General features: G+C 39.6%; 2 long non-coding RNA genes across 4 annotated transcripts; one reads left to right on the forward strand and one right to left on the reverse strand.

Annotated features, from left to right (window-relative positions):
• Window positions 1-23426: 23426 nt before the first annotated feature.
• LOC139080127 (uncharacterized) lies at window positions 23427-56758 on the reverse strand. 2 transcript variants are annotated; one of them, XR_011534320.1, is made up of 5 exons: window positions 56364-56758; window positions 43133-43320; window positions 39161-39261; window positions 25037-25962; window positions 23427-24275 (listed from the first exon to the last, which is right to left on the reverse strand). It is a non-coding gene; the product is annotated as an uncharacterized lncRNA (long non-coding RNA). The 2 variants fall into 2 exon arrangements; XR_011534319.1 differs by lacking the exon at window positions 56364-56758 and adding an exon at window positions 48589-49138.
• Window positions 49038-60007, forward strand: LOC103554299 (uncharacterized). 2 transcript variants are annotated; one of them, XR_545666.2, is made up of 3 exons: window positions 49038-49713; window positions 58463-58571; window positions 59893-60007. It is a non-coding gene; the product is annotated as an uncharacterized lncRNA (long non-coding RNA). The 2 variants fall into 2 exon arrangements; XR_011534318.1 differs by having other exon boundaries at window positions 49125-49713; window positions 58463-58599.
• The last annotated feature ends 1020 nt before the right edge of the window (window positions 60008-61027 follow it).

The following is a 61027-nucleotide window of genomic DNA, read 5'->3' on the forward strand; positions in this document are numbered from 1 at the left end:
GTTTGGCTATCAGAAGATTGAGGAGCAGGACAGTGGGCAGAAGAGGCTCTGGAGAAGCCCAAGAGAGATGGCAATCAAATCTTATGTTAGGACAAACCACAGGGGAAAATAGGGGTGGAGGGGAGCTCAGAAGGTTCCCCTTTCTTTAGGGCTAGGGCACCATGAATGACTTCTGAAACTCTCCTGTTGCTGGTGCCTTAGGAGTTATGGTGGATGCCTTCCACTTACTCATCCAGATTTACTCTCCACTCGTCTCCGCCTGCTCAGTGACCCAGGAGGCCAATCCATGGCTGCATAAATGGGTTCCTTTGCCCTGTGTTTTCGTTGGGTCCTTCACTGGGGTGAGGAGTGGCATCAGAGATCAGAGGAGAAAGCGAGGGTGAGTCTGAAGTATGTACTCCCAGGAGTATCTCCCTGCCCGGTGCCCATGCTGGCTACGTCTCTTGCAAAAGGCCAGAGATCATTTCAGGCAGTACCATGCTCTTTAGTTCTGGGCTCCAGAAACTACTCCATTCTCTAGCACCTTCAAACCTGGAGGGTAAGAGCTCTCCTGTGTTGCTGGCCCAGGGATAGCACATTATTCTGTACTGTTTTTCCTAAATCTTGCTCAAACCTTTGTAAAAGAAAAAAAAATTTCCTCCATTAAACTGCCCTTAAATTTTCCAATTTGAACGTGTTATCTAATCCCTGGGACCCCGACTGATAGAGGTGTCAAACGGATGGGGTTGGATTCCTAGAAGGCAGGATGTGGAACAGGTGTAGTCTGAGCGCTTGGAGGCTGGGCAGCACAGGAAGACAGATGCAGGTAAGTTGGGGATGCAAATAAAAGGTTTATCGGCCATTTCCAAAAGTAATCATTCCCAGAAGGGTCCAGAGGAGGCAAGTGCCCTTAGTCTAACGTGTACATCCCAGTCCAGGAAAAGAACAATCAAGAGGAAGGGCCCACAGGGGCAGTGTTCGAGTTCCTGATCTGGAGGCCCATTCACAGGCGTTCATTTTATGTTTATTCTTAGAACTGTGCATACATATTTTATACACTCCTCTGTGTGTTGATGTAGTTCATAAATAAATGAGGATTAGGAGGAAGAGGGAACTGTATGGTGAACAATGTCACCCATGATTTCTGTCAATACAGTATTTGATATGTTTTACAGACTATTTTCTGTTATTTACTCTCTATGCTAGGATCATGAGGTAGAAATATTCATTCTTTGTTTCAGATATTCCTAGGCGTGTGAGAAAGTGGCATATTAACTGGCAATATTCTGTGAAACAATTTAATGAGGAAAAAAAATCGTGAAAGATTGCCCAGATTGCGGTGTTTCACTTCGCAAACATCCTTATTTGCCATCTCAAATCAATTTGTGAGCCAAGAATGTTTTTAATAAGTAATTATTATTTTCTAAAAAGCGTCTTTAATCATTAACAGGAAATTTTAAAGTTAAATGAATACTAGATCAAAACTATTGCCAACAGTGAAATAACCTTAAAATAACTAGCTTTAAAATATTTACCCTATTTTTATCACTGGCTTTCAAAAGCAAAGAAAATTTCCAATTTTTCTCAGCTATCACAAAAATGTAGAATGTTTGTAAAAATGTAAGAAGGATGCGGTTCAGCATTATATTTGGTTTCTAAACAGAAAGTTCCCCAGTACATATGTGCATAAAGTCCCCTTGAGATTGATCTAGAAGTGGGGAACAGTTTCAAGGTTAAAAACAGAAAAATGTTTATTATACTCATTCCATACTGAGAATATAAATGAGTAAAGACATTATTATTAAACCCCTTTGAGTTGGATTTTTTTCTCCAAGAACTCACGTTTACTACTGTTAGTTTCATTTTAAAGTCAACGTGAATTCAGGTATGAGGAAGGAAATGCTTTATTCATATGAAATTTTTGCAGTGATTTATACACGAATGCTTCAGGCAAAAAGTAAGATGAAAGCACTTTATTCCCCATTTAGAATTCTTTTTCACAGTTCATAAGTAAAATTCCTTCTCACTGTGCTTATTGAGTTTAAAGCCACTTAAAGCCCTGAAAAAATCATGGAAGAAGTACTCTCTACTTGGACTTAGTAGGTTTGCTTAAGCCAAAGGCTTGGAGTCTTAAAGGCAAAGAGGGTATAAGAAATTAACCAAGGTGACTAGAACAAAGACACATGATAGACAGTCTCCTTTGATTTCTGTGGTGGGGTAGTGGGTTAAAGGTGGAGACAGTTGAGTAGGATTGGATTCTGGAGAGCCTTGAAAACTAGACTGAAAATTTAATGTTTTTCACTTATCAATAGTAAATCATTAATATGTTCTTGAGAAATGGAATAATACAATGCATGTAATATTTCAAGAGAAATAGAGTTCTGGTCTGACAAGCAGTGGACCAGTTGCATTGTGTGCAGAGAGGACACATTTGGAGTAAACCACAACTGCAACAATAAGGACCTGAGTAATTAGGAACAGGATGGACAGGGACATAAGCTTGAAAGGTAATTCAAAATTTCAAAGAAAGAGGAATACTTGGGTGGAAATATGGACATACAAGGAGATGGAAGAGTAAAGCATAATTACAAAGCTTCCAGCCTTCAAGATTGAGAAGACGGTAGACAGAGCCAGACTATTGGGAATGTGTTTGTCATTTGCATATAGATTTGGGTGAGGAAGACCAGTTTGATTTGGACATGTGGAGTTTGTGATGACCATGGGACATCCAACTAGATGTAGTGAGTAGGTAGTGTGAGTGTTATGGTAGTCAACTGTGTAAAAATATTGATGGTGGCCAATTCCCCCAGGGAATTAGAATGAGAAGGAAGAGCAGAGGGGATAAGAAAGACCTTTAGTGAAAGAGAAAAGTGTGCTATGAAAGCAGAGGAAAGGAATAGGCAGAGAAGTAGGAGGAGAAACAGAATAGCACGAAGCTATGGAAACAGAGATAGAAGAATTTTAGGAGGTAGATGGATATCACGGTCAAACCTTTTTTTTCTTTTTTAAAGATTGGCACCTGAGCTAACAACTGTGGCTGATCTTTTTTTTTTCTTCTTCTGCTTTATCTCCCCAAATCCCCCCTGGTACATAGTTGTATATCTTAGTTGCAGATGCTTCTAATTGTGGCATATGGGATGCTGCCTCAACGTGGCCTGACGAGCGGTGCCGTGTCCGCGCCCAGGATCCGAACCAGTGAAACCCTGGGCCACTGCAGCAGAGCTGGAGAACTTAACCACTCCGCCACGGGGCCGGCCCCACAGTCAAACCTTTTAATGATGTCAAGGGCATGAATTTTGAGAATTAGTCACCTTGGATGGAGCAGTTGAGTTCGATGGAGTGCGAAGAGTGAAAGTCAGAACATAACAGTTGTAGGTGGAGTGGAAGGCAGCTAAATGAAGCTGTTGGGTGTAGAGAGCAGCAAGAAATGAGCATTGACAAGAAGAAACTAGAAGGTGTGAAGTAGATTGCAGCTACAGAATTAGCAGGATCAACTGAAAGGGTTTATTTTAGGACTTGGGGTTCTTGGGACGTGGGAAAACTTTTGAACCTGGGATCAAGAAGCTACATATTTTGAAATACAGAATCCTGTATTCCTGTGCCATGATAAGCCTGATATTGGGTCCAGTGCTGTAACCTGATTTTTGGTTTTATGTTTGTGGCTTGAAATGATGAGATTCAAAGATCAGCTCACTTTAATAAGCGTAAGAAGGGAGAAATGCTAAAATACTCTTTGTACTCAATTTAATTTAAAAGACAGCCTCATGGATGTTAGCTCAGGACCAGTCTTCCTCAGCAAAAAGAGGAGGATTGGCAGCAGTTAGCTCAGAGCTAATCTTCCTCAAAAAAAAAAAAAAGAAAAAAAAAAGACAGCCTCGCAGTGCCCTAGAAACCAGCATCTTCAGAGCCTACTTATTTCCTACTCTAATTGTGAGGATAGACTAGAAGCAGATGTGCTGTGACCTTCTCAAAACCTACACACAGGCGGGAGGCCATAACATACTGTTTAAATACAGCCCACGTGTCGCTAATACAGGCCTCATGTTCCATGATGTACCCACGGGGCTGGGGCCCAGCCAGCTGCAAAGGCCCGAGGCTAAAATTTTACAAAGAACACGTTTCCCTGAGACAAAAGCCTGTGCCACGCACAGATAAGTCAAGGAGTGGTCACCTTCAGCATTGAGCTCTACCTTGAAGCTCAAGCCACCCAGGAGAAATCTGACATATAATTTTTACCTTTTTCAATTTTCTCATAAGAAAAAGAAATGGAGATGGATCCCTGAAAGGTCAACTTTCAGAAACTAGAAAAGATAAACAAAACAGTGTTTGGGGTTTTTTCAGCATGACTCAAATAATAGACTCCTGCCATTTCCCTTGTGATTCAGTCCCACCACCCAGTGTCTCTCTCACTGGGAATGTTTTCTTCTTTCAAAATTCAGCTTTGACATTTTTTCTTAATTTTTTCCATTGCTTCTTTTAGACCACCCTGAAAATTTTATGTTTTTTTAAATTTTCTGTCTTCACACACACGCACACACATCCAATCTCTCTCTCTCTCTGATCTTAAAGGACTGAGGGCAATGTTTCATTTTTGCCTTCAAGTTTCAGTTCAATTTCATGAACGTGTACCAAATATCAGCTGTGCACTAATCAGCCATTTATTCTTGTTTTATTTTAAAAATAGCTCTATTGCTTTTGGAGAAAATGATAAAAGGTCCTTGTTGAAAAATATAAAGAAGAAAAATTTAAGGTTACCTTTCAGATCCCACCATCCAAATATCACCAATATTAACCACCCATTAGCTATCCCTTCGTGTATGTTTATAAATATATGTACGTTTATAATTTTGCAAAATGGAATCATATATTTGTATAAGCAGCTTTTTTTTCACTCAATATGCCATGAATATCTTTCCTAGTCAAAATATGTCGTTTCATCATTTTTAATAGTCATATCATATTATATGATATATATATATATATATATATATATATATGCTGTAATTTTCTTCACTTATCTCCCAGCGGTGGTCATTTAAGTTATTATGACTTTTTTTCTATTTGAATTTCAAGAAGCAACCTTATATATACAGAGTTTTTCATTTTTTCCTCTAAGTGCTTATGGCTTGTCAATAGGTCAGCAACCCTTTCCCCTAGATGCTTCCTCTTCGTCCTCCAGACCGGCTTAAGGGGGCTTGAGAGTTATCTTTAACATGAAGAATTTTCATGGGAGCCACATTTTATGTGCTGCTCTGGGCAGATGAGATCAAAGGATAGAAGTTGCATGGAGGCAGATTATGGTTCAACACTCAGAAGTATGTCTCAAAATAACTATAGTAAATAAATGAGATAATATAGACACAAAAGTGTGCTGAAAGTTGTATATCGCAATAATTGTTAAAACAGATACCACTATTATGATGTAATTATGGAAGGGATTGCTTCATGAAGTGAATTCCTAGGTCTTCACGCTGTTTGCACTGAAGCTAGAGCAATTACAATACATATTGTTCTTAGGCGGAAGTTTGAGCAGGCTGACCTTTTATTCTAAGATTTTCAAGTGGAGCTAATATTAACTTGGGCTTTAACCCCATCACCACCTCCTTAAATCCTTCACCTCCAAAAGGTATTTATGCTTTAGAAAGGGACTTTTGAACACCTTAATTGGACAGATTCTGGGCATGTAGGCAGAGGGAGAAAATTGAAGTCAGAGAAGCCTCTCAGAGTACCTATTTAAATCACAACTTTTCTAATATCTACGTATAAGATAAATTTCAGCTCAGATTTCATGGGTCTCAAATGGGACTAACTACTCCCCTCCCCCTCCATACACACACACACACACACACACACACCCAGAGTTTCAGCCCATAAAATTTTCTGGTTTGGGGATCATTAGATGGATGAAGAAGAAATAGCAATAGGAAGAAATATGCATATTCCGATATTCCATTATATAACTACTTATGCATCATGAAAAGATAGGAAACGCTAGACATCAAGGCGTATATAAATAAAGGTTGTCAGTCAAAACCAAGGGGGTCGGGGGCTACATACACCCCATGTTTTGATAGCAAATTTCCCACAACGGCTTCAGGAACAGCTGTCCTTCCAAGAAAGCATGCCTGCCCAGCTCGTAGGAACAGCACCAGCCAGCCTGCATGCACAGAGTCTCAACTGCAGAGTTCTTAGCCTTGTTCATACAAATAAATTCATGGCCGGTAGTGTTACCCCACCAAGCAAGAAAGGCCTCCTTATTGTGAGCGAAGATTTGTACTTGGAAAATTAATATTTCCCAAAGTAGGAACTTTCTCAAATAAACTTTTGACTTTTTGACAAAAGAAATAGTGTCCTCAAATAAGGAGCATAATGCATATATTTTCCCAGTGGCCAACCTGTTTTAGCCTGCTATGGGCCTCTGAGCCATTCTTGGAAGAATATGCTGACACGAAAATGAAGCACTGTATGTGCAAGTGCTTTGAAGCATGAAGACTGTGTGGTCAGCAGCGATCACCATCGTCTCCGCTTCTCTGTCCTGTAAGGTCCTCCAGGGGTGAGGAAGACTTCAGGAACAGGAAGGGTCTCTGGGAACAGAGTTTGCGTTTGCCGGCTGCTCTCGCTTCTTTTTAAACGATGCCACACCCTGAAACAGCGTGTGACTCTCTTCTCTTCAAAATATTTGCAGTAGTTTTCTGTAGCCTAAGGCTGGTGCTTTTTAGCAGGATTCGTCTTCCTTCAAGGGTTGTCTGGCTGTGGGTACAGGGTACTTAGAGCTCTAAGATAAAACATCCCCCTACAGCTTGGATTTTCTAGAAGTTTTGGTAAAAGAAAGTCATATTTTTTATAATCAAATGAAAATAGACATTATAGAGTAGAATGCAATGTTGATATGCATCATTTTATTTTATTTAAAAAATTATTCATATATGATAAAACTTCAAAACTTTTCCCTTTATCGTCAAACTAGATTGGGAACATTCAAATCTCCTCCCCAGCCTTGGGGACACTTCTGTGGAAACTTTTGAGAGGGATTTACCTAAGAGTAGAGCACAGACTCCCAGCCTGGCATGCAAAATGCTTCATAATGTGATCTTAACCTTCCTCTTCGAGCTTCTTCCACTGCACTTCAATCCGAAACCTGAACACCAGCTGGGAAGTCCACCCCTGCTTGGGATGAGGCGTGCCGCGCTCTCCAGGATGCCTCAACCAGTGTGTCCTCTAGGCTGTCCCTTAACCTCTGCTTCTCCCTCACTTTGGTTTCTAAAGTTCAGTTCCAGTAAATTCTTCTGCAACCTCCAATGCCTTTGTGATTCTCTCCTCTCTACCATTTATATTTTCTTTCATGTTATTTATCATTAGTGGCAAAATACGTTGCTTGGTTAAAAAAACATACATCTTCTTGTTTTAATTGTATTTATTGTCTTCCCAACGTAGACTGAATATTTCTAGAAGGGAGGACTGTTAATATTCTTCATAACTCCTAACATCGTGTCAAGCACATAATAACACAGATAACAATACATGGAGAGCATTTTAGAGATCATTGAATCTGAATTTTTCATTTTATAGATAAGAAAATAGACACCAAAGGTAGAAAGTTACCATGGAATGAATGAATGAGAAAAAAAAAAAAACGAAAAAAAGCCTGTGGGATAAGACAGAAGAGTGATTTTCTCTTCTTTTTTTTATTGTGGGATTATTGACATACAACATTATGTTAGTTTCAGGTGTACAACACAGTTTTTCACTATTTATAAACATTACACAATGACCATCACAATAAGTCTGTTGAGAGTCTCCTTTTAGTTCTGGTAGAGATTAGTTTTACATAAAGCCCTCGGTCAATTAAGAGAAAGACAGAGAAAGGGAGAGAGAAAGAGAAAGATTGAGACAGTCATCATAGCCTGAGCACATAGCTTAGGTCAGAAATATGGAATTTTGTCTAATAGAGAGGATTGTTTCATTTGTTTCATTCTGGCCTCTGGGGATCCTTCGTGTTGATCTGAAAGAGGGCTGGTATTTCCTGAAAGCAAGAGGCATTGCATTCTTGTGATTTCCCTTATCTGTTCCAAGCGCCAGCCTGACCCTCATTTTTAGCAGTGATTTATTTTGCGAGTTCTGCCCATTCAGATGCAAAACCATAATCCCACACCAGTCCTCTAAAGATTTCTTTGTAATCTTCATGGCCGTTCTTACATCACCACTAAATTTGTTTGTTCAGGTGTGTCAAACCTCTTTTATTTAGTGTGATGTCATTTGGGAGGTTGGTGGAGGGTGAGAGTTGAAACAAATGGGAATGTTTCAGACAGGAAATGAGACTTATGGCTACTAGTGCATAATTTTGGAGCTCAGGTGAAGTAGGAGGGCTTATGTATTCATTTCTAATTCTCTTTAGAAGAATAATAGCATTGGTCTATGTACCTTGTATCTCTTAACTCATTGAATCCTCACAACAATCCTATGAGACAGGTATCATTATAATCAGAAACTGGGGCCCAGAAAAGTTATGACTTGCACAAGTTAGCCCGCTTAATCCTTGTCAGTACCCATATCTGAACCCAGGAAGCCCAGATCCAGAGCTATGCTTCCATCTGCTACACTATAGTGCCTCTCAAAGGAGACATTTAATTTAGAATTAAAATAAATTTAGAAGTAAGTTTAAGAGATAATAGAAGTTCAAGTCAGTGAAGCTTAAAGAGGTGGACTCATACCCCTATTGTCGATTTAAATATTTCTGGGATCAGGATTGATCAGGCGGACACACAGCTTTAGAGAACTGTGAAGAAGCTCAGTTCGTAGTTGAAGTGCTAACCCAAATCAAAATTTGAGTGCTCCTTTGTCAACTAAGTAGACAGTGTCAGAACTTTGTGGAAAGATAGAGCATTCATCAGTGAAAGAGGACTCGGATGCTTCTTTATGGGTGAAGCTCCACCCATGTTGACATATCGAATATAAATCTACTCAAGTGACCCAGACTGACACACATTTATCTTCACCTTCCCTGTGAGAGAGGCTCTTGAGCAAGGAGGGTGGGTAACACGACGAAAGTTATATTTTCAGAGAATTGGCATATGGAATGGATAGGAGATGAGTGAGGGCAGAAAACTAGAAAAGGAGAAATCCATTAGGAGACTAATGTCAGTAAACCAGGGATAACTTAGCTGTCAGAGTAAATGCAGAAAATATTGCCACAAAAGTTTCATGGGAAATCTATGTCTGACCAGAAATGAAAGTTGAAAGATGGAGAAATGAAAATGACTCCAGAGTATGCAGCCAGGGAGGGAGAGATAATGGAAGTGTCAGTGACAGAAATGAGCTGGCGTGGGTGCAGTGGAATGTGAGGCTTGTGAGGGCAGGGGTTATGACAAGTTCGTCTTTGCACACCCAATGCCTGCCACCTAATAAATTCTCAGTAAATACTGAATATATGAATAAAAGAATGAGCTTGAGATTTTCATTTCTGGGAAGGAGAACCACTTTTGGAGAAGGTAATGTGTTCAGTTCTGTAAAATGAGTCTGAAGTAACAATGGTGTTGCCATGACAAAGTACCACAGACTAGGTGGCAAAACAACAGAAACTTATTTTCTCACAATTCTGGAGAGTAGAAATCCAAGATTAAGGTGTTGGCAGCATTGGTTTCTTCTGAGGCCTCTCTCCTTGGCTTGCAGATGGTCATCTTCTCCCTGTGTCTTCACACTGTCTTCCCGCTGTGTGTGTCTGTGTCCTAATTTCCTCGTTTTGTAAGGACACTAGTCCTATCATATTAGAGCCCACACATATGACTTCATTTTACCTCGGTTTCCACGTTAAACACCCTATCTCCAAATACAGTCACATTCTGAAGGCACTGGGGGTTAGCACTTGAACATATGAATTTAGAGAGGGACACAATTTAGCCCATAACAGATGGTTATCCAAATGTGTACCCCATAAGCAACTGGAAGTCTAAGATTATAACATCGGGAAGAGGACCAAGCTGATTAGAATGATTGGAAGAATTTACAGTAGATGAAACCATGAGGCATATAGTCTTGCCTAGCAACTTGCTCCAAATAGGAAAAGATATATACATATGAACAAACGTGGGAGTTTCTCAGATAAGAGCTTGGGAGTGACTGAATCTAGGTGGGTCCAGGTAATAACAAAGAGAATGGAGCTAAGTCATTGCTAGAATCAACAGTCCAAATCGTGCCTATCAGAGGAGCTCCCAACCTCCGCCCCGCTGAGTGGGTTTTAGGACAATTACTCAGCTGAGCGGCACCACTGTGCTACAGGCAAAGACCAGGTGGCAAACAGATTTGGAGAGTTCTGGACTACAAGAGAGGTTTTAGGTTCATGACTCTCATCCTAATTGTTTCTGGTGCTCACAGCTGGGTTTACTGCATCTTAAAGTCCGAGGAAGCTGGCTGTCTCTTCGGTTCTCACGTCTTTCACTTTCCTCCCTCCTCTAACACCGCACTGGTGTGGTTGGGTCTGCATGGGAGAATTATTCAAGCAGTGTTCTCACAGTAACTAACTTGAGGATTTGCGTCAAATCATGGCTATTATGATGCTAATGTTGCAAAGGTAAATCCAGTGAGCTCAAAATTGGCTTAGTGAAGAGGAAGGAAAAAAAACCCACCAATAGTTGCACTCTGCTACCAGGAAAAGCCATAATGTTGATTCTCCTGTTCGAAGCAGTGCCGTTCACTGGTAAGAGCCTCAGGAAGGTATGCGCCAGGAGCACAGTCTTTGAACTAAATGTAAAATTAATATCCTCTCAAGGCTTCTCCTTATGGTTAAAGACTTTCAAACACAGCTTTGTCGTGTAGTCTGGCCCATGCTGACCTCTCCTGGACAAACCTAGTGTGTCAGCACTCTACAGTGGCCTCTTATCACCCGTACCCCCTCCCCAGCCTCTCCCATCTCAGTGACTTCTACCCTTCTGGAGATGTCGGCTCAAATATGATGCCATCATTGAAATTCACACAAAGTTGAGTCCTGCTGATCCTACACTCTCGGAGCCCCATGTCATTTTTCCTTCACAGCACTTATTAGATATGACTGTTTGATTAGCGTCTAGCAACTTCACAAGACTGGAAGCTCCACGAGGGGCAGACATCACAGCCACTTTATTTGCCACTCTGCAGCCAGGGTCTACAACAGTGCCAAATCTCAGCAGCCATGGAATCAATACACATTTAATTAATGCATTCATTTCTAGGTAGGTATTGGGCCTATCTTTTCAGCACCTCAAGTTTATTTGTAGGTTTGTTTGTTTTTAATAGAAAATAACATGGTAGAGTGGAAAGATCACAGGTTGTGGAAACTAGACACACCTGAGTTTAGATCAAGCTGTTACATTTTATTTGTCTAGATTCAGATGAAAGAGATATCAATTACCGATGTTCAGTTCTCATCTTCTTTGATCTTTCAATCGAACGCTCACTTTCACTCGAAAGTGTTCTCTTGGCTTTGTTGTGTCACTCTCTTATGATTCTCCTTCTAGATCTCTGAATGTTTCTTCAGTTTTCTTTCCTTTGCTCCCAGAGCTCTATTCTGCATCTTCTTCTCATTGTACACCCTTTATACAGGGCTCTCATATTCTCAACAGTCCAAACCTGAACTTCTCAGCTGCATCATTAATATCTCCACAGGAACATAATGAGAAAGTATTGTAGTTAATTGTCTGTCCACCACTTGTAATTTCTGTATAGTTTGAAGCTTAAGGTAATATTTTAGTGAATTACTTACAGTTTATTCCTAATTGCTGGGAGAAACGTATTTTGCACAGTACTAGTTCAGGTTCACTTACTTCGTAATAAGGACAACTCTTGTGAATGTACAATCTATAATATACGGCTGCATATGTCATGTATTGACAGAAGAAATATCTAATGTTTCAGTGAGTGATCTCAGAGATCAGAGGTCTCTTCTAGTCCATCCATAGGACTTTCTAAGTTTAAACACAGTACTTTTCAATCAGATATACAGACAACTTCTCCATGCAATAAAATCTATACGGAGGGAGATATGTCCTCTATAAATAATTCCAAAAGAAGGTTCAGATAATGGGATAAGAAATATGCCGTCCAGACATGTTTCTGTTAAGGATGGTATCCCCAAACTTACTAGAACAATCTGAACTGGAATGGTCTTCTTTAAGAGGGAAGATAAAGTTTTGACTGATAATGATCCAGCAAACTGCCATTCAGCAAAGAGAAATGATTTTCCTTTGTGTTGAAATAGACTCTGCGAAAGCAAGGCATTTTTTTTGATAAAAAATGTATTAGTCACATTTTGAGTTTGACATTATGAGCTTTTGAGAGTATGGATAAATATTTTTTTAGTCACACTGCAGCCCTAAAGAGCAAGAAAAACAAAAAAATCAGGCAGCAGTTGTGGAAGCTACAATTGGACAGCCCTTAGGCATGGAGACTTGCTTTCCAAGATGTTTTTGCCTAACAGCTTTCTCATGTCACATCTGACATCAGTTGCTGCTTGGAGACACCTGGAGCCAAGGTCAAAAGGAAGACAGAAGCTCACTCTAGCTCTTCTAAACACCTGCCCACCTGAAGTCATAACACAACTATATACTAGAAAAGCAGTTGTCTTCAAAGTTGAATCCTAACTTTTTTTCTAACTAGAAAAAAAGGAAAAGAAAATAAAAAGAGAAATACTGAAAACATTTTCACAGTTACAGTATCCCAAGTCAGAGGTCAGTTGTTCAACAGGCTATGCACCCAGAACTCGGAAGCTAAGCCTCCAAGTCAGTTAAACGATGGCACCCACACTGAAATTTAGTCACTTGACTTGCAGACAAAGCCTTGAGGCATTTCTTCAAGCCCATTTATAGTTATTTTACACTATTTTAAATAAACATTCATATTTGGTAGCTGAGCCAGTATCAGTTTAAAATATAGAAATTAGAATATAGAAATAGGCAGGCCTTACTTTCAGCAATGATATAAATTGTTTGAACCTATTTGACAGACAGAAGAAAGAAAAGCAGAACAAATCAGTAATATCTCAGAGATCATAGAACATGTGGCATCAGGGAGGGGCGGGGAATCTTACACAGTACAACAGATCCTCAGGAAACAGTGTATTATAAACAGCAAAAAACCCCTGCTGATCTCAAGACCCAAGAAAAATTAAATTTAGAATCTTCAGTGAAGGAGCATGAAAATTTTTCCTTTTATTTAAAATGGATGCAATTCAAGTTTTGGTGTTTAAAGAAGTCTTCAGCTACTCATAAATTTTCCTGTGCTAATTATGTACTATTTCCTGTCATTTCCAAGCCCATCCTCTGTCTTCTGGTATGTGATGCTGGGGCTGGAGTCTCCCTTGTCAGCTTGCTTCTGATCTAGCATCCGACAACGGGAGGCACTGGGACTCAATGGGAGGCAATGGAGGATAATAGTGAGAAGGCGCCCCTCCGTGACTTCCAGTGCCCGACAGCTTTTCTCAAGCAGCAATAGATGGTGGGTTCCAGCCCCTCGAGGCTCTTAGCACTCCCAGCACCTGCATCAGCTGAGTTCTTCCTCAATAACCGATCCACAGAATAGTGAACACAATTAAATGGCTGTTGTTTTGTATCACTAAGGTTTGGGATAACTTCGTGTGCTTGAAGTGTAACCAGAGCACCAAACATTTTGTATTTGTCCTCATTGTAGTGATGCTGGCTCGGTGAGCCAAGGAGTCAAAAGAAAGATTTCTTGGACTCCCAAGGTCTGGTAGTAGTGCTCCTTTATTCAGAAAATAGCATGGGGACAGGACCATAGGCACTGAAGAGCTGCAAGCATGGCGACAGGACCCATGGGCACTGAAGGGCTGCAATGGTTTGAGGGTAGGGCTAAATTTACAAGGCATGGGTATGTGAGTTATTTCTTTACAAGACAAAGGAAAGATCATGTTAAAAAGTCTTTAAAATGGTATCAGTGCAGATGGGGTCTGGTTATCGGGTGGTCATATAACTTTGGATATGAGCCAGGTCGAATCAGTTCAGGATGTCCTATACTTCCCCGAGGATGATGTAGATCAGCACACAGGCAAGGTCTTCCTGGGCTTCTCTCCCTGGGGCAGCTTTGATCTTGATCAGTAGGTGCTCAAATAATATTTATTGAATAAAAGAATGAATGTCGAGAAACTAGATGGGAGAAGGTGGTGGCGGGATATGGATGGTATACTCCACTTACTCCCAGATTTGTATCAAATTGGCCCTAGAAATGGAGAAACAATCCAGAAATGGTCTAGAAAACAAATCCCATTTTTAAAAGTAGCGTTCTTCCCTCTTTCTTTTTAATAAAGAAGTTTGTTTTCTTTTCTACCCTATAATTGAGGGAGCCTGCTTGTTGAATATTGAGACAAACAGTAATTCCCACATTTCCTATACCACCACTTCAGATTCCCTTTTTTCCTCCTTCATTCCTGAGACTAGACCAGATTGTCATGCTATTTCAGGAATTCTAGGAATCAGTGTTAATAAAGTGCTTATACTGTTTCATAAGCCCAGAACTGGGAGACTTCTGAAGAGTGATTGTTAAACAGGTTTTCGTTTTTAATAGGTTAGCACAGACATTCCAGAGGAAACTCAGATTTAAATGTTTACATGAACAGCACAGTAGCAACGGGCACATCTAGCACCCAGATCTCAGTTTCTAGTATAATTCTCCAATATAAGGAACCAGAGCTCCTTGGAGAAATGGCCGATTCTTGAACTGGGACAGGAAACACACAAGATGAGCCTGGATCACCTTGTAGTTCCAGAAAGTAAGGGACTGCTCAAAAAATTTAAAAAGCCGCATTGATGGCGGTATGTTGAAGGGACATGGAGACACATAAAAAAGCTCCCAATAGTTGAAGCCAGAACAATTTGAGCAAAAACATAAATAATTATTGGATTATAATCCAAAGTATAAAATAAGCATTCATAAATCCATACTTATATAAATAAATGATTGAGTAATTAATAAATGGAGAGAATAGAGAAATTTCCAGGTAGAAGAATTCTGATAATTTATGTAGATATTTCGTTCTTAAGGAAATATACTGTAAAGGAACAGAATTTGCCACCCTAAAATGTGTCTCTGTTGCCGGATTATTTTTGGGAACAAAAGACTCAGGAAGAAACTTTGACCTTCTCCCTGACTCTCTAGATGAATTTAAGATAGAAGGCCTGTTTCAGGAAGGAGTTATCACCATAGGTAACTGTAGTATAATATAAACTAGGTGTGGCAGACAGGAAGGAACCTAACAAGGCCCATTTGATCAAAGTCCTCTCACATTTGGTCAATGTCCCATTGTCTCAGCAAGCATGGCAAACTTTTGTTTACCAAACACTTGCTTTTCCATCTCCATATGAATTGCTACCTTCCCCTTTGAAGTTCCAAACCCCCAGCCCCACCCCCAATATCTTTAGTCTTTAGCTGAAGATGGTATTTAAGGTGGTGGCTTCAGCCATTTTGGTGAGTTATTCAGTTTTCCTGGGTCTCTTGCACATAGACATGTTATTAAACTTTGTTTGATTTTTTTCTTGTTATTCTGTTTCATGTCAATTTAATTCCTAGAATAGCTAAAAGAACCTAGACGGGTAGAGAAAAATTTCTTCCTCCCCTACAGTACTGTAACTCTATATTCCTTAAGAGTGGGTTGCACAGAGCAATTTCTTTCCAAGGAGTACAGTATAGAGAGGAGAAGGAAACAAGAATAACTTTACAGTGGAGAAACTGACAAACATTACCTTAAGCCCGGTGATCAAGAGTAACATCAACAATCATGTCATGTGATGGTATGTGCTCTTGATATGATGTGATGAGAAGGATGCTTTACCTCTGTGGTCTTTCTTTCAAAAGCATGTTACCCCAGTTTAATCATAGGAAAACATCAGGGGGCTGGCTCCATGACCGAGTGGTCAAGTTTGCGAGCTCTGCTTTGGCAACCCCCAGTTTCTCTGGTTTGGATCCTGGGTGCGGACCTAGCACCACTCATGAAGCCCTGCTGAGGCAGTGTCCCACATGCCACAACTAGAAGCGCCTACAACTAGAATATACAACCATGTACTGGGGGCCTTTGAGGAGAAGAAGTAAAAGAAAACAAAAAAAATCAGACAAATTCCAGTGGAGGGACATTCTACAAAATACCTGACCAGTACTCCTTAAAACTGTCAAGGTCATCAAAAACAAGGAAAGCTGTGGAGACTGTCATAACCAAACGAACATGACTACTTAATATAATGTGGTATCCTGGATGGGATCCTGGAATGGTAAAAAGACATTAGGAAGAAACTGAGGAAATCTGAATTAAGCATTTATTCTAGCTAATAATAATGTGTCAATATTGGTTCGCTAATTATGATAAATGTATCATACCAGTAAAAAATCTTAATAATAATAATAGCAATAATAATATGGGAAACTCGTTTAGGGTATATGGGATCTCTCTGTACTACCTTCACAATAATTCTGTAAATCTAAAACTGCTCTCAAACAAAAAGTTTATTTAAAAAAATGTTCACGTGTTGAGTTTTGTCCACATTTCTTAATGTAACATTTAAAGGAATGTTGACAGAACTCAATAAAGCAACTTCACTGTGTGCACACCTGCCCTGCTGATGTTGACTGCTGTCTCAATGACTAGGTTTACAAGCGTAAGTTAAGCCTATGCATGTGGCTACTCATAAAGGGCAGTATTAAAATCCTGCCAAGTTTGGTGATTAATAGTCTGTATGCCTCGTAGGAAAGACTGTTCCAAGTTTTTAGAAAAAGGAGCTTAGTCATCTGCCCACTCCCTCCTTCATTAACTTTAATTTATGGACTATGGATTTCAGTGTAGTGAAATCTTGAAAACAACAGGAAATTGTTCCACAGAAATGGGAAGGGATGGGGGCTGAGATGCATGGTTCTCAGAAACAAAGGGGAGATACAATTATTGAAAGAGAATAACAGCGTCACATTGTTGAGAAGGTCCTAGAACCGCGTAACTACACCTAACTTTGTCCCCATTCCCCGCCACTTAGCCCAGTCCCAGAGAGTCATTATGAAGAATTCACTTTCAGTATTTCACGGATACTAGATTTTAACTATTGCCTTAAACTTTGTGAAACAATTAAAAATGCAATTTCAAGAAAAAGCTAAAGCAGAAACATATCCCAATATTATTCATGTATTTGCAAGAATTTAAATTATTTTTCAATCATGATATTTAAGATGATCTCCTAAACAATGTGGAACTAACAGGAAAAGTCTATGCAACTCTTCCAGAAGTGACTTTGAAGACAATCTCTGTATCACTTGGGCAACACGTCTGTTGCAGAGGACAGAAAAAATAAATGAAGACCTGATAACCAACCACAGAGAGGTTAAAACCACCACTCAAGATGGAAAAGCTATTTTTATCATGGTGCTTTATATTTTTCCACTGGCTCCAGGTCAATTTGCCTTAAAAGCAGGGTCCTGAAAATGAATCCAACTGAACGACCAACTTATTCAATTATGGGATTTAATAAATTATTAAACTGTTGAAGTATTTTTCAAAGTTTTTCTTTGACTTTGGACTCTTGCCCCTGCCTCCCTCAACCCCTTGCATCAGCCCTGCCTCTGCATTTGCCTCTACTCCAGCCTGTTGTGTTTAATGAAAATAGTAGGGCTTTCCTTTAAACACTAGCTCAGGGAGAGCTGTGGCATTTAGTGCCAGACCCTGTATAGGTGTAAAGTTTCTGATAACCTCCTGGGCTAAAGTAGGTACAGAATCGTGGGCAGTGGCAAGACTCAAATCCCTCAAAATAAAGATGAGACTAAAAAGCATAAAAGGAAAAGCTATCCATCTGCATATAAAATGACAAGAACAGGAACAAAAGAAGATGTACATGCAAGTGGTGGGTAGGGGCGGAAACAAAATCAAAACTTGGAAAAATCTTCAATAATTTGGCAAATATGATTCTTTTTAAAATCGATCCATTGTCAAATGGCTTTTTGCAAATTGACCTACTTCTCTTTTGACAGTATCATACTGTCTTATCATGAAACCAAAGTGGAGTGTTCTGGGCTTTACCAAGAAGACGTAAGAAATTAACTGGGAAATAAACTTTTAAATAGCCATGCACATGATCCTATTTCTGATTTCCTTACCAGCTAACTGTGTGCCTTGAGTAAGAGCCCAGAACTGTCTGAGTTTCAACATTCTGTCTATTTAAGAGAAGGGGAGGAAGGAGAGAGGAACTTCTTTCTTTTGCTAACTTCTGAATAAGGTCACCCTACATACAACTAGTGCCTGCTGCCTTGCTTAAAATGAACCCACTCTGACTCCAGAAACCGCTTTAAAAGAATAATGGGAATCTCCTGTTATAAAATCATTTAGGAACTGATAAAGACAGCGAAGGGTATGCTAGTGATTTGGGGCAGCACCACCCCTAAATTCTGTAGATTAAATTCCCACAGCCTCAGACTAATAATATAAAGTCCTGAATAATATTGCTGTGTTCCACCCAGCAATCTGTTGGAAGGGAGAAGGGACTGGAAGGAGGCAAGGAGAGAGGAAAAGAAGACAGGGAAAGATATTGTGTTAAACTCTTTTGATATGATCATCATGGAGCCCAGTGTTGTGAAGATTATGAGATAAACATTTTCCCAACTTTTTTCACACCAGTTTCTCCCAGGAACAACCTCATCACTGTTCTCTGAACACGTTGTATTTAACCTGACCTCCTCACCATGATTATCTTTTGTTTCTGACTCTTAATCCCACCTATTTGTCAAGGACCAGTTTAAGGGACTCTCCTCTATGCCTTTCCCAGCCACTCTGATCTTTGTCATCTATCCCTTCAGTAAATTTACAGTGGGTTTAAGAAAGAAATTCATCTGAATTTCGACCACTTCAGAATGCATAAACTTACTTAGAAATTAATGAGCAACAAATGAACACGACATTATTATTTCCTGTGTATTGTGTAATAAGAATATGAGCAAGCTCACTAAAATACAATGTCTTGCAATTCTTTTCCCTTCGATGTTTGTAACAGTGCTGGACCTGTTACAGGCGCTCTGTAACGCCCACTTGGTGAACATATGGATTAATGAATAAATGAACAAGTGAAAGGATGCACTGACCTAACAATTGCAGACATAATTGGATAAAGCATGAGGAAGAGCCAAGCAATAGAGCAAAGAATCAGGTCAGAATGATTTCATTGGCTCAGTGCTCACTCTTTCCCACAGAGCTCTCAGCTTTCTTAAAGATTGAAAGTCAGTTGTTTTGAAATAGTCATGGCAAATAAAGCGAGAGGACTTCACAAGAAAAATGAATGATTTCATAAACGTGGATCCCCACATTAACAGCCATTTATGAACAATAAAAAGTCATAGGAGGCAAGCCCAAAATAAGTTTCTTTTCCCAGAGGCCAAGGGAAAAATAATCATTGAAACATCTTTCTTCAATCAAGTATACATTTCTGGTAATGAGGAAGCTCCAACAACTCCATTTCCTGTCTATGTGTAACTTTTTGTCATTGGATTCAGGGAAAAATACTTGTCTCATTGGCTTTCCCATAAGGGTATCACCCACTCACCAATACCCTATTATTTTAGAGTACAATTCATTAATGTTACTACCAGCAACCCAAAGACCATATTGAGTTTTCTTTGTGTCCTGCAGTTCCATATGGGAAGAGATTCCACTCGACTAATATTTCATTTTGTTCCATGCCAAGGGTTTTGGAAAGCATACTTTAAAGTCCTGTATGGGTCTGTCTGAGTGATGCCTAGATTTGGTTCGGTTTTCTAAAGCAATCTGGCCTACATTGGTGCCGTTTGGAGATCTCTTTTGTTGTGAACTGAACCAAGATTAACAACTATCTATATGGCATTAGTTTATTGCCTGTCTTCAGTTGGCAAATGCCAGAACTATGCATTTGTTCAAATATTCTTGTACTGCCAACACATTGTAGAAATAGTATCATTTAAAGCTGGCCAGTGTTACTGCTGACTCCATCAGAGCAAGGGGATAGCTTGTAATTCTGCCTCTGGCAGTCTGCTTGCGACAGGACTTTTACAGGTTGCATACTTTTGCATACTGTACCCAGATGTTGCACGATACTTTACCAATAATGTATATTTTAATGAATTTGCCTTAACCACTTGTTTTGAAATAATTTTATGCTTACACCATGCTTGTTTTATCTTCTCTCTCTCTCTCAATGTAGATGTGTATATATATACAATTTTTTTCTGAATCATTTGAGAGTAAGTTTCAAAGATAATTCCCTTTTACCTCAGTGTGTATTTCCTAAAAGGAGGGCATGCTCTTACAAATCCAGAGTGTAATTTTCCAAATCAGGAAATTTGCGTTAGTATGGCTCTATTCCCTAATCTACAGAATTTAGTCAAGTTTCCTCATTTGTCCTGCTAAATTCTTTATAGTAGGAGAATTTTTTTTCTGGTCCAGGATCCAATCCAGGCTTAATGTCACATTTGGTTTTCTTGGGTCTTTATTCTCCTTTAATTTAAAATAGTTCTTCAGCCTTTCTTCATCTTTCATGACCATAACATTTTTTGAAGAGTAGTGGCCATTTATTTTGTAGAAAAACCCTCAGTTTGGTATTTTCTGAAGACTCTTAATGGTTAGATTCATGAAATACATTTTTGGCAGGAACACTCTAGAAGCAATGTTGTATATTCCATCAGGGGACACGTGGCACCTATTTGTCTCATTAATAGTGATGCTAGCTTTGTTCGCTTTTTCAAGATTTCTCATCAAATTTTCACCCAATGGTTTTAGTATCCACCGATGATTCTTGACTAAAACAATTATTACTATGGCAGTTGTCAAATGGTGATTTTCTGAATACATCATGCCATCTTATATTTATTATTTGCCATTCTACTGTGAAGAAGAACTTTCCTCTATTATTTGTTTATTTATTTACGTGCTTATGAATATTTCATATTTATATTCAACATTCTAATTTTATGGGTTAAACACCAATTATTATTGTTTATTTTGTTGCCCAAGTTACCTCAAACTTGGCCAGTGGGGGCCTGTTGAAGCTGGCTCCTGTGTCCTTTGGATGCATCCCATCATTCTTTGAGCAATTTCTTACTTTTTGGCATAAAAATATATTCCAGTGCTATTTTGTACTTTTCTAGCCCCAGCTTAGATTTGGTGATTTCTATAAGGGACCTTAATTCCTTTTATTAGAAAACAGTACTTAAAATCCAAGATCTGCGGCTAGATGTGTTAATTGCCATTGGCAGTGTCTCTGTTCCAAGAAAGTCTCAGTGGACAGTGTTAAGAAACGTGTGTGAGTGTGTGTGTGTGTGTGTGTGTATACAAACATATACATACACAAGTTTACATTTATATTTATTTGAAAATCTGTGTGTATACATCAAACATGGAGTTTTAACTGATACCCTCAATTCCAATCCAAGATACGAGTTCTCAAAATAAAAGGCCTACAGAACCGCAAGCAAGAAAACATTTTTCACTCCATTCAATCCACATTTAGAGATGTTTCAACATATCAAGTAGAAAGAGAAAATCCAAAATGGATTTTGACAGAATATCCCCCTTAAATGAGAATCTAATTGGACTAAAAACAAAATGAAGCTATTGAGAAAAGACTTTAGGTTTGTAAATCTATACCCAGAAAAATATGTATTTTTTAAGGTTAATAAAATGGATAAACCTTTGGCAACAATGAGCAAGAAAGAGAGACGTAAATCATGAAAAAGGAGGAATTTTTCGTGAAACTTGATAAACTATTTCTAAAATTCAAGTGAAAGAGAAATGTATAAGAATAACCAAGACAATTTTGAAAGTGAAAAAAAAAAGAGGGAATTCTTGTCCTAACACATACCAAGACATATTATAAACTTTTAAATATCAAAGCTGTGTGTTAATAGAAAAATAAACACAAATAGGTCAATAGAATAGATCAGAGTCTAGAAGCAGAACTTGTATATTTCAAGGGAATTTTCTTACATAGTAAGATTTGTCTTCATAATGAAGAGAAATTCTAACGCATTATATGATGTTGGAAAAACTAGCTACACAATTGGGAAATACTAAATTAATCTATAGTTTCAACATTCACGGAAATAAATTTTATATGGATTTTAGAACTAAATGTAAAAACGTACACAAATAGAAGAAATATGAGATAATATATATATCAACATAGTGTATGGCTGTCTTTCTTAAACTAGACACATAAAGCAATTGACATAATGGAAAATATTGAGTTCAATAAATTTTCAAAATTTTTAAGCCAAAACACAAGACAAAAAAATAAAACTGTAAGTCATAGACTGTATGAAATATTGGTTAAAATAACTATAACAGAAAGTCTTTTCTTATAAATCAATACAGAAAAGCAAATAAACAATGTGCAACCCATAGAAAAATTGGCAATAAATATTAAGAAAAAATTCAAGAGGAAAAAACATATATGGCCATTAAACATAAAAAATAAAAGATGTTCAGCCTCTCTAATGATAAGAAAAATGCAAATGAAAATAAAAGTGAATCCTTTTTACCCAACAGACTGGCAACACTTTGGAAGTGTGATAATACAAAATACAGCCAGATACGTGGGAACTGGTTATCATAGGTGGAAATGCAAATTGATATGGCCATTTTTGTTTAAAATTTAACAGTATCTATTAAAAGAAAAAAATATATGTACCATCTCTCTAAGCAATTCCACTCTCAAATCTATTCTGGAGAATTACTTGCAATATTCAAGACAATGCATACAATGATACTAATTGTAGATTTATTGGTTGTAAGGAGGTATTGGAAAAATCCTAAGCGACAATCAGTATGGGAAGTACTAGCAAATCTATGAAACAGTTAACATTTATCTCTAAGGTGTATTGTTTAGTTAAACAAACAAATTTCTGAGTGAAATATATGACACTCTTTATGTCAAGAGAAAATCAACAATTAGAAATTCTATGGTACAAAAAGATGTATGTGAATATACAGAAACTATTTAGAATATGGTTCACACATTATTAAAACTGTGAAAGTATTAAGGTATCCCAGAGTAAAGGTTCACCTGTGGGTGTAGCGCCGGGTAAACCCTTTCAGTGGGTAGAAAAGGCTCAGGTAAAAAGGAGACTAATGTATGCAGCTCTTCCATCAAATACCAAGGTAGCTGCAAGTGAGAGACAGAGAGAGAGGAAGGGAGGAGGGGAGTGAGGGAGGGAGTGACAGAGAGAGACAGGGGAAGCGAGAAAGGAAGGAAGAACAAAAAAGAGAAGGAGAGATGGAATGAGAGAGCAAAGGAATAGCTCAAAAGAAATATTTAGGAACTAATTGTGGCTATTATTGTTGTGGAGAAAAGTTAATAGACTTTAGAATTTTTGAAATCTGACCTTTGCCATTTATTAAACACCTGCATTCAAGAAGAAATGAAGGATGAAGCTACCAGGAAGAAGCTGAGCGACCATGAATTATACAGGCTCTCTTTTTTTTTTTCTAATTTTATTTTTTATTGAGGTTATGATAGTTTACAACCTTGTGAAATTTCAGTTGTACATTATTATTTGTCAGTCATATTATAGGTGCACCACTTCACCCTTTGTGTCCAACCCCCACCCCCCTTTCACCTGGTAACCACTGAGCTGTTCTAGCTGTAGATTGCTTTAGTTAGTATGGACATTTTAACTATGGTTAGTCTTCCAATCCGTATGCGTGGAATGTCTTTCCATCTCTTCATGTTGTCATCAATTTCTTTCAGGAAAGTCTTGTAGTTTTCATTATATAGGTCTTTCACTTCCTTGGTTAAATTTATTCCAAGATATTTTATTCTTTTTGTTGTAATTGTGAATGGGATTTTGTTCTTGAGTTCTGTTTCTGTTAGTTCTTTATTAGAGTATAGAAAAGCTGCTGATTTTGTACCCTACAACATTGCTGTAATTGCTGATTACTTCTAATAGCTTTCTGCTGGATTTTTAAGGGTTTTCTACATATAAGATCATGTCATCTGAAAATAGCAAGAGTTTCACTTCTTCATTGCCTATTTGGATTCCCTTTATTTCCTTTTCATGCCTAATTGCTCTGGCCAAAACCTCCAGTACTATATACAGACTTTCTTTTATTTATGAGGGCAACCTAAGATGCCCCTCCACCGCTGCCAACTTTCCAGGAATTGTTTTGGAATCCACAGGGTTCTTAAAAAGTAAAAACAACAGCAAATAATATACATTTCCATATGATATATTTTTCTCACCTGGTTGTTTGTTGCTTCTCTGATCAGATCATGAGCTCCATAATGAAGACAGGGTTTTTTTTCTCACTAATCTACTCCCAAAGCCTAGAACAGAGACAGGTACTCTCATAAACTAAAGTTTGATTCCCAGGTATGAATTTCAAGAGAAATAAAGATTCTGCCCCAAATTATTAGTGATAGTCCATTTCTGAGGGATGGTAAAATTTCTTCTGTAGCCATTTTTCAGATGATCTGTCTTTCCAAGGTCACTTGGAAATGCCACTTCTCTCAAGAAATCAATATGTCATGGAAAAGAAGGCCCTTTCACATTTGTTTCAGCCACTGTCACTGCCCCTTGGTGGTGGCAGGGTGTTTACAGGAGTACAGGTGGGGCCCATCAGGGGTTACTGGTTCAAGCAACAAGGACAGATAATATATGTCTGAAACCAACCCAAGTATATATTTTGAAAACAGAAAGTGATAATAAATGAAACCAAATATACAATGAAAGCAAGGAGACTCACAGTGAATAAGATAAAATATATACATGAAGAGAGATTTAGAAAAACATTAGAAAATGAAGATAGTTTCAATTTAACATTAATTCAGAAAGAAACACAAGAATATGATATTTAATGTGAATAAAAGAGTCATGACTTTTGTTCAACGGATAAAATATTGCATATTTTTTATGAGGATCTTATCTATTGATTCCAATCAGCTTCATGTACCAATTGCCACACTTAGATGAAACCAGACACTCCAGATTTAGTAGAATTTTCCGTCAAATAGTTTGAAAGTTAAAAACTCAATTAACAAAACTCTAAAATGATTTTTTTCTTGAATTTTATTGTCAAAAGACTCACCTGCCTGAATTAGAGACTGTGTCTGCTGAAGTTTTAGACTAACGCTTGTACCTCCAAACTCTTCCTGGGCGAGAAGTGGAACTGACAAAAGCCTCAGTCCATAAGGAGGACCGATTCCCCAATGCCCTTTTCACATGTAGTCAAGGAGGATAATGAAGAATGAAGAACTTTTAGAGAGCTATAGAAAACAAGGGACAAAGGAGCCTCCATTACTCCCCGGGAGTGGACTAAGGGCCTGATCAAGGGACATTCCACGCTCCTAAGACAGGGAGCCCTCTACATATCTCCCCTGGAATTTGGGAATTGCTACAGACCTCTGTCAGCTGTGTGTCTCCCATTCTTCTCTTCTCAGAAAGGAAGGGTTTGTAGGCACTTCCTCTCCCTCTTCTTCTGCTGTGTACTGGCTGTATATGTTGGGAGGGGTCAGTTAAGTTTGTTTTCTAGTTCTTAAGTCTTTGTATCAAGAGGTCCAATGTTTGGACCAGAGGTAGGAACTGCTGCACATTTTCCCTGGTGATAAGATACTCACCATTATCCAGAGATCCTGGACATTGAGCTTGATGCCATGACTGGACTTTTGGCCTGTTTTCTGATTGGAAGGGATGTGGGTGTTTTGAATGTGGAAAAGAGAATGGACAGAATGTTTGGTGATCAGAAGAGAAAATGGTGATTGGTCATTAAGGCTGCTCATAAATATCCAATTTCTCCTCCTTCCAGGTGTACAGCAGGAAATAATTCTCCACTTTATTCTCACTCTTGTAGTTAAATGTGGTCAAGTGCCCTGTGTTGCCCAATGAAATGTAAAGCAGAAGTCTGTCCTTCCATGTGCAAGCTTTCAGGGCCAGTGTACTTACCACTGTATACATTTCCTCTCTGTCATGGCACTGCCCATGCTCCAGATTGTGGCTGCTCCACCAGCCTGTGTTCTGGAGTGAGGAATGAGGCAAAACAGACCCACAATGGCCCTCAGGGCCCATGTTAAGAGGAAGAAATAAATGTCATTGTGCTAAGCCACTGAGATTTTAGTATTGTTAATGCAACATATCTTAACCTAGTTCAGTGATGATATTTTTTTAAAATAAAAGTGCAATTAAATATTACCTATATAGTTACATTTTTTATAAAAGTAAGGGCAGATCAGAGAGATGTCTAGAAGTGACTGGAAACTGCAGATGAGCGCTTTCCTTGGGAGACTTGTCTACGAAGGGAACTGGCGATATGGGATTTGGCTCAACTTGCTTTGTGAAATTTTCACTGTCATCCAAAAATAACTAATCTAGCCCTCAGTGCAGCAGGTCACCTGCAAAGGGGACTTCCTATAACCTACTGAGCTGGGAATATGGGAAAGTAAAACACTAGTTAAGTCTCAAAATAACAAGAGTTAGCTTCTTGGACATTTTCTGACTTAGCTCTTTGTGGTTAAAAACTAGAACAAAGAAAAACAGATATTCTGTCTTTTCTCACTGTCAGTCAGCAAAAACTTCTGGGAGACAGGAGTGAGTAAGTCTTGTTTATCTTTACATTCCTCTGCTGTGCATGACAATAAATAATTAAATGGAAAAATAAAGATGAAAATGGATAATGATTTGGGCTAAACACATACCATTTTGGGTATGTACAACTCATTTTTTGGTAGCCAAGTGGAGGATATAATGTAATACCTCCTTTTACACACACATATGCATGCACATTGAGCTCTTTCTGAAGCCTATTGATTCTTTCATTTAAATATCCCGTATCTTCTATTCTCCAACTCGAGTGGTTTAATTTGGAGACTCATTATCTCTTCTTAGACTATGGCCATAGCTTGCTAATTGAACTGCACATCTTCTTCATCTTCACTCTGAAATCCCTCTCCACACAGCCCTCTGAACATACAACAGACTATCCTACTTTCCTACTAAAAAATATTTTAGGCTTCAGTTAGAACAGAATCAAATTCAACTCCCTAGCAAGTTAAAGGAACCCTTGTCTGAGTCTACTTATATTCACCAGAGAAACTTTAACTCATTCTTGGCCAAGCACTAAATATCCTGCATCGCTGAGCTTATTGCCTTTTCCTCAACATGTTGTACAACTGCATGAATTGTTTCACTGGACATACTATTTCTTTAGCAAAGACCTATCTATCTCCCTGAAGATCCTCTACATATAATAAAACATAACATCGGCCAACTACTCCTATTTATTAAGTGCCTACTATGTCCCAGCGCTATGATATACATTACAGTCACGCACCATAAAGATGTTTCAGTCAACAATGGACCACATGTATGACAATGGTCCCATAGATTAGTATCATATAGCTTTGGTGTGTGGCAGGATGCACTATCTAGGTTTATGTAAGTATACTCCCTGATGTTCCTATCATGACAAAATCACTTAATAACACATTTCTCAGGATGTATCCCTGATGTTGAGATGCATGACTGTGTATATGTATTCTATTATTTAATTCTCACAACCTTCTGAGACAAGTATCATTAGGAGAATTAGACAGTGAGGACATAAGCTTATAGATAACAATAAACTCACCTTAGTTCACACAGCTAATAGATTTGAGAGCTGAGTAAACCCTGGGCTGACTCCAAGCCCATTAACCGCTATCGGATACTGCCTCAGACTGACTCAAATGGTAACACCTACCCTATACTGGCACCTTGGGGCAAAGTTACCCATAAATTTTGTCCAAAATTCTCTGACCAAACTTAATACATTATAGTTATTTGTTACACATCTCTCTTTTAAGTAGACTCTGAGTTCTTCAAAGTTAGGTAATGTATATTATTCAACGTTGAATTTTCTTTTTGGCCATCACTGCTGAGCATGGTGGTTAAGCAAGAGAACTTAATAAATGTTTGTGAAGAGAAACATGAGGACAGTGTGAGAGCAATTCTGTTCACAGTGTGGGGGCAGAGAAAGAGAGAGGCGTACATAGCATTTCAAAACAAAATGGTAAAAACATTGGAACACTGTATGGATGTGAAGATATTGTTTTATAGAGAGACTGTATATTCCTAAAAGAAGGAAGAAGTAATAAAAATTAGAAATGATTCCAAGACAGGAAGTTATAGAGTTGATGAAAACTGAAATAACTGGGCATTTTTGGATTTGGTTTATTTTTATAAATACATCTTTGCAAATATTACAGCCTTCATGATTGCCACTGCGAAGGGACAGTGGTGGTAAAGGTGGCAAATAGATTCAAAATAGGTAAAAGTGGAAGAGATTGCCAATGTAGTGAACCAAAAAGAAGAAAATAACATTAAAATTAAGAATTAGGAGTGCCAAGGACGTGCAGAGGGAAATGATAGTAATATATTGACTTAGAGCAAAGATTATTTGGGTAAAAATTTTAATCAAGAGAGCAATTCAAGAGCTGTAGGATGACATTAGAAGCCTCTCAGACACTTAAGGAACATTGACTAAGGAATATTTTCATAACTGGAAAAGAATTTCAAACATCTAGGATCTAGGCTAATAGAGTATTGATTGATATTAATGGACATGTAACAGTGCAAATAAGTACCAAAGCAGACCCGACTTTCAAAGCTAGGGCAGAAGTACTCTCTATGCAATTTGCTGAAAAATAACCACAACATCAACAGTGAATCCTGAGTCATCTGGCGACCCGGTTCTAGGAAATCAGCCAAATGTGATAGAAACTGTTAAAATTGGAAAGCATCTAAAACCCAAGTGTTTTCAAACCAGATCCACTTTAAACGATCATAATTGTGAAAGAAGAGAAGCAGGAAGAGTGCTGTGTTTGTGTCCTCTGGCTTCAGGGACTGTCAAATGCCCTGGGGAAAGCAAATGGAAACACCGTCGCTGAGAACATGCTGCAAGTGACAGGAGCAACGTGAGAAGCAGTGGGTTGAACTGGAAATGGAAGTTTTGCTTCGTGGAATTCTAAGCAGGGGGAAAGGGCATGCAAGGTTGGCCAAGGCCGGCTGAGGAGAGAGACTAGCTGAGTGCGTGAGTAGACGGTGAAATGCTTAGAGTCAGCAAACGTCCCAGACTGTCCAAGGAAGCTTTTGTAAAGCATCATTTGCACAAAGTTTCTAATCTGTTTTTCTACCGCAAGGAGTGAAATCAAGGCCACCAGCCTTCTTTTCCTAACGTTACACCCAGGAAATCAATTTTGTACCGAAGGAACACCTGTTAGGCATTTTCTGAATTAATGTGGTTTAACCTGGTTATTATGGTTTTGCACCAGATTGTAAATGGCTCAATCAGTGTTTACTGAGGAGTACAGAACACAAGGTAGTAGATGCCCCAGGTGATAACCAGAGCTTGATATGCGTGTCTGAGAGAGGACTGTCACAGGTGATCTTATCACGTTAGTGACACATTAGTGTTTATTCAGAAGAAAAAAGATGAAGCAAAAGTTAAGGACTTCATCTAGTTCTCAACCTCCTGCAGCCTCATTAAAAAAATACACAAACTTATTTCTTAAGAGTATTCTGTGCTCACTGACCTCACTTCCTCATCTCAACTTCTTCTTTAAGAAAATATACTTCACATTTATTTTTTTTAAATGCAAATACTTGGGAAATGCTAAACATATAGAAAAATAGACAGGAATACACATATCCACCAATCAAATTTAACAAATATTTTTCTATATCCTTCATAGATCCTTGTTTAAAAAGACAAAATACCACAGAAACACTTGAAAACCGCCTTCTCTAGCCCATCCTTATTCTTCCCATCTAACATATAACCATTATTTTCAGGTTGTTATGTGACATTGCGTGTTTATGTTTATAAATTTAGTATATGACCATGTAGAATTTTTTTTTCTTAATCTAATATCGTATGTGCTAAAATTGCTTCTTGGAGTTTTAAGGGTAGTTTTTTACCTTTAGAACCTCAACACATGTGGCATTTCAGTTTCATCACAATGTAATAGCATGTGGTATTGAAGAACTGGGCTCCGGAGACAGACTGCCAGTGTACATACGGATCACAGTTCTGCTTCAGCCACTTACTCCCCGTTGCCTCTGAGCGAATCTGCCTCTTTCTGAGACTCCACTTACTCATCTGTAACATAGCTCATTGGCATGTGGAAAGGATTAAATGAGTTAACACATATACAGCATTTACTAGACTAGGGCCTGACGTGTAATGACTATTCAATAAATGTTAATTATTATTGTTTTTGTTGCTGTTGCTGCTGTTATTATCACTTGAAGTAAAGATTTACTTTAGTATATTATGAATGAATAATTATTCCAACAATATTTATCATATAGTCATTTTTTTCACCACTGATTTAAAAAGCCGCCTCATTCAACAAGCTCCCAAATGTGCGTGTCTGTTCTTGTTTCCCTGCTGTTCAGTTGTTCCTCTTGCCTCTCTTTGTCTCTAGACCACACCGTCCTGGTTGGCAGCCTTATAACAATTCTTGGATCTGGGGTAGCTAGTCCATCCTCCTCTTCTTCCTCGTTTGTATAGTTTTTGGCAATTCTTGGCTTTTTATTCTTCCATTTTAATTTTAGTATCCATCAATTAAATTTCTTTAAAAACAACAAGCAAGCAAACAACAAACCTACTGTGGGGTAGTGGTTAGAATTACAGATATTTCACGTTCCCATTCATGTACATGACATATCACCAGTTATTTTGATATTTTTAGACTATCCTTCAATAAAGTTTTATTATTTTTCCATAAAGTTTATTGTCTACCTTTCTAAAATATATTCTTATGTACTCTTGCTGCTATCATGGATGAGATGTTAAATTATATTTTCTAAATTTTTTCTGTTGGAATTAAACGTTATTGTTCTATCCAGTAATGTCAATGAGCATTAATTAATTCCGATAGTTTTCGCATTTTCTTTCTTTTCTGCGTAGGTAACCATGTCACCTTTGAGTAATGTTCATTTTGTTTCTTCCAAATTGCATATCTTTTACATTTTCCTACCTTATTGGTCTGGTGACGACTGAGGGTACAGTTCTGAAGGAAATTTTTCTTTACTTTAGAGGGTATGCTTTAATGTTTTAGCATCAAATACGATATTCAATTTCAGTGTTGACTGACAGCCTTTATATAGTTAATGGCATTTCTTATGACTAGTTTAAGAGATTTCTAAAAATCATGAATATTGTGGGGCTGGCCCCGTGGCCGAGCAGTTAAGTTCGCGCGCTCCGCTGCAGGCGGCCCAGTGTTTCGTTAGTTCGAATCCTGGGCGCGGACATGGCACTGCTCATCAGACCACGCTGAGGCAGCGTCCCACATGCCACAACTAGAAGAACCCACAACGAAGAATACACAACTATGTACCGGGGGACTTTGGGGAGAAAAAGGAAAAAATAAAATCTTTAAAAAAAAAAATCATGAATATTGAATTTTAACACATGCTTTTTGGCATTTATTAAGATAATCACATAGTTTATCTTCTTTAATCATTAATTTGTTAAAGTGATGATTATAGATGTAGATCTTTTTTTTAAAGATTGGCACCTGACCTAACATCTGTTGCCAATCTTTCTTTTTTCTTCTTCTTCTTTGCCCCCAAGTCCCCCCAGTACATAGTTGTATATTCTGGTTGTAGGTCCTTCTAGTTGTGCTATGTGGGATGCTGCCTCAGCATGGCTTGATGAGCGGTGCCATGTCCCCACCTAGGATAGGAACTGGCAAAACCCCAGGCCGCCGAAGCAGAGCACAGGAACTTAACCACTCAACCACGGGGCCACTGGGCCCTAGACATAGATTTTCTAATGCCAAACTATCTATGAATTACTGGGATGTACTCTATTTGTTCACTGAAAAAATGGCTGTATTCAACAGAGCTTATTAATATTTTATTTAGGATTGTTGCACCTGTCTTCCTATAAAAGATTGACCTACAGTTCTTCCTTTTGATATTTTCTTGGTCCAATTTTAGAAGAGAGCATGGAACTTACTGAATTTACAATTTTTCTTAGACATTTAAGAGGAGGTGAGATGTTGAGTAGGCAGTTGGATAAATGAGTCTGTAGCTGAGATGAAAAGTTAATTTATGTAGATTTGGGAACCAGCAGTATACTGGTTGAGATTACCTAAGGAGAGAGTATAGACTTAAAAGAAAAGATGTCACAGGAAAGAGCCTTGGGACACTACAATATTTAACAGTTGGGAAGAGAAGATTTAGTAAAAGAGAATAAGAAAGAGCAGTCAGTGTGGTAGAGGAAGAACCAGAACACTATGGCAATATGGAAGTCATGTTTACAAAAGGTCTTAAGAATGAATAAAAAAAGAAGAAGAATGAATAGGTGGTCCTTTGTGGAATAAGCTCTTGAAAGTTCAAAAACGATGACTGAGAATTGACCATTAGATTTGATCTTGTGGAGATCATGTTGATCTTGATGACGATGCTTTCAAAAGAGTGAGGAAGAGGTAAATGTATCCAGTAGAGTCAAGACAGAAAGGGGAGGGGGAAAGTCGAGACTTGATAATGACAGACTTTTGAGAGGTGTCTGCCAAGATTTTCCACCATAAATTTACTCTTTTCCTATATGAACTAAGTAAGTTAGTTGTGAGTAGTTACTTTCAGATTATATAAATATTCCATTTCAAATTAAATGCACAATTTATTCACTTATTTATTTGTATCAGAGTAAGACTTACGGTTTCCCATTTTATCCAGTGGCTTATAATCTGTTACTATAATTATTTATTTTGATGCACGAATTGTTCCTTATCTGGCCAGCAGGACCCCTTCAAGCTGGCTCTTATTGTTATGTGTGCCCTCTTTATCTTGTTTGTCTTGACGTCTCTTTCCAGGCTGCCCTCTTGCATGGATGTCCTCCTTACCCTTCCTGGGATATGACACTCTTTGTTTTCCTACCCCCAATGTCCCTGCCTGTGCTCGGACACACTGCTCTGAGCCAGTATGGGTCTTATCACGTGGCTCACAAACACCTACCTTGCTTGACTCCTCTTGATGACTTGTGCACAAAATTGTTCCAGAAGGGATGAAAGTGGAAAGGAAATGAAAACAAAAGAAAGGAAGGGATATAAAGGAAAAGAAAGGGAATTAAAGAGAAAGAAACTGAAGAGAAAGGAAGGAAAGAGAAAGGAAGCAGCAAAAGGGGAAGAGCCAAAATAACTTCTTAGTTGGGCTTTCCATGTTCACTCATGTCCCTTCTCCATCTAGCCACAGAGCAGCTGAGTGTTCTTTGCAAAGTCTATGCCAAATCACACCAGTGTTTTCTTAATTCAAACTCTATAAGATGATCTAAAAGGCCCTGCAATATTGTCTTCTATTGTCTTCTCTATCTTCATCTCTTCTACTTGCCCCCAATCCACCGTGATGCTGCTATGCTCAAGTCACTCTGACCTTCTTTCAGGTTCTTATGCTGTTAAGCTTTTTCCTTCCTTGAGGTCCTCAGCATGTGGCTTCCTATGTCTGGAATGCTTTTCTCCCTGTACTTTGCCTATAACTCTCACTCATCCCTCTTATATAGTATAGAACTTCCTCAGATGCCATCTCCAACCTGCCAAACTATAAAACATGTCCCCTGTTGTTCTCTCGCACATTACTCTGTATCTTCCTTTGTTTCACTTAACACAATGGGTAATTGTGTGTATGTTTTATTTTTAAAATGTCAGTATTATTCATTAGGGATAAGGTCTACTTTGTTCATTATTATATATGCAGTGCCTAACATCCATTAGATACTTAACAAATACATGTGGCCAGATGAGTGTTAAAATAAATTCATTAATGTAGCTGACTTCAAAGCCAGATTGAGCTGTTAAACTACTGATTAGCTACCACTTCTTTCCTAGGAATCAGGCTTTCTCTCTTTCCATGGTTACTTTTGAACCTGCCACCTTGACCTTTAAAGGTGATCTGAGATGTGTACACCAGAAATAACACTTATTCTTCTGTTATCCTGCCATACTTTATCCTGGAGACAACTCCCAGAGAAGTCTGTTGGCTGATTTCCTGATTCTGAGACTCTACTGCTGACAAGGTGTGAATCACATTACGGAACTGAAAAGATCCCCTTGGGGCAAGGTCACAATGAACTGCACATTACATCAGCAAGCCCGGGTAGGCTGTGCTGCCACCACTGCTACTAGCAATAACAACAACGTTTTCGAGTATTTATCACTTTCTGTATATCAGCCATCTTACATATCACTTCATTCATTGATCTCATTTCTCTCATTCATTTATTTCAGCTAACTACGAGTTAAATTACTATGGTGGATGTTACTATTTTCAATGGCCACATCTGAAAAACAAGTAAAATAATACCATACTATTTACCTCCAGATGAGAAAACTGAGCATCAGAGCAGTTGATTCCATGGTGAGATTTGAACCCAGAGTAATCTAACTCAAAAAATCATAACTCTCGACCTTAGGGCACTCTCCAATATCCTTTCTCCACGTCCTGTCCCAGCTGTTCACACACTCACACAGTATACACGCACAATAGGCATCTAAAAAAGGCTGAAACGGAAGGCTAAATACCAAGCTCTCTATCATATGATTTGCCACATCTCTTGCTAAAAGAAGCCACATCCAAAATTACTGGGGGGAAGATAATTTCTAAATCTTAACCGCCTTTCTTCTTTCCCACCTCTCCCTTCCTCAAAGTCTGAAACTATAGTGCCTTATTGCAGCCACAGCTCTTGAAGCAACACATTACATTCTGTGCTCAACACCCCTGCTCCTTGCTGGAAGGGTGTTTGCCTATTGGAGCCTGTTGAGGAAGGGCTCTGATGTGCTTTCCCTTTCTACGTGCCTCCAGTGATGCCTGAGAGAGAGAAGCACAAGGTTTCTTCGAAGTGTTGTCACAGAGTCGGTCCTTCCTGAAGCAAAAGGCATTCCCTTGTGATGAGTCCACAGGCTGAGTCACCTGCTGATTAGCACTTTCTAAAAGGAAGTGCTGGTAGACAAGTGCCTTTAGAGGCAGGATCCTTGGTGTTTGCTTTGGAGAGTCTTTCCTCCAGCTGCTTTGAAGAAAAATGCCTTGGACTAAACACTGTAATGACCTGTTACCGTTCCTGGTAGACTGACTTCTGGACTTGGGGGCTGTGATTTTGATGTTTTTTATGTTGAAATCTGAGTGATGAGGTGGGCAAATGTTTCCGTTGGCGAAATTATTTCTTGCAAGTCATGCACTGCCCTCAGCAGCGTGCTCCTTATCTCAGAGACGGAGGTTTGATAACTTTATAAGAAATTTTATCATCCCCAAGTTTTGGTTGAATTACAGTGATTTCTGGTTTTGTCAAACATTGACAGAAACTAGAATAATATTTTTTAGAGCCTAGAAGTATTTTTTAACTATAACAGTGTCAGCTTTTCAGGATGTCCATCTCCAGTTAAAATAATATATTTTATATTCTGACATTTAAGTACCAGGGTAAGTACTAGGGTTTGTATTATGCCTCATTCTATGAGATACGTGAGGCAGCCTGCAAAATTAGAGGGGAAATTTTTGATTGGAAGCTATGATTGAACTTGAGCAGAGAGTTAGAAAACAGCCTCCTGGGTTGTGGAGGTTGGGAATGCGTCTTGGCTGAGAAAAGCATGAACCAAAACAAGGCAACATACAAGGAGGAAAACTCCTCCCCAGGCTCTGCTGGATTGTGGCAGGAGAACGGGAAGGTGTCAGTTTCAGTATCTCATCCTCTCCACCCCAGTTGTGTATCAAAACCAATGACTTTTTAATTTTTTGAGGAATCTCCATACTGTTGTGCATAGTGGCTGCACCAGCTTGTATTCCCATCAGCATAGTGATGAGGGTTCCCTTTTCTCCACACCCTCTCCAACATTTGTTATTCCTTGTCTTGGTAATTATAGCCATTCTGACAGGTGTAAGGTGATATCTTATTGTAGTTTTGATTTGCATTTCCCTAATAATTAGCAATGTTGAATGTCTTTTCATGTGTCTGTTGGCCATGTGTATATCTTATTTGGAAAAATGTCTGTTCATATTCTCTATCCATTTTTTGATCAGGTTGTTTGTTGTTAAATTGTATGAGTTCTTTATATATTTTGGAAATTGGGTATTTCTTGAAAAAACATGAAATCAACAATTCAAAGAGATTTATGCATCTCTGTGTTCATCACAGCAGTGTTTACAATAGCCAAGACATGGAAGCTACCCAAGTGCTCATCAACAGCTGAATGGATAAAGAAGATGTGAGATACCTGTCTAACTATCTATCTATCTATCTATCTATACATAGAACGGAATGCCACTCAGCCATAAAAAGACAAAATTGTGCCATCTGTGACAACATGGATAGAAGTTGAGGGTATTATGCTAACTGAAATAAGCCAGACAGAAAAAGACAAACACTGTGTGATTTCACTCTTTTATGGAAGTTAAACAAAGATATGGATAAGGAGAATAGACTAGCAGTTACCAGAGGGGAACGGGGTGGAGGGCAGGTGAAAGGGGTAAAGGGGCACATATGTATGGTGACAGATAAAAACTAGACTATTGGCGGTGAGCCCAATGCAGTCTACACAGAAACTGAAATATAATACGGTACATCTGAAATTTACATAATCTTATAAGCAATATGACCTTAATAAAATAATTTTTTTTTAAAAAGCCAATGACAGGGCAGGCCTAGTGGCACAGTGGTTAAGTTTGTGGGCTTTGCTTCAGTAGCCCAGGGTTCACAGGTTTGGATCCCAGATGCCGACCTACACACCGTTCATCAAGCCATGCTGTGGTGGCATCCCACATATAAAATAAAGGAAATTTGGCACAGATGTTAGCTCAGGGCCAATATTCCTCACCAAAAAAAAAAAAAAGCCAATGAGTTGACTTTGGTAGCTTGTGTGCAAAGGCACCATGGATCCTGAGCTGCCCAGACCAGGAGTGGAGCTGCAGCAGGATGAGTGAGAGATCCCATCTCAGCCGTGTTTCCTTTGCCTCAGGTCAGGGCTACGTGGGACTCAGGATGCCCCCAACCGGTTCAGGCCTGACACCCTCAGCAACTCCATTATTCCCTTGCTGGCTCCCACACTTGTAAAGTCAAAATAGCTTAACAAGTGCCTACAAGACTAATAATCATTATTTTTTAAAGATCATTTTTTGTGTGCTGAGTTCCTAAAAACAGTTTGGTTATATGACATATAATTATTATTGTGTATAATCATCTGTAGGATTAGTTACACTCTCCTCATTTTAGAGAAGAGTGACTAAGCCTTAAAGAGGTAACATGGTTTGTTTACCCTTCCACAGTAATAAGTGGAAGTGTTAGAATTGGAGCCCAGGGTTAGCTTCAGAGACTACAGTCTTTCCATTGTTCCACACTGCCTGCTTGGAAAACAGACCTGACAGGGCCTTGATGAACACCCCCAAAAGGAAGAGAACTGTATCTACTGCAAAGTTCTCCATATTTTCTCATAAAGAAGCTGTGCTTATGTGAAACTGGTCACAAAGGCCAGATGGCAACAGATAAAAGTTTCAGAATCGGGGCTGGCCCCGTGGCCGAGTGGTTAAGTTCGCGCGCTCCGCTGCAGGCGGCCCAGTGTTTCGTTGGTTCGAATCCTGGGCGCGGACATGGCACTGCTCATCAGACCACGCTGAGGCAGCGTCCCACATGCCACAACTAGAAGAACCCACAACGAAGAATACACAACTATGTACCGGGGGGGCTTTGGGGAGAAAAAGGAAAAAAAATAAAAATCTTAAAAAAAAAAAAAAAAGTTTCAGAATCAAAAACAAAGACTTGAAGAGACGTTTGTACACCCAAGTTCATAGTGGCATTATTCTCAACAGCCAAAAAGGGCAGAAACAACCCAAGTGCCCATGAATGGATGACTGGGTAAACAAAATATAGTATATACAAGCAATGGAATATTATTCAACCTTAAAAAGGAAGGAAATTCTGACACATGCTACAACATGGATGAACCTTGACATCAGGCTACACAAAAGAAATCATCACAAAAGGACAAATACCATATGATTCCACTTATGTGATGTGCTTGAGTAGACAAATTCATAGAGGCTGAAAGTAGAAGGGCATTTGCCAAGGGCTGAGGGAGAGGGGAGTGGGGGGTTGTTGTTCAATGGGTGCAGAGTTTCAGTTTTGCCAGATGGAAAGAGTTCTGGGGATGCGTGGTGCTGACGGCAGCATGACACTATGAATGTACTTAATGCCACTGAACTGGACACTTAAAAATGGTTACGACGGGAAATTTTATGTTATGTGTATTTTACCACAGCTTTTTTAAACCCAGCAAAGGCAAAGTTCTCGGTAGGTGAGGGGTCTGTGAGGGCCATCTTGGTTGGGGAGGGTCTGTGAGAGCCATCGCGATTGGGAAGGGTCTGTGAGAGCTGTGGGGGAAGGAAGAGCCACTTTGGGCGTTGGGTTCTGGCCTTTGCTTCTCCCCTTCCAGTGCTAGCCTTGACCCAAAGCCGTAGGACCAGAACAGTCAACATCATAGTCATCCTCTCACTTTGCGGCAGCGTTTTGTGAGCTGAAACTTGGAGATGTCTAAGTGCCCGCCTCTCACCTGCTTTTTCCATGCCTGGCTTCCTAAGCTCCAGCCATACCGGGCTCTTTCCAGGTAGAGAGACACTATATTCTTTTAGATCTCTGGGCCTTTATGCACTTTAAGTCCCCTCTCTCCCTCCTCCTCTCCCTCAGCCCCTATTGAAATGCTTTTCTCTCCCTGTTCACCTGGCTAATTCTTTATCATCCTTCAAGACTCAGCATAGACATCACTCCCTTCAGAAAGCTTTACTTGAGCTCCTCCAGGCCTGGACAATGTGCTCCTTCCTCTTTGTGTTCCTAAAGTACCTTGTACTTCCCCCATCATAGTGCTTATTAAACTTCATTAAACTTCCTTTTTTTGCTCTATCCCCCAAAAGACTACAAGCTTAATGAGAACAAGGGCTTTATTTGTCTTCTTTTCTGTCCTGTCTTTAATGCTTAGCATGGGGTCTGACATGTAGTAGGCAGGCATTCAATAACATTGGTTGAATAAATCAATTCAGTGTATAATAAGGTTTACTTTTGTGAAAATATCTACATAAGCACTTTCTCATTTTGTCTTCTTGAAAATTCTGCCAGTAAGATTGAATAGATCATATAGTTTTCATTTCACAGATGTGGAAATTGAGGTCTTAAAAAATTTAGGCAAGAGGGGCTGACCTGGTGGTGCAGTGGTTAAGTTCGCACGTTCTTCTTCAGTGGCCCGGGATTCGCTGGTTCGGATCCCTGGTGCGGACGTATGCACTGCTTGTCAAGCCATGCTGTGGCAGGTGTCCCACATAAAACAGAGGAAGATGGGCACGGATGTTAGTTCAGGGCTGGTCTTCCTCAGCAAAAAAAAAAAAAAAAAAGAGGAGGACTGGCAGTAGACATTAACTCAGGGCTAATCTTCCTCAAAAAAAAAAAATTAGGCAACAACATAGGGCCCTACAGAGAGAAAGCGGTGGAGGGGCCTCTTGTCAGAGTCTGTGTTTGTATCACAATACCTCGTGTCTTGGCTCCCAACTTCATATAAATAAGACTCCTCCTCTCTAGGCATCTCTTCATTTGTTTCCCTAAAAATGCAAACTTTGTGTGTGTGCACTCCAGTTTTCTCTTGCTGACTGCAGCAGACACCACTGATGCCCCTTTCATGTCCCCACAGTCCGCCGCTGAGTCCACCTGTGGCAGTGGTAGACAGTTTTCAGGGTGTTAAGAACTTTCCACCTCAAGCCCCTACATTTCTCATCTCCTGTGCCTGAGGGTTTTCTTCAGTACCACTGGCACTTGCTCTCTGCATCCCAGTGCAGCCCAGAACTGTGTGTAGGGACTTAATGCCCTTGGAAGCAATCCCCAATTATGGGGATGGGAGCCACTGGATAAATCCTACAGCCTTCTCGCTCTCTGGTGGGATGGTTCTGAGGTGTGCTCCCTCCTCATGGTTTCCTGCAGGGTCTCCATCAGGGCTGAAGCCTAGTTGCCTGCAGGGGTTAGCCCACACAATAACATACCCTCTAAGGGATGTTTTTCCCCTCCTTGAATCATTGTAATCACTCTCTCATTTGTGCTTCCAGAGATTACTTCACAAATAAGCTACTAGCAACCAAGTCTTTGTCTCAGGGACTCATTTTGGAGAAAACCAGTCCAAGATATGACGAATCCACAGCAAGTGAGGACAGGGAAAAGAGCACAGCTTTCTCTCCACTACTAAGTAACGGCTTTGGGAGACACTCTCCTGCCAGGTTCCTCACCTGCATCCTCACCAGGTGATCTTTTGGGCCCCTCTCAGCTCCGAGAGGTCACTTATTCCGCTCTAGGGTACACTTATTCATCAACTGCCAAGCTTGGCGATCATTGTTCTTCCAAGTGTGGTCTTCCTCTAGCTGCACAGGTGCCCTTGGGGCACTGAGTGGTGGCAGGCCGGTAATTGGCACAGAGCAAGCAATTTCCAACCTCTGTGCCAGTTCTCTCTGTCCTTTGTTTATCAGAACTGGCTGAATTACTGACTCGAATCCCTGAGGGGAGGACAGAAGTTGCAAACAACCATGGTTGCCTACACTCCATTAGCTGAAGCAGACAGAGCCGGCAGCACAATAGAGCATTAACTTCCAGACATAGACATTTAGTTTTAGACAGTCCATGAACAAGCGTGGAGAGTGCACGGAAGTAAACATACCCACGCAGCAAAATGCAAACGAGCAGCACACCAATTGCCTGTGGTCAACTATTGCACAACAGGTTTCTGAAACCAGTTTTCCCAGAGTTGCTGAAATGTTTGTTTGTTCAAAGGACGTTTCTGTAAATTCCAAAGGTCAATTTAGTTGATTCATGTCCGTGCCACTTCCACCACAAAATGTGCACTGCTGACTTGGGTCTTCCTTTCTCCTCTCCTTGGGGATACTGGTGGGCTACCCACCAACTTACTGTTTTCTTCACCCCCAGCTACTGAACCTGATGACTGCTCCACCACACACTCCACCCTAGCAGGAGGAAATCACAGGTGCAAGGAGGCAAATGTGCTTCATAGGCAGAGGGTTACACTTGATCAAACTCTGGGCGCCTCAGTAACTTTTGTCTTATTTATCTTCATACCCCATTCTTAAGTAGAGTGCCTGGCACCTAGCAGATGTTCATTAAATATTTGGTGAATGCTTGGATGCCCACATGAATGGATTAATGAATACATGCATAATTCTTCCAGCTTGAAAGACTGAGACTTACACTACGAATATATTTTCTGAGTAATTAGCTCTGTGTATAGTGGGTGCTCAATAAATGTGAATTAATGGATCAATAATGTGCCTAAAGTGGTTTCCAGAGAATAAATCACCATGGAGGCCTGTGGACATGCCCCCATCTTGCTGTTGGTGGATTGCGTGTTGTACCCATTGAGTATTATAGTCTTACATAAGCACGTAAGTGATTCTTATGATAATTTGCACTACCAAGATTGGTAAACCATCATTTTAGTAGGGTTTTCTATTTTGGCATATGCCCTTTACCCATATCCTATTTTGTATTAGTCTTGTAAGATATCTAGGCAGGGTTAGATAATGGGGGAAGACCAGGGCTAAAAGTAAGTTCCAGACAAATCCCCTAATTGAATAAGAGTTTGTCTGTGGTCTTAAGCATAGACGACTAGTCCCCAAGGGGAAGTACTAGCTATGTTGCCTATAGTACTCTGTGGGCATGCAGTACATTTTACAAGGCCATAATGGAGTAATAGGTACAATCATTCATTGTTATCTTTATCCCTTTAAAGCTGCTTCAGAGTGCTAAATCAAATACAGCTTCCTTTCTTCACTATATAATGGCATTGTAGAATTGAGATAATTTGTTTTTCTATTTTCATATAGCATTGAATATTTCCAGAAAGTTGTGTAAATACTATGCCATGAGTCAACATTTCTTATATTGAATAAGAGTGGTAATAATAATAGCGATAGCAGTTTCCATTTTTTGAGCATTTGCTATGTATTAGACTCTATACTAACTGCTTTATAGGCAAAATCTTATTTATTCCTTGGATGAAGATTTGAAGTATTTATTATTATTTTCAGTTTATGTATGAGGAAACAGAAATTCAGAGAGGTAAGTAATTTGATTAGTATCGTATAGCTGGTAAACAGAAGTCTGTTTGATTCCAAGTCCTTTGCTCTTAATTACTTTACTAGCATGCATGCAGGAATACTTTACAGAAGGCTGAAGTTAGGACCATCATTTTAAAAAGTAGGACCTGGAATAGTAAAAGCTATCATCAGATTTTATGCTAAGTATATTATAAAAGTTGTCCCATTCAATATTTAGACAATACACCTAATAAATTAGGTACTATAGCTTCTTTATACAGATGAGAACATTTGAGATACTAAAGGTCGCGTGATTTGCCATAGATGACCAGGAACTAGGTAGCAGAACTGTGACCTAAACCAGCTCCATCTGATCTTGAAGCCTCGGAGAACCTCTGTAACGCTCTACTGTGTCTAAGGCAGAAATTGCCAAAGTGTCTTTGACATATATTTATCATCTTTTTGTTTGTATAACGTCCATCCCCACTTCTTACCAACATTTGCTTCTGCATTTTAATTTTTGTGGAGGAAAAGGGCGATCACCTCTTCTCACGTGTGTAGAGCTGTTGGGATAGCGAATCCATGTTCCTGCATTTTACTAAAGAAGCTGAAGGGACCAGATTCTACCGTCTGTCAATTCACGGGGACAAGATGTGGATGCATGACCTAAATTTGACCAGTGGAATACTTTTTTTTCAGGAACTTGAATCTTGATGGACTCATGCAGGTGGTGCTGATGTGACTGGAATGTTTTAATCTCATTTCTTTTTTCTCAAATTTCCCTGCCATGATCACTTTTGTGATTCCTATATTACTGTAAACTCACTCAGGCATAGCCCTGAAGCATAATGAAGAAAAGAAATACTTTCATGAGTCGAATTCTAAAGAGCTCATTTTATCAACTTTGCTTAGGAGAGATGGTCTGAAATAAGATCCTCACTTAATCAGGGGCAGTGGCTAATAGTCTGGCCAGATTATAAAGAACTTTTAAGGAGCCTGATTAGGGAATTGATGAGAAGGAAGTTTTGAGGAGAAGTATGTGGACACATGGATCCTATGTTATTTAGGATTAGTTTCAGCTTACCATAACAGAAGGCCCTACAAAACAGTAACCAAACAATGGAAGATCGCTCTTTGTTCTGTCTTGTTTTCTGTTTTCACATAAAAGAAGTTGTGGGTGGGCATCCAGGAATGGTACAACTGCTCCGTGGTCATCTTGGTTACTTCATGGTCCAAGATATCTGCTGGAACTCCAGTCAATCATGTTCTAGGCTTTGGAAAAGAGAAAAAGGAGAAGAGCAAAAAGAGGAACACCACCCAACTGTATCAGCTTTTTTTAAGCAATCTTCTTGGAAATTCCATGCAATATTTCCCTTTACATCTCATCAGTCAGAATTTAGTTACATGGCTACACTTTGATGCAATGGAGGCTTGGAGGTAAATATTTTTCTGTCTAGATGGTTTGATACTCTAAATAAAATCAATATTCTATTTCATATAAATTATCACCAACAGTCCACCACTGCAAAAAAGAATCTTAATAATCAGGTGGACAGACCCGCTTTGTACTAAGTTCCTTTACTGGTCACCCCAGAATTTGCTCAATAACCTCAAGAGCAAAGTAGCCATGATGGCAGGCATGGAAACTGTACATTGGTTCAGACACAAAGACATCCTTTCACCAAGGTAGATATGCAACTGACCATGCTGAATATCCAGTAAGCCCCCATTGCTGAGCACCCAGTTTAGTGCTATTTGCTGATAAGAGAATTCAGCATGCTGACAGTATATTATTCACATTAGGCCCTTTCCATTATGAAGGGGGCAGAGACTGGATTTTCTGGCACAAACATTTTTTCTAGATTTGCATTTGCTTTCCATGTCTGTCATGCCTTTGCCAGTCCTATAATCTATGAGCTTGTAGAAGTCCTTATATGCCATCATGGTATCTCACACTTTCATGACATGAAAGATATTGCCTCCTTGTCAAAGTAGTAAGGCAATGATCCTGTGCTAATGGTATTTGTTGATCCTATTCTGTCTCTCATTACCCTGAAGAAACAGTAGTAACATAGCTAGGATACAAAGCCTGGCCAGGTTGTGCTGCTGTCCTGAACAATGCAACGAAAGCTGTGAAGCAGTGACCCAAAATATGATGGTGTTTCACCCACAGCTAGAATATATGGCTCTTAGAGCTAACAGAAGGAGACAGATTTGGCACTTCACAAGGTTACATATCTGCTTGCTCTCTACAACATCACTGCTTTCTGTTCTCAGGACTCGGAGATTGGAGGTTTTTAATACTAATTCAATTGGGAACCTGGGGTTCCCCATGTAACTAGGTGAATAGGTTAAAAAGAATGTTATGGCTTTAGCTATCTAGGGAAATTGAGTTATTCATATATATTTGGGCAGGAAAGAATATGGATGAAACCCAAGTTGTTCCCTTTGGGGTTTCCTTGTACTTCTATGTCTAGTAGTAAAAGCTAATGGAAGACCTTAATAAAAGGACTGCCAAGGTCTCAATTCCCTCAGCAAGGCAAAGGTTTTGGTCACCGTGTTAAACAATCCTCTCACAGACCAGTTGTTGGAAGATGGCAAGGGAATGCAGCATAAGCACAAGAGAAAGGGAAAGAGAAATATTAGTTATGGTCTTGTGACCAGTTGTGGAAATGAGCTCTATAGTCTCTAGCTTTATGCATTTATTGTGTTGTGTCTACACACGTCTACAAACATTTTTATATTTCTGTTAAATTATCTTTTTATTTCTCAATTTCTATCTTTGAATAATTGTATTTATTTTTTGTTCTGTTGTAGGGAAAACACAGCAGAACTAGTGCAGGAGGGATGGTCACCAAAAAGAGTTCTTTGATTTGGAGATGATAGATAACCTGCAAGACTTAAGTTACATAGTTTTTATTGTACGTGAAATAGTTTTATTATATTGGTTGGTGGAGGTATGTCAGAAAGTTCATCCAAGGGGAAAAATGTATGAACACTGAGCAGCAAAATAGATAATCTGAAGTTCACATTTGATGAATATTGTGTGAGTGACATCTCCCACAATTCATTCCCGCTTCCCAAAAGCATTCTATTTTCCTTTTGGGAGAGTTTGCGGTCTTGATAGAGCAGGAAATCCAAAAGCCTAATTCAACAATGAAAGCTGTAAGGGCCGGAGTGACACTGCTGTTATCATGGGGCAAGCATGTGTCCTAACCCTGGACAATGGATATGCTGCTTCTCTCTGCATTTTTAATTTTAATGGTTCAAGATTATTCATCCTGATACTGGTGACTTCACCAGCTTGATGGAGATGAATACTGGGATTCTTATTCCTTAGCTCCCTGCTGAGGTGTTTTGCCTTTTGCCTTTTGCCTTTTTCAAAGTCTGGTTATAGGACTTCCGATTACAGAAAAATGGGCAAGGCATAATTTCCCTATCCATTCCTGTTAAGTATACCTAAAATGCCTTGAAATTATTTGTAAAAGAATATGAAACGACCCTGAAAGGTGGAGCTAAGAAAGCAGTCAGACTAGGGACCCCAGGACCCAAGTAATGACATGGTGGTCAGTTCACTAGGTTTTCTTTTTGCCTCATATATCCCTGACTGGATATTGGAGAAGCCAGCAACCCAGAAATGCCCATGGGTGAGGACAAGAAAAGCTCCAACAGAAGTCTGCTGTCTCTAGCCAACGGATCAGGAAAGGGACAGACCTGCAACACAGAAAACTTTTAGAAACTAGCCACTCTACTCCAGCCAAACACCACACAAAAACTGCTGCCCCACCCCCATACCTGCCAACAAAGGCCAGTGGAGACCATCTGCTGTAATGAGGTTCCCTAACCCCTTTACCAGTGTGTTGTCAGAAAAGGCAGGGTGAAGACCCTGGACAATCATCCCCACTAAGCAGTAAGGAAGCTTCCCACCTTACATGGGTCAGTGGAGATCATGTGGGAGCCTGGATTTCTGCCACCACCTGACAGTAGTAAGGTGCCAGCCATTTCTCTGCCTCAGTGGTAGCAGAGGAGGCTGGTGGAGAATCAGCACCCCGTGGTGCTAAAGCCCCTCCCCCTCACCAGAATCTCAGTGGGGAGTGATAACAAGGCACCATTGCACCTCTCAACCAGGATAGTATCAGCAGAGGTTAGTGCAGATCCTGAACTCCTGCCCAATAATAATGCACCTCTCCATGCCCTGAGTGTCAATGGATTTGCACAGTGGGGAACTTGGACTTCCACCCCCATCTGGCAGTAGGTGATGAGATGCCTCTCTTTCCCTGAAGAAATGGTGTCAGACAAGGCTTGCTACACCAGAAAATTCAAATAAGGCCCAGAGTCTCTTAATATAACACAGAAAGTATGCAACTTTAATCACAAATCACTCTTCATATAAGGACCAGGAAAATCTCAATTCAAATGAAAACAGACAATCAATAGACACAAACAACGAGATGACAGATATATTAGAATTATCTGACAAAGATTTTAAAGCAGCCATCATAAAAAGAATATTTTCAACAAGCAATTACAAACACACTTGAAACAAACGAAAAATATAAAATGTCAATAAAGAAGACATACCAGAAGGAACAGTATGGAAATTTTAGAACTGAAAAATAGAAAAACACATAAAAAAACTCAGTGGATGAGTTCAATGGCAGAACGGAGAGGAACAAAGAGAGAATAAGGGAAGGTGAATTTAGAACATTAGAAATTACTGAATCTAAAGAAAAACAAGAGAGAGAGAAAAACAGACTGAAAAAAACAATAAACAGAACCTTGGGAATCTGTGGGACAAAAGTTTTCAAAATCTAGTATTTATACATTAGAGTCTAGAGAGAAAAAAGAAAGAGGTTGAGACTGAAAAGTACTTGAAGAAATAATGGCTAAAAACTTTACAAATTTGTCAAAAGGTACAAACTTACAGATTCAAGAACTTGAGCTGACACCAATGAGGACAAACCCAAAAGATCAAACTTCCAAAAATTAAAGACAGAAAATTCATGAAAGCATCAAGAACTGACACTTATCTACAGGAGAAAAACAATTTGAAAGAGAGCAGATTGATCTTTAGAATCTCAGAAGGACAGGAAGAAGTGGCACACCATTTCTCAAGTGTTGAGAAAAGGAAACGTCAAGCCAGAATTCTATACCCAGTGCAAACATTCTTCAGCAGTGAAAGGGAAATTAATATATTCTGAGATGAAAGAAACCTCAGAGAATTTATCAACAGTAAACCTACACTAAAAATATTGCTAAAGGAATTTTCTTAAAAAGAAGAAAAATGATAAAAAAAAAAAACGGACCTTAGAACATCGGGAAAAAAGAAAGAGAATGAATAGGGCAAAAATATCCATAAATACAATAGTGTTTCCTTTTAATGTTAAGTTTTCTAAATTATGTTTTACATTTGTAACAAAAATTATGACAAATTTATATATAAAATTTATATTAAATATAAAAAGTATGTAGAGGAAATATTTACAACAATTACATTGCACATGGAGGAGGCTTATGGATGTAAAGTGAGGTAAGCTTTCTACACTTCGCTTGAACTGGCATAATGTTCATACCAGTATGCTCTGCAAAGCTGTGCCTGTATAACGTGATACTGCACATATATAATATAGTAAAGCAACGGCTAAAGCTGCTTTACAAAGAGATACAGTCAAAAACCCTGAGATGAATCAAAATAAAATTTTAAAAAATATTCATGGAGAATGGGAATTGGTCCCACTAGTAATACATGAAATGGAAAAAAGCCATTCTCACCTTGATCCTAGAGAACTAATGAGAGCGGGAAGGTGCTCTTGCAGGTAAGATAGAACCAGGCGTGTGGGGAGTTAGGAGCTGGATATAAAAGCATTAGAATGTTTGAGATAGATGGAGACAGGCACTGCAGATAAAAAAATATTTACTTCAGCATTTTGTCAGAAAAGATGTGTGTGGGAAGAGGCCACACATGGAACGATTTTGACATAGAGATCCCACATTAGGAAGGTCAAAGGAGGAAAAACAGAACGTCTGAATTCCCCTATGACCACACTGGGCTGTCTCTGGACATAACGTTTACCCCTAGGGTTTGCTTATGTAGAGTCAGAAGTCTTTTATCTCAGGAAGAAATGAAAAACAGATTGTATGGGCCAGCCTGTGTATCCTCCTCAGCACTGTGAGTAAAGAAACTGAAAGTCTTAGTCACTCTTAAAACCAGAGGAAGAGGCCAGCAATATAGCTCACAGAGAAGCGCCGTGAAAATACTTAACACTCACAGAGAGACAGATGTGTTGAAGCTTTTTACCTGGTAGCAGCACCAAATGTTAATGCATCATTTCATGGCCAAGGCTTGTGTTCTCCAGGTATCAGACAAGGCACAGAGTTAGTCCTGGTGTTTTGAAAGTTACCTTATAACACTAGCAGTGTGAACCTCACTGTCTGACTCTCCGGATAGACTAAGAATTCTTTGAGGACATGTCTTGAGACTATTCTATATGTACAGAATATAGAGTATAGATATATACACACATATAGCTTATCCAGTACCTGGCATGTAAAAGCTGCTCCAAAAATGATCATTTGATGGTCCTGAAGTAAGTGCTCTGAAGATTGGGCATCTGAGCTATGTCTTTAGTTTGGAAGCATAAAATCTAGTTTCTACTGTTTGCATCCCTTTCTGAAACCACTTAATTATTTTACTATGCTATATATAAGAGTTTACATGCTGACAATGATCCAGCCTCTTAGCTGTGAGTAGCATCCACATCAGGCAGTTCTTTGCCAATGTTGCTGAGAATTTCAGTCTAGGATCTATTCCTCTGTGCTTGGAACAGTAAATCAAGCCTTCCTTTCCTCTTTGGACAGAGCAATCCAGATATATAGCTTTGTGACATCATTAGGGTTTCAGAGTCTGCACTAAAGAAGCACCAAACCCAGTCCTATTCTGCTTTCTCCACCAGGGAGGCCCTGTTGAAAGTTGGGGAGGATATTTCAGAGCCACACCCGTGGAATTCCTCCACCGCTGAGGCAATAAAGGGTGGTTTACGGTGATCCCTGTCTCCGGGTTAATCTCAGAGCTTGGAGGGCAGATGGAAAGTGCACTTTGTATGACTCCCTCCCTCACCACCAAGAAGCCCGGTGGTCACCACAAGGGTGGGGATGCAGAAGATGCTATATTAATGGTGATTTCTATTGAGAACAAAAAGGGACGTCGGCTTTCATTTTCTGCTCTTTTCTCTGTGTGAAGGGACTTCTTGCAATTGCTGTGGCCGTTGCCCCTGACTCCTAAATTAAAGACTTCTGAAGTAAATGAACAGTTTATGAAGTATGAATTAAAGATTAGAGCTAAATGGCCTGACTCACCGGTGAGCGGAGGGTGATTCACGGCAGGGGAATCTCTTCCCAAATCCGGTAATGTAGATTCGCCAGGCAGCACCAGCACTTTGGGATCCTGTGTCTCTGTTTCTGCTCCCAGCGTGGCACAGAAGCTCAACAATGAGACAGTGGGACAGGAGTAAAACTACTAAAAGCTGAGGCCAAAGGACCAAGTCCACTGTTAAGCCACTTAGGAGGGACTGAGGCAGGCTGGCTTACAGCATACTCCTCTCTCTTCCCATCAGACAACATGCACCAAGCTTTGGAAATTGCTTCTCCTACATTCAACTACATCAGGTAAGAACAATACAGAGGCCATTGCATTTGGAGCCAAAACATCTGGAGTGAGTTCGAGTTCCTTCCCTTACTGTGTCCTTGAGCCTGGGTAGGTCACCTATCTCCTTTGAGCTGCATTTTCTTTATTAGCCAAACTGGAATAATAAAACCACCCACCTAACCAGCCTGTGGAAAAACTAAGTGGAATAATATTTGTGGAAGCATTTCATAAATTATACACATGCTATTATCATTAGTTTTCACCCTGAATGCTTCTGTCTAAGCCAGTCCTGTATGCAAAGCTTTGCATGATGTAAATTTGAGTGAGATTTTACTGGCATAAAAGTGTGAGGGAAGGACTCACAAAATAATTTGCCCCAGGCTACAGATCCTATAGAGATAAGTAAACACCTGTTCCCTGGTAAGGCAGTTTGTTCCCCCTATACCAGAATCTCAAGTCGTGTTTATATTGCTGGCTCTACCTCAAAAAGGCTCTATCCACACACCCTCTGAGCTTATCATTTCTTCCTTCATTCAAAGAATATTTACCACGGAACAGGGAGACATGGAAGCAGAGGGGACATGGAGGTGACTTCCTGGAACTCAGAATTGAGTGGAGGAAGCAGTTATAGAACACATAATTATAGTTACTCCATGAGACAAATCCAGCAATAGAGGCAAGTCTAAGGTGTCAGGCAGGGTATAGGCTGGTGGGGCAGGGTAGGGGGCGGGGAGTAGTGGAGAAAGGGCCTCCTGGAAGCAATGCCTGAATTGAGTCTTTAGGGATTTGCAAGAACTTGCCAGGAAAAGACAGAAGGGGAAGGTGCTGAGGGAATTCCAGGCTCTCCCTACATGGAACAGATTGACTTAGCTAGCAATCATAAATTATGAGGAGTTAAGATAACATGATTTAAAATACCAATAGTCACTCAAATGTTCCGTGATATGTCTGCAAGGAGCAGATGGCTTGGTATAGTGAGGGCTTGTTCAGTGGGGCTGGTAGTTGTGGGGTGGGCGTTCCAAGGAAGGGGGAAGATGGGTTTCTCTGGTAAATTTCATTGTTAAAATATGATTAATTTGTCTATGATTTATCATTCTATTTATCATAAACGTTGCCTGTGTTTAACGCAAACAAGCGGAGTCTTGCCTAAATGACAGTGAACCAACCACAGCTTAGAATAATCCCCAACTGATATTACAAATAGAACTAATTCCCTGTGCATCCAGCACAGGATTGCCTCGTGCACACTTATTAGAGAATCATTGGATGTTAGAAAAGAGAGAGGCCTTAGAGAACATCTAGTCCAGCACATTCACTCCACAATCAAAGGCATTGAGTCTCAGTGAGGAGAGGCATCCTGCCTAAGATGGGCAGGCAGAGGGGAGTAAGACAATCCTTTAGCTACCCAATGTATAATTATTTTCAGAAGAATTTGGATTTGTATTAAACATTTTCCAGCTCTTTCTATTTTATCCATTAATTTTAGCATCATTAAGACCGTTAAGAAACACACTAAACCAATTTCAATTCAAGCCCCAGAAACAGTTTTCCCTCTGATAAAATCGTAGTTGGTCAGCAGTTGATTTGGGATTTTGCCACTTGGAGGAAACCATCCATCTCCCTTCCTGTGTCTTTTGGCCTAAGCTGTCTTGAAGTTTTTACTATGTCCTTCATTTAACAATAGTATTGTTTTCTTTCCTGACATTTGAATTTGTTTTCTATTTCTCTTGAAACTTAATGGTGCAAGAGAGTGATCAAAAAGAAATATTTCCCTTTATTATACATGGAAACACCTTTCTGCATGTTATTGGAGAGGGATGGGTACGTGGGCCACCAACACAAGTTAGGCATGTTACAGTTTATATTCAGATCATTATAAAGAAGGTAAGGTTTCCCCCTTCAAAAGCAAAACTCTCTTTCATTAAATGTGAGGTGAGCTATAGGTAATGGTTCACAGTCCCTTGATAACAAAGAGAAGAGGAAAACACCATAAGCCAGTGGTTCTCAAACATTAGCTTGTAATGCCATCACCTGGGAATGTGGTAGAAAAGCAAATTCTCAGTTTGAACCCAAAATCTGCTGAATCAGAAACTCTAGAAAGGAAACCATCAACGAAACTAAAAGGCAACCTACTGAATGGGAGTAGATATTTGCCAATCATACATCTACTAAGGGGTTAATATCCAGAATATGCAAAGAATTACAGAACTTAATATCAAAAAAAAAAACAACAATCCTATTAAAAATGGGCAGAGAACTTGAGTAGACATTTTTTTCAAAGAGGACACACAGATGGCCAAGAGACACAAGAAAAGATGCTCAGCATCACTAATTATTAGAGAAATGCGAATCAAAACCACAATGAGATATCACCTCACACCTGTCAGAATGGCTATTACCAAAAAGACACCAGATAACAAATGTTGGAGAGGATGCGGAGATAAAGGAACCCTCATACACTGTTGGAAGGAATGTAAATTGGTGCAGTCACTATGGAAAACAGTATGGAGTTTCCTCAAAAAAATAAAAAATAGAATTACCATATGATCCAGCAATTCCACTTCTGGGTATTTATCTGAAGAAAACTAAAACAATAATTCAGAGACATATGCACCCCTATGTCCACTGCAGCATTATTTACAATAGCCAAGATATGGAAACAACCTAAGAGTCCACTGATAGATGAACGGATAAAGAAAGTGTGATGTATGTATACACAAAGGAATTTTAGCCACAAAAAAGAATGGAATCTTGCCAGTTGTGACAATGTGGATGGACCTAGAGGGTACTGTGCTAAGTGAAATAAGTCAGACAGAGAAAGACAAATGCCATATGATTCCACTTATATGTGGAATCTAAAAAACAAAACAAATGGACAAACAAAACTAAACAGAAAGAAACTCACAGATATAGGAAACAAACTGGTGTTTACCAAAGAGGGGAGCAGGCAAAATAGGTAAAGGTGATTAAGAGGTACAAACTTCCTGGGGATGGCCCAGTGGTGTAGTGGTTAAATCATGCGCTCTGCTTCAGTGGCCTGGGGTTTGCAGGTTCAGATCCTAGGTGCAGACCTAGCACTGCTCATCAAGCCATGCTGTGGCAGTGTCCCACATACAAAATAGACAAGGACCAGCACAGATGTTAGCTCAGAGACAATCTTCCTCACCAAATAAAAAAAGAGGTACAAATTTCTACTTATAAAATAAATAAGTCATGGGAATGTAATGTATAGCATGGTGACTAGAGTCAATAATATTGTATATTTGAAAGTCGCTAAGAAACTAGATCTTAAAAATTCTCATCACAAGAAAAATATGTAACTTTGTATGGTGACGGATGGTAACTTGACTTATTGTGGTGATCATTTTGCAATCTATATAAATCTATATAAATACCAAATGACTATGATGTACACCTGAAACTAACAGGATATTGTATGTCAATTATACTTCAATAAAAAAAGAAAGAAAGACACTATGGGAGTGGTCATTCAAATCTGTGTTTTACTAGGTTCCAGGCAATTCTGATGTAGGTTTCAAGTTTCAGATACAGTCTCCTGTAAACTTATGGAATGCAACCAATTTAAAGAATTTACTCCTGACTATGAGAAGAGGTAGAATTTCTTCCAGTCTGATTGCAGCTATTTTACACAGGAAGGACTTTTCTCATATCGGCGTGGCTGCAAGTTGAAGATAATATTACAAATTTTAGTGCAAGCTGACTGGCCTAAGACCAGGAGCGAGCTGTCTACACACTGCAATTTCATACTCTGCCCCACCAAACAGCCTCAGCTCCCTCTCCTCTCTCAGAATTTTACTGGCAATAGTTAATAACTATACTTAAGGCTTTAATCCTACTATTATTCAAATCCCTTAGGTAGGGTTAATACTTTCATCCTTTATCAATCTCTTCTACAATGGAGCGAGTTTTAGATTCCTTTTTAAGGGAACGTTTTGAGAAACATGCAGGGAATGGAGAAAATTGGACTATTTAAGCAAGGTATAACATAAATGGGTTTTGTTGCCTACTCTATATGCGTTCATCCTATTCTTATTTTTTTTTAAAGAACCTATTTTTTGTTGGGTGTGTGACTGTTCTGTTAAAGGACTACATTTGCCCATATCCGTTGTAACTGGGAAGGCTGTGAGACTAAAATACAGTCAATAGAAAGCCAAAGATATATAGGGCACTTCTTGGAAGTCTCTTCAAAAAAGAGAAAATTACCCTTCTTTGCCTTTTTCTTCCTATGACCTGGAAGGCAGATACAAAGGCTGGAGCTCCAGCGACCATCTTAAACCATGAGGTGGAAGAAATCCTTTGAGGATGTTAGCGCAGAGACAAAGAGCAACTTGAGTCATTAATGACTGTGGAGCCACCATTCCATGCCTGTATATTTTAAAATATGAGAAAGAAACTTCTATCCTTGGGATGTTTTTGTTTTTGATTATATAAAATACAACATTGTCCTGATAGAAGAGGTGTCACCAAGTTGGGGAGTTGGCAGCACAGAAGGGAGGTTAAAAGTGTGGAAGCTAAATTTTCCAGCCAGGCAGTAGGATAGCACATTCCTTCTTCCAGAAAATTAGCTTTCCCTTGCCAATATTCTTCACAGTCTTTAGCTCTGTAAATCCTTAGTTCCAGTTTTCTCAAATTCTATAGTATTTTCACTTCTCTCAAAGAGTATTGTTGTAAAGTCTAACAACACTGACATGTTTTTGTTTTGATTTAAAAACTAGATATTTTATATCATTTAGAATTTAGGAGTGGAATTGGAGAAGATCTTGTATAGTAAACATGACAGCAATCAGATAGTGTCAGAAAATATTTCCCTAAAAAGATGAGAAAGCAATACCACAGAAATTTCTCAGTTTTTCCAAAGGTCTTCCTCTGTGGTTCTTTTCACAGTTTGGCAGCACTTAAGCCTCCCTGACAGTAAAGATTCTCAGATAACACAGGTCACGGAAGGAGGATGAAGAATTCCTCTCCAGCTTAAGAAAAATAAACTTCGTTTTTAATTTTAATAAAGAATAATATAAAAAGAGGAATACAAATTATCTACAATTCGACCAGCCGGAATATCCTTAGTAAAATTTACAAATAAAATCATAAATTTCCTCTTCCAGGTGAAGCCTGAGAGAGCAGAAATGAGTGGAACTCTTCCATGACTCTATGCCTTGGATTTAAGAAAGCAATCTTCCCTTCCACACTGTTCAACAGGGTGTCTAACAGTCCCTGGAAATTAATAATAGTGATAAAAATAGCAGCAAATAGATACATAGTGTTTGTTCTACCCAGACACTGGTCTAAATGCCTTAAAATATTAACTCATATAATCATCATATCCTATAATGCAAGTATCGTTATTACCTGAAAATGGACACACAGAGATGTTACAAATGTATCGAACGGAGGAACTGGATGCTTACCCAGGCAAGAGGCCTAGAAAGGAGGGATGATGTGAGTAGAAGCTGTGTGGGCTTCGTACTCTGTACTGAGATCACTAATCCCAAATTTATGTTTACTATGTGGCTAAGGGGGATTAGTAGTATATAGTTTGGATTTGTTGTTTTCATTAGTTTCATACTAAAATTTTTAATTCTCTTTTCAGTATCTTTATTAAACCTTGGAAATGAACAGACAAGGGAGATGATAAATAAGGACTCTTAAGGTTGTTTTCTTTTATGCTTTTTAAAAGAAGGTTGGACTTGGTTAGATTAGCTAGATATCACATTGCCTAGTCCATCTAGCATCTCAGCCCATCCATGCGCTCCCCTCCAGAGTTTGAATAGAATTTCAGTGATTACCGTAATAGGATATTTGTAGGTAAACTATTTTCCCTTGCAGACTACGTCACTGAGCTCTTACGATGGTAGGTATTGCACACATGTCACTCACGGCCACGTGCCATAGAGTAAGGATGTGTGTGGGGGGGATGAGGCAGGCAATGAGGACAGAAATACTTAGTCAGTGATGATATTTGTCTTTTCTTGTAGATAAAATCCCAAGTAATCTCTTTCTAAGCCCAAGGCAGTGATTTGGCTTCTCCTCTTTGTGCTATTTATGTGATCCTTCTTTTCAATGCTTACACATGTTACTCATCCCCTTTTCACAGTTTGGCAGCACTTAAGCCTCCCTGACAGTAAAGATTCTCAGATAACACAGGTCACGGAAGGAGGATGAAGAATTCCTCTCCAGCTTAAGAAAAATAAACTTCGTTTTTAATTTTAATAAAGAATAATATAAAAAGAGGAATACAAATTATCTACAATTCGACCAGCCGGAATATCCTTAGTAAAATTTACAAATAAAATAGGATTTGCTTTTGGCAAGGCCCTGGGTGCCAACATCTCGAGATTCCCCCTGTCCTACTTCGGAGAAAGAGAGACTTCAGAACCAACAGGCTTGCCACATCAGGCGGGAATCCATTCCTTGCTCGGAGCTTGGTGCTGAGTGTTGCAGGTCGCTATTGCCCTCTGGTGGTAACGGCCCACACTTACAAGCAAAGTTTAAACTTCTCAAGCCGCAGACAGACAGACAATCCCCCTCTCTGATGTTTGCCGGGCCCGGGGTAAAAAGTGCAAATGGACATCCACATACCATTCCTACACATAGTTAAAAGTTATAAATCAAGCTAGTAAATTATTAAATAAAAGATGTTCCATCATCCTACCTAGAAAAAGATAATTTCAGAATGACCTGGAAGCCCATACTCAAGTTAAGATGCTCTGACTCAGAATTCCACATCAGACACGAGACAGTCGGTCTCAGGTCTCGCCTCCCTCCTCGCAGCGCCGCTCTGCGCGTCCTTTCAGGGACTGCTCCGCCAGGCCCGTGGACACCCGGCCCCCAGCTACACTCCGGCCCCGTGTGCGCAGAGAGCCCGCCACACTCAGTGTGGGCATGTGGACACCAATGGCACAGTCAGGAGCAAGCCCAGGAGAGAGGGCTGCGCAGGTTCCAGAAGCAATCTTGAGACCGTTTGCGCAAGGAATTCTGGGGATCTAGGTACCCAGAACAAGATCTAGAAAACAGTGGTGGTGGAGGTGGTAGGGGCGCCTGGAGGGCAATTAGGGTGACCAGACAGGTTTGCCTAGATCTGTCCTGCTTTTGGCACTGAAAATTCCATGTCCTGGGAAACCTTTGATCACGATGTGAAAAGTTCCACTTTCTGATCTTGCATCAAAAGATTAAAGGAAAAGTACAAAATTCACATGACAGTTCCCAAATAGCAGCTGCAAGTGACAGTTTTTTGCATCACATAGATATGGTGTGGATTATCCATCTTCCATAGTCATTGTCGCCGGTTTTTCCTCTGACAGCTGACGTTGAAGCTGTGGTCTGTGGTTCACAGTGGTGTGGTTCACAGAGCCCGAGCTGCTCTGGGGAATCTGAGTAAAGCCTGCAGTTTCAGCACATTCCAATCCTAAGCGTGAACAGTCTGTCTGTGACTTGCTTGTGGACTAACGCTGTGCTTTTTATTGAGATAGTATGTCTGATTGAGTTTGATTTTTCACATTGTGATCATCATGACCATGTTTCCTGAACTCCCTTGAAAAGTTTAGACAATTAAAATGAGAACAATTACGTATTAGTAGTTGTTTAATTGGTCCTGCTGCTAATTACTAATTGCCATTGTTAACTAGCCAATCGTTTTGTTTAAATACTAGCATTTATGTAACAAAAAAGTAAGTAATGCTGAATATAATAATATAATTTCAATTCTAGATGCTTATTTTTCATATTTTAATGATAAATTAATAACACATGCATTATTACTCTTATTATTGCTGTTGTTGTTATTTTGTCTAGGATAGCTGTGTCCCTGATTGTTTCTCTAAACAGCTGGTCACTCTAAAGGCAAGCCCCACGCCCCTAGTACTCCTCACCTTGTGAGGAAGGATATGGCCTGTGAAGGGCCAGAGTGGGGTCTAAGGCCTTACTCCAAATGGTTCCCAACATACAGTGCAGGTCAAATCACTGAATGATCCCTTTAGGGAGGAAAAAAACTGTTTATGGATAATTAAAGGCAAATTCACAATAGATTTTGGTTTGAAATCTATACAGCCACAGAACCGTGTGGGCCGATAGATTTATGAGTTTACAAAGGAAATTACTTTGCCAAAAAAAAATCATTTATTTTTGATGATGCTTACATTCAGGAACTCAGTTTTTTAACGTTACTGTGAAGCAGATGCTAAACTGCAGAAATTAACTAGCGACTGCATTTCAGAAAGCAATGATATCCGACTTCTTTATCAAGTTTACTGTTAAGTGAACACAGAAAGAGAAGAGCGTTTCTTCCATTAGCAAAGCAGATAGGACATCTGTGCACAAGAAAACGCAGGACAAAATTCGGTGGGTGAGATTCATTGTTGTGGAAGGAATAATTGGCTTGTCGTACTGAAAGTTTCATATCCCAGATCTTAAATTGGATAAGATCTCACAGGTTTTAAGCATTTCTTTGTTGTAGTTGTTGCTTAGTTTTATTTTGATTTTAACTCTGGTTTGGAGACAACAAAAGATGAATTTCGGACTAACAGCAAGGGAAAGTGAGTTCAGTCTCTGAGCGTCCCTGTCCTGACCGGACCCTGTAAGTCCAGAGAGCTTTGCATCCCAGGTGGAGGGATCCCAGCCCCCTGCAGGCAGCCCCAGGGCCTGCGAGCCCCACAGAGCGGGCATCACTCTGTGATATATGTGATGTGTGTGATGTATGGCGTGTTAGCTGTGCAACTCACTGGCATTTCCTTTCTTTTTGTTGTTTGCTTTTAGAATCATTCCTGAGTCTTTACTGAAGTCTCCTAAAAATGCCAACTAATCCCAGCTGGACGTGGGCTTTTCCAGATGAAAAGGAATCAGCACTCCTTTGCCACCAGCAGTGGTAGGTGGTGGGGGCAGCCAAGGAGAAGGTCAGTCCTTGAAGGTCAAATCTGGAAGGCACAGGTTTAGGACTTCAAGGTCTTGTTCCCCCTTCCCAGGTGAAGACTTCCCCTACACTCTCAACCTCCGGCAGTGGGTTTGAACTTGTATTGAGAGAGACAGTGTGTCATTCCACGTGGATCACCCAGCATCAGGAGCTTTAGTTGTCAACTAAGAATGTCTTTTCTGAGTGGTGTTCCTTGCTTCTCCCTAGTGGCTTCTGTCCAGTCCACTGCTCATCCCTTCCTGGCATCTCTTAGGTGATAGTGGTACTCCGCACTAAGTTTGATCTCCTCTCCATCATTTCAAAGGAAGGTTCTTCATCTGTAATAGGGAGTGTGGGGAGAGTGTATTTCAGACACCATAACTGTCCTAATTCAAATTCTTCTCAAGGAGACTTGTGATGGCTAATTTTACATGTCACCTTGGCTGGGCCATGATGCCCTAATATTTGGTCAAACATTATTCTGGATGTTTCGGTGAGGCTGTTTTTTGGATGAGATTAACGTTTAAATTGGTGGACTTTGAGTAAAGCCAATTGCTCTCTATAATGTGGGCGGGTCTTATCCAGTCAGTTGAAGGCCTGAGTAGAAGAAAGACTGACTTCCCCTGAGAAAGGATCAGTTCTGCCAGAGTCGGCTGTTAGACTTGAACCATAGCATTGGCTCTACTCTAGGTCTCCAGCTGAATATATAGAGACATATATAGAGTTCCTAAGCCTACACTTTTGCCATTTCTTCAAGCTTGCAGTAGTATCTGCACATAATAATAAAAATAAAAATTATTTCTACCATTAGACAGTCATTTTTTCACTGATGTGGATATTTTTTATCCCTAGAAATCTTGAGAAAAATGTGTTCTTTTCTGTACTGGAAGCTTTACTTTCACCACTATACCAGAAAGCATGCGCCGCACAATGACATTTCAGTCAACGACAGACCACACATACGACAGTGGCCCCATACGATTAGTACCCTATAGCCTAGGTGCAGTAGGAGATATGCCATCTAGGTTTGTTTACATACACTCTATGATGTTTGCACATGACGAAATCACCTAACGACTCATTTCTCAGAACGTATCCCCATTGTTACGTGACATTTGACTATGTGTGTGTGTATAGAGAGTGTTCTGTTTCTCTGGAGAACCCTAGCTAATTCAAGGCTCTCATTAAGGAACTTCAAATAATTATAAGGCATTGAGGGAGGAATCTACAGGTGAGCACAAATTTGGTGAAACTTCAAATTGAACACGTAAGTGCTATGTACTGAATCTCTTTGTAGGACTCACCCTCTACAATAATTGAAGATGCAAGCTCCCTCAGATGAGAAGAAAACATCCATTTTCCTCCCCCTCCACTTAGTCCCTGGCAATAAAGCTGAGTAACCTGAAGGAAAACATTATTTGAAGGCAAGAATTTGTAGCTCTCCCCTCTATTCCACTCAATCTGGATGTTGATTTATTCTACAATTACTGAGAAACTGCTATGTGTTAGATGCTACAAATGGTTTTGATTATATCTGGATGAATTTAAAATATGATCCCGTGTCAACATCCTTCTTGGTCCTCATCAATACGAAACAAAACTTACAATGGCACAGCGTGGTGTGCCTCTCCTGGGGTCTGACTCTGGGCTGATTCGGCGGCCTGTCTGTTCTCAGTCACAGTTCTGCTTCTGACGCCCATATACATACACACGGGACCCACACGTGTGCACATAGCTCCCAGAGGATGGTTTCTGCAGCCCGTCTTGATTACACGTCCCTTGGGCCTCCTCTCCGTTCTCCTCGGAACTTACAGAATCGGGGAGTGCAAGCTGCCCATTCTTCTCACTGTTTCTTTTCCCCATGCTTGTTTTCTTACCCAGATCAAGAGGGTAGTCAGGGAACAGACAACACCGTTGTGTAATACCATTCACTCAGGGCCTGCTATCTAACAAATATAAATTGGCTTTACTTTTCACAAAAGCCCCGCAAGGTAGCTATTTACATGCATGATCACTAAGACTCAGAAGTATTAAGGGAGGTGAACAGCTTATATTGTCAGTAAACAGCACAGTGAGGATTCAAATCTGTGTCCAGTTTCCAAGCCTACACTTTTGTCATTTCTTCAAGCTTGCAGTAACATCATCATCATCATCATCATCATCAAATTATTTCTACCAGTAGTCAATTTTTTCACTGATAGTCATTTTTTTTCACCTACGAATCTTGAAAGAAATGTGTTCTCTTCTGTACCAGAAGCTTCCTTTCACCACTATATCATAAAGCTGAAAATTGAAACTCTCTGGCCCAAGAAATCAAACCTTGGCACGTGAATTAGCAGTTGGTTCATTGGCAAAGGAAATGCTTTTGTTTGCATTTAATTTATCCTTGTGTAATGACAGCAAAACATTCTGACAGCTTTGGAAGACAAAAC

This window comes from Equus przewalskii, chromosome 28 (genome assembly GCF_037783145.1).
Source record: "Equus przewalskii isolate Varuska chromosome 28, EquPr2, whole genome shotgun sequence".
Lineage (NCBI taxonomy): Eukaryota > Metazoa > Chordata > Mammalia > Perissodactyla > Equidae > Equus > Equus przewalskii.